General features: G+C 36.3%; 1 protein-coding gene across 2 annotated transcripts; it reads right to left on the reverse strand.

Moving 5' to 3' along the window:
- Nucleotides 1-387: 387 nt before the first annotated feature.
- LOC115440822 (RNA/RNP complex-1-interacting phosphatase homolog) lies at nucleotides 388-43664 on the reverse strand. Of its 2 annotated transcripts, none has more exons than XM_037440388.1 (7): nucleotides 43593-43664; nucleotides 29677-29711; nucleotides 28877-28964; nucleotides 26177-26256; nucleotides 8803-8843; nucleotides 1065-1172; nucleotides 388-786 (listed from the first exon to the last, which is right to left on the reverse strand). In XM_037440388.1, exons 1-7 carry the CDS (start codon nucleotides 43659-43661, stop codon nucleotides 473-475), a joined length of 735 nt encoding a protein of 244 aa, XP_037296285.1. In that variant the 5' UTR covers nucleotides 43662-43664; the 3' UTR covers nucleotides 388-472. The 2 variants fall into 2 exon arrangements, with proteins under 2 accessions (XP_037296285.1, XP_030021157.1); XM_030165297.2 differs by lacking the exon at nucleotides 43593-43664 and adding an exon at nucleotides 41105-41131.
- Nucleotides 43665-54671: the final 11007 nt, after the last annotated feature.

Genomic DNA, 54671 nt, shown 5'->3' on the forward strand with positions numbered 1-54671 from the left:
TTTCGAGACGCTTCGATACCATCAGGCACGTCTCTATACGTGATCTCACCAATTTTACTATAACAAGACTTGTTCTCATGACCGCCTCCATTGTTTAAGTAGTGCTGATAGTGGAAAATTTCTAACAAAAGAAGCATTGCCTCATGGCGATAATACTTTACGATTGTTTAAAATGATTTAGAAAATTTTGTACTAAATTTCTAAAATGGTAGTTAGATCATGACGATGAATTGTAAATATGCTGTGTTTGAAAGCATATAATGTTTAATTATATAGCAAAATAATCTTTGTTTGCTTTAAAAGAACCTAAAATCTAAAAACATTTTTATATTGTATATTTTTATCAATTTTCCCCAAAACTATAGGATCGGAAAGAAATACACAAGACTGAAAATACTTAACGTATATTTGCGTCTGATTTAATAGAATCCACTGCCACTCATAAATAATTACAATATAATTATCACATACATCAATAATCGTACCTATAATCGTATGCTTCTTTACGTTGTCTTGATCTTTCCCTATCACTGCTTTTTTCTGGACGTCTGTCACCTCTTCTTCTAGTTTCTTTACTTCTGTTATTTCTATTATATCTATCATGGCTCTGTGTGTAGTAATAATCATCATCGTTTTGAAGTGGCGATACATATGCGTAATCTCTTCTTGTTGCGACTGCTTTAATTTCAGTTTCTTTACCTACATCGGGAGGAGGTGGTTCCTTGCCTAACAGATCTGCTATATAATTCTCTCTTTCTATTTGATAGCCACGTGCTCTTTCGAATTCTAGAACAAATATGTCATTTGTTAAAATAAGTTTAGTAACAAAATAGTAATTGCTTCATTGTTAACACGTTAAATAATATATTATGCAATTATTTTATATTAAATTTTATCAAACACTGCATCAGTTAATGAACGATTGACTACACAAGTACAAAAAAGAACTTCGTTGATACATCGCGATCCAATCATTCCACCAATCGTATGTTGAAGAATGACATCAGAATATTATGCAATAAGGTAGAAAATTGTAGGTAGATAGTAAAGTAGTAGTCACTTACTCTTAATAGCGTCCTTGGCAGGAATCCCTAGTCGGTCTCGCATGAATCTACACACCATGTAACCGGTCCGATTGAGTCCGTGCGTACAGTGGACGCCCAGCAGGTGATCTGTATATAAAACATAATATTTCAGTATACAACTAAAAAAACGGTAAGATATAAGGCGGATCATGGATATTGCCCTCAACAAAATTATTAGACATGTGCTGTTTTAGGTAGAAGAAAAACATTAGGCAAGTATAGTAATTTCTAACTTTGAATAACAATCGAGGTTGTTTCTAACTTTGAATAATAATCATGGCTGTGATATTATAGCGTTAAATACCTATTCGAGATAGAACACGGGTAAGAATTGTCAAAAGTATTGCATTCACCCTTTCACTCTTACCCTCCTGACCTGAGCCACTATAACATAAATTACGTAATATTTTCGAAACTTCTAACGATGGCAGAATAAAGATAAACATCGAAGCGTTTTACGAAGTAGTACAAACGTGACAATTCAAAATGTAGAAAAATTAAGACATCCTTGACGTTCATTCTCTGATCCCATATTTTCAACGTACAAATACAGCCATTAAACCCATTTACGATCGCGTAACTCTATACACTAAAATGAACCGAGTAAAATATTGATAAAATTTGCTGTAAACAAGTAGAAAGCACGACGTTTGCTTCTTTAAAATGGCAGTGCTATGTGCGGGGGTCGTTGACCCGCCTCCATCGCATCCCTTTTCCCCGCGTTGTGGGGCGCCAAGGGTGGCAAAGGGGAGGCGAAGGAAGTCGTGGTCGCGGTTTGACACTTCCTCAGGAAGACCTTTGAAGTAGCAAGAAAGACGTATCTATAAACTGTATGCAGTTACCTACTTTTTCAAAATATAAAAAGTTTTTAACTGTAGTTTTACGTATTTGGAAATGCTGAAAATCTGCATGCGTTGCGTAACGTATAGAAGAATAAATTGTAAGCGAAATAGAACATTTTTTTTGAAAAGTAAATAATTATCGCTTTAAGAACCAATATTAATGTTATGATAGCTGCACAAGACCTGTGTTTATAGATCATATTTTACTATGGATTTTATTCTTAGAAAACATTTTTATACGCGGCTCTGACCTACCCACTCACACCAATAATAAATAGCAACTTTTAATGTCTATTTACTAAACCAGGAGTCCATATCCAAAAATACCATAAAAAGAAACGAGCAAGTTAAGGCACCCTTTACAACAAACTCGTGGTCACATTGACGTATTTATCAGTAAGGCTCGTCAGTAATTGACACGGCACACCCACATATAAGCCGATGTCAAAAATAGCACACGCACGAGACACAAAACGAACGAGTCAATTGTAAATGTAGAATTCCCACGAAAAAGACGAGAGGTAATGCTTTTGATGCATTGCGCATGCAAATTCAAGCCGTAATGGCAAGTAAAAAAAAACAATTTTCATTTAAAACAATCCATCAAGGGATGCTTTCGTCGAGCAACTTAATTAACGTGTGAGCGCATATTCAATTACAGAAACATACAAATGTGCAATGATAATTGCTGAACAGCTCGCTCGGTATTCAGAATGCATTCATTTGCAAGTCTTAATAAATATGAAATACCTTTTCAAACAACATTTTTAAAGTCAAGGCAAATGTTTTGAATTTATTTTATGTAGATATGTAAATAAATTTTAGCACACAAAAACCATCACTTTTAAATTATTTTTACAATAACAGACGAGAAAACGATCTTGTCACGAAATATTTAGGTTTAAAAAACAACTTCGCTTTTAAGAAACTCCACTCCAACTAGTAGCAGTATAAGAGACGTGCCAACAATAACAACGCAGCAGGTTCTAAGACCACACGGCGACACCTAAATGTCAATCAAGCGTCTATTACGCACTACCCAATTCACATGCAAAGCGCTGATAACACAATAAGCAACATCCCAATACATGTTGCCACTATGAACCAATTAGCATAGAAAGCGAGCACTACGACCGTAACAAATTCGATAGAGTATAAACACTGGTAACTAGACAGGTTCAAACAAACAGACAAAAGGTATTAATATAGGGCGTCACGCAATTATAATACCAGATGAATATCATTATTACATAATAGCACCCGTAGATATAGAAACGACCAGAGCGGGCGCCAGGAAATAACATATAAACACAACGATAATAATATACGACAATATTGAAGACTCACACAAATGCTAAAACGTTTCTATGTGCAAAACCAGTTTGATACCGTATAATATGTATTTTTCGTAAGTTTTTCTCGTTAGCAATATCATTTTCTTTGACGTCAATGGATGAATAAACAAAATACTTGAAAAAGGTTGTAGGATTTATTTATAAACAAAATAACAGGAAACACTATACAATACACGCAGAATTGGCTCAGTACTTCGCGTTCTTGGCACAAAATGGTCTCGTGATTCAAGTTTGATCTGTGTCTAAACGACATAGGAGTGGTTTGAAAAGAAACTCCTATTAAGAATAAGAATGTTCGAAATTATTTTCTAAAATCAGTTGAATACTAGAGTAGTTGTTTGCAACGAAATGATGTATGACTGGACTGGACTATGAATTTCACAAAAAATTCAAACCAACACGGAATCCTCCCTATTCTATACATACTTATATCTCCTAGGACTAGCAGTAGGACATACAGCTATACTTATCTTTTAATGTGCACAAATCTATTATGACAAAATCAGATGCCAAATGCATTAAATATTCATTCATTCTTTAAGCTAAGCATCAGTTTCCCTATATAAAACCAACACGCCTCACCAAACAAAAATGCGCGCATTTCCTGTGCATTATATCAGTTCTATAAAAAAGTTGCATACAATTATTTAAAGCCGCATCTTGAATCACTAGTAACGTGCAACGCGTGGCAGATCATTTGTCGACAATCGAATTATTGTGAACGGCTCGATATCGATACGCGGCTGCACGCCTACGTTCGACCTTCTTACATCGTAATCGGCTTATTAGGACTTTACCACACGCAGTGGTGTAAGTCAGGTTTAACGATGTTACTATGTTGACCTAAGTTTTCTTTTAACTGACTGACATAGAACATAACCACGTTATCATGTCTATTAACATTGGCACTATAAGCTACACCGTACCATGCTTATTTTATAAGAGATTGATAATTCAGTGTAGTGCTGGTTGTACACTGGCGTACTAAAAACAAACTATAAGAAACGAACTAACATGATGATTTTCATCATCAACCGAGCAGTACACAGCGTATAACTGCAATATGTCCTACATTGAATATCTCACCAACATTCAACATGTCCGTCCTTCATCTATGACTTTACCGACTATGATAATTGTCACCTAACAGCCGAGCTAACAGAATGCCTTCTTTCTCCGTGCATCGGGGCAATTTAAGTGGCCGTGGAACTTGCCGTGTTGCCACATACCCGCGGCGCCACGCGTGGGCGTCCGTGTGATGATCGAATGACTGATTAGGTATTTAAAAATATTAATTGTTGCAATGGAGCCACATTCTTTCACGTCGTGTTTCCGAGCGTTTATTAATAAAGAGAAAAGTGGAATAATTAAATAATGTTAAACAAAAATAACGAAATGGAATGGAGTTGTCTTTGTAGAGATCCGTACTGTTAAATCGACTTTGAAAATTCCAAGGAGAATATCATGACGCTCCACGTAGTATCAACAGTTACGCAACTATCAAAGACTAATTGAAGGATATTTTATCTAAGCAAATAAATATATGTCATGAAAATCGACACGCGATCTTCATTTTATTCCAACCACAAGCTAGAAGCGGAGTTTCGACAACCAAAAAAGCGGAATCACAGATACGTCCTCCAACAACTTGATAACAAATGAACAATTTCATAATAAGAAATGCACATACATAAGGAAGTTGAGAAGTATGTTATCCTAGCACGTATGGAGAGACAAACAGATTTGCCGGCAACATTTGTCATTGTTACAGGACAGTCCGAAACTGCAACTTTGTCTGGAGCTATCTTAGTTGCAACTAAGAAAACGATATATTCCGCGTTCATATCAACAAACTTCCAAACTAAGTTTATCCAAACTCATTTCTCCGTACCGTCAGCTCAATAATTTTATAGGGAGACATTTATTACGTCGCACATATATCATTCGCCGTTTTAAAACTTATCTATAATGTGAAATGATGTTTCCGATTTAAAACATTATTACTGTTTTGCACTCGTATGCGAACAATGAAGTGTAAAATATTTCCACACTTTGTAACTTGGTTTAATTTTTATTATAAGAAAAGTAATTATTCGCTCTTTGATTTTTGATAATTTAAATACACTTAATTTATTTCTTTTTACCGAAGGATAATTCTATAATTTATTATATTTATCTTGAACATTGATAGCATTACTTTGTTTTATATACGTATTCTCTCAGGCAACTAAATCAACTCAACTTCAAACAAGTCGTATGAGGTTTTACACCAATCTAGCTCTATCATTATCCAACCGATAACAACCAAAAGTGAAAAAGTTACGCAAGAAATCCAATAGATCATCAATACAGAAGCCTAAGTGGCAAGTCATCTACGAACAACGGTAAACAAAGTTCATCTATCAACCATCCACGAGTTGACATGAGACATCCTCTGCATGACGGTCTCAAACATTCACGACTATAACTTTGATAATTGATTTGTGTTATATGCACCTACTTGTGATATTGATAGCGCATTCGGAACATATTTAAATGGACTTTTAATATGAAACAGATATGCTGATGACGCAACACGCAGTTATGTTAATAACCACTATAATATTGACAAAATATGAAAAAATGTGACGGGTGTCAATTAACAAACACATTTCACAAATCATCTCGAAAGAGGGGAGAAAATTGTGTGATATTTTAGTGTCATGTATCGCTTATTGCGCAACAACGATACGTTGACCGTTATTTCGTAGACTAGATATGCACCCAATGTTTATAACTTAAAGAAGCACTATTTGTAATGTGAATGTGAAATCTTCTTCTTCTATATCTTCTATCTATACTTATAATAAATCTGTTGAGAGGTCAATTCTGTACATGAAATATATTTCCAAAATAACTATAAGGGGGTGATTAGGGATCGATACTGATGCCAAAAATGCAATTAGTAAAATTTTTGTCTATCTGTCTGTCTATCTGTCTGTATAATCGTTATAGAAACAAAAACTACTCGACGGATTTTAACGAAACTTGGTACAATTATTTGTCATACTCCTGTGCTGGTTATAGTATACTTTTCATCACGCTACAATTAATAGGAGCAGAGCAGTGAAGGGAAATGTTGGGAAAACGGGAGAAGTTACTCCATTTTTTAAACTTCCGTCGCGTGTGCAACCTTAATGGTCAAAGCTACACAGAAATCATGTATGACGGAAATGTTCTCCTTAAAATTATGTAAAAAATATCCCACGACAGCATATGTCTATCTTTTATGGTTGAATCACAATAACACGTGTGAACTCCCGATAGCTTAGCAGTTCGAAGCTTTCTCATTATATTTGTCTACTCTTACGTTTATAACACTCTCAGTCATCCCTAATTAAAAAAGTTAACATTATTAAATGTTCCATAAAAAAGAATCATAGAAATCGATATAGAAACACCAATGTTATACATGAAATACGCTAATAATAAGCCATCACGCGTGAATACTGAATCATGCTATAAGGATTATTTTTGTATATATATATAAGGTCGCGAACGCACAGGCAGGCGGCTAGCTTGGCACCTAGAGGCTAACGAATCACCTAGCGAGTAACGTCGTAAAACGAACATTCTCGAACGTTCGCGACCGGCTCCATTTTTGAAGTCCGAAATTCACGCGGGTGAAGCTGCGGGCGGAAGCTAGTTATATAATAAGGGTAGTAGGATCTAGAACTGACAACTCTACTATCATCATTCATACGAAATTACAGAATTGTTAAGAATGAAACAGAAGGCCTGTAAAGAAACTAAACGCTCATGGAATGTGACAGCGTGGTGGTAAATACGAGTGCGTCATTGCGACCACCGGCGCGGCACAGGCGGCGCACGCGGCGCGCGCGGTAGCAGCCGTAGCAACAGCGGCCGTGCATGCGATATCATGTAAATCAGGACGCGGTCGCGATTCTCCACGCGATACCAAATGATATATGAATATCGTCGCATTACCACGCCGCGGTGCGCCACCAATCGCATCGTTTGTTTGTACGACACCTTCTTTATGAGACATGCCTTAAAAAAATAAAATGTAAACCCGTATGGACATGCTGAAACAATTTTATGAGAAACATATTGTTCAAAAACCACCAAAACAATAAATAAATTAATTGAAATTACAATAACGAAATAGACTAAACCACCTAGATCAGCACAAAATCTCCACAAGTCCAGCGCAAGCCGCAACATACCAGTATAACATACATCTCACTCAGTCTACTTAGCGACACCGATAACCGGCCATTACCAATGAAAATGCCGACATATACTCGCATGCTCACAATTAATTGAAACTGCCCACGTAATCTAATAAAAGCTAGTTTTGGTGATCAAGACAAACAAGGGCGCCCATTCGTAATTAGAACTTAATGAACATTCAGAATATTGAGTTCGGCACCGTGAGAAGTCTGACGATAAGTACGATTTGTGTCAGCGTAATTAAAAGCGTGGCTGCCGATAAACTCGGACGTGCGGACCGAACCTACTAGTTTTGACTGCTATGAGTTATTGATGGACCACTGTCAGTTGAGCCCTCCCGCTTCTTCCGACTGTTACATGGAAAGGCGCCAGAGACGAACGCCAACTAACAGTACAGGCTCATCTAAACTCGAACATCAAATGCATTCCTCGTTAAAATCGAAGCGGTCTTTAATTGAAATCGTATGTTGTGTCCGACGTCACTGATAAGCCCCTATACGATTCTGTTGACATTCTGACGTAACAGGCTCGAGATGCAAATTAAGACGCAATCAAATGAAATCGTATAATTTTAGTCAATTATTTCGTTCATTTCATTGATTGCGTTATCGTCGTCAATTAATAATGAATTTGTATATGATTAAAAAGATTAAAATAGTATTAAATCGGAATGTAAATAGATGTTTTCTTTCGTTTCACGTCGCTGTCTGCCCACCGCCGCTGCGTCCGTATCGACGTTACTTATGTCTTTATTCGCTCCGTACACTTGCATAACGCGACGGTATTCAATTGTAGAACATTTTATAGCTACATTCGACTTGACACATATGGCTATATCTATCTGAGACGTTCGCTGACAATAGAATGGCGATTAGTGAGTATAAAGACACGGTGGAACTATACGAACTCTTTATGGTGGGTCTCATAAAGCGATACAATTAGGCAATGGGCGTGCATTAACACCTCTCCACAAGATCCTCACCCACGCGAAACAACTCCACCGCTTCCGACGACTCGTGAATTTAACCTACATCTGCGGTTTACTGTGCTCACACAAGGCATACCGACGCGAACTAACACCCCGCCCTGTTGGCACATGGCGTGTTTAGACACAACCTGTGCTCGATTAACCGAAACGTGCGCTCTCCGCTTGCCATGCTTGCGCAACCACTAAGAAAAAAGAAAACTGCAACACCGAGATGGGACCACTCACGCGTGCCGTCATTAGGCGCGGTCCAAAAGTAATCAATTGCGTTAACATTTTGTGCAAACAAAAATTTGACTCACCGCGATTTTTTCCCAAGAACTCGTCAACGGCTTGAAAGAATCTGGAAAAAAACAAAGCAAGTTTAATACGTTTACTCAAGATGACTACCATGTAATGGCGTATGTAACCTCGAACGATGTCATATACATGGATACGTAATGCGTTTAGACAGATTAAACAATAAAAACTGCATCGGGGTTTTAGTTTACATTGTAGAAGTTAACACCCGGCACCACAATAAACTATAATCTATAAAAACGTTAAACACGATGTAAAATGATACTTAACAACAGTTATTCAACTATAAAACATTTAATTGAATTTTACAAAAATACAGAATCTACGGCATCCGTCACGTCCCAGATGAAATATTATCATGTATCGATCGCAGCGTGTCGCCATACTTTAATCGATTTTTTTACACCTAAAACCGCATGCTTCGTGGGCGTATCGGAATTACAAGGCGTTTCTGCCGACCCGCCGTCGGTACCATTTAGTGAAATATGTTTGTTTTCATAATAACAAATGCTTTATGGTGGTGGCAAAGAGGCGCCATGGCGGATTCCAATGCCGACATTATTTGAATGTTTTGTAAAACAATTTAGAAGGGTGGTCCGCCTGTCGTGAGTGTTAACGGCTGCCTGAACAGTTTTACATGAAATACCAGGAATATTAAAGTTTGCTTAACGAGATCGGACAAAAGAATACGTGCTGTGAAACAAAAAGTGATTGATTAAGTATTTTTGTCATGTCATGATGCGCAATTTTTGCTAAAATAAAATACGTTATCAATCGAGGAAGATTTTTGTTCCAATAATGTAACACCCTAAACTCGTCAAATCTATTATTTTCCACTGTCTTTCCTTTACGAATGCAAAAGTGAATACTTTTCATTGCTGCGTCAATCTGAAGACTCGTTTTGTTATTACAGTAAAAAACTAAACTGTACTCACGCTACTTACGCGCTGTTGCAAAGAATACAAGTAATATTTGCAATAGCAAACAATTTAATGCCCCGCAGGCAATAATAAGATGCAAAGTTATGTAAATGTATGTCATAATTCCACGTGAAATTGCAAACTCTTAGCGCAGCTTCCTAATCACGCGGTGTCCCCTCGGGCGGCGGGCCGACGGCGCCGGCGCCAACTTACATCAAAATTGTATTCACAACACCCTCCATCAATGCTAAATATCGAAGAGTTTGTAGTTAGTGTTATCCTTGTTTATTGAATGTGCCGCAAAAACTTGTAACATAAATACTAGAGTTTAAACGTTGCACAATTTTATAAAGTATCATGAATAGATTATGATTGAACGGTGATTATCATTATACTTAAGATAAACGTATATGATTTACCTTGATGAAAACGTGTGCTTACTTTTATTAATTTACTTACAATAAAATAAAATACAAACTATTCAACTAAAACGTTGGCATTTTAATAATTACAATCATGTAATCCATCAGCGTGACAAATTGAAATAAATATATCTTAGTATTTTATTAAACTAGTCCTAAACTGCAGTCATTTCTACACGTAGTCTCGATCTATTATTTTTACAAACGATGGCATTAATTATGTTGCAAAAATACACATTGTTTATATTTATTATAAAGATCGCAATTATTATGACAAAAAGTCCCGCGATCGTAAAACGCAAAGCAAATTTGTAATCAACCGTGAAACTGTAATTAAAAATGCCTGTTAAACATCCAAACACAACTATGTTAACAAGCGTTTCAATGGAATTTTAATCTTTACTCCAATAACCAAACTAAACTGGCCGCGACGTGTGGCGCCAAAGAGCAAACATTTTAATTAGGCATAAAGTCACGATTCGACAAAATCAAGCAACTTCACCAAGGTTGGTAGTTGCGTGTGTTACTGTTGTATATGTTCCCGGACTTTCCGGCCATTATCTCGTCAGAAAAACTGATAAACGTTTATCGACAATAAGGATGTAGGTTTACGAAGAATGCTAAAGATGCACATAATTGTGCAAATTACCCTAGCCTAGAACAATAGGCAAAAATGTTCGCGATTTCACCAAATATTAGCAGTTGACGTCAACGTTTTATTACGACAAAAAGTAGAGATCCGGTCATCGTGCGGAGTTAAAGAAATTCTTTAATCGATATCAGCAGGTTATTTCTAAAAATGCAAATGATACATCCTGAACAATTTTAAAGGTACCTGGGTCAAAATCGATTTCAAAGCCACTGCATCGAACTTTCTAAACGTTTCCTGGACACGGATGTCATTATTTAAAATCTGTCAAAATTGTGTATTTTATTACTGTGGCGGCAGATCGAAGCAACGTGAATTACATGGTTTCTTATTTAATATTAGTTGCGTCTTACGTTTGTGTTGTAATTTATGTCTAGCGTGCGTTATCTGTGCCTCGAATCGCTCCCGAGTTATAATCCGGGTATTTTTCATGTGGCACCGTCCGCCGCTCGCTGCCCCTGTGTGGTGTTACTGGAAAATTTATGTAACCGCCAAGAATCGCTGCAATTATTATTGCCCTCCCCATCGTTTAAATATAGAAACGAACGTGTATATACGTCCAGCCCCTTGTAAAACGTTATCCGACGTGCGCTATATGGTTTTTGGATCTCTAATCTCAAATTTGTTAAAGCGATACGTATCGATTTACGACGAAGCACATAATTTACATGATAATTTTGTTAATCCATCGTGTTTTTGTTCCAGTCAACGACCAGCGATAACACTTTCACAATAGTGACAAAACTGGCATAAAAACACAATAGTGCATATTAAGTGTTCGTTTAGGCGAAAATTTAATGAAAAAGTATGTGTTTTAAAATTCTGGTGGTAATAAAACGTCAAATTTACAAGACCATTAAGTGATTTTGACGACACATGACAATAAAGTATAGTAAGTAAGTATAAACTGCATTATAATTTTATTGCGAATTAACAACGACATTTATTACGAACACAACATTTCCATAGTTGTTCGATTGTCATTTAAAAAGCAATCGCATGCACGGCGTGGAAGTTTCACTTCCGTGTAAACATTTTGGTACCGATCTAAATGTTGTGTACATTGTAGATGTTATTTTTAGATTATGTTCCAAAAATTTCACATAGCATTAACGCGACAGGCGTGCTTTCACAGCGGCCGGACCTCACATATGCGACGCGAACGCATCCATCATGGTAGGAGCGAACATGTCGCTATGGCGCGGCGCGGCGGTACGCAACAAGCACCGAAAGTGCTCGAAACGGAGATAATAGGCGACATTCTGATACAACGCTAGATAAGGACCAAGGAGGTTCCCATGCCATCCAACCCATCCTCCCATGGGCCCCGACATCCAGTACAAAGGTCAAACGTGGACAAAATACGACCAACAACGCTAAAGGAAAACTTTGACCTTACTTAAACATATTTCGCTATAAATATGATCGGTGGTATTTATAGATTCATTATGCGCTATGAGGTCGCGCCGCTCGTTAATATTACAAAGTTATTAGGCATGCAAAATGACGATATTAACATGATCGGCAAGAGGGTTACTATCGAAACAATTTAGATATTAAAACGTGCGTAATTTATTCGCTGCGGGATCGTTTGCACGTCGTCGGGTGCGCGTTTACGGCGTGCGAACAGACCGACGGCCGGTGGCGCACTACGTCCTCATCGAAAACTAATTATTTTGTGATACATTGGCTGTCATTCCGGCAAAGATGCTCGCCCGTGCCCCATAACTTCATGGCATATTTTACGTAGAATGGGATAATGCCAACTGGCCGGTTAACTGACATCAATCTGTAAGGGCGTTTTCTAACGATACGTTTCAATCAACCATTTAAGAATTTAATAGCGAGAAATCATTAAAAATTCACTCCACAAAAGAAAATCATTAAGCTTACAAATTATAGTGTTTTTATAGAGTTCCTAATAGTTAATGTGGTAGCGATTTCGTCTTTAAAACTCATAGTAATTAATGTGTCATATATAATAAAGAATATCAAACAACATCAGCGCTTTTGCAAATCCAACAGCACCTAACACTAAAACAAAAAAAAATTAAACACCAACAAGTTAATTAAGAACATTAATTATTTCACTTTTGAATTTTATAGAGTCATAAAGTGTTAGACACGACGTTGCAAATGAAGCGCATGAGTTAGTATCGACAACAAACGCCTTCGGTTAACGCCGCCGGCGCAAACCGAACAAGATTACTAGACGGTAGCGATGTAACTGTACGTACACGTTACAAAATAACTGAGGATAACACGAACCATAAAGTTATACCGGGATAAGATCGTGCGAAACTGTACCTTATTGTACGGAAATACGAGCTACCGTCCGTGTACACAGACAGGATGGGGAATTAATGTGCCATATCATAACCCTTTTGGGATTATATATGTGAGCAGTTCCAAAAACGATCTCAATAGAAATCTTTCGTAAATGTTATCTGCAAGTAAAATAAAGAAACTATGTAATCCTTTTCAAGTCATGCTCCTGAGATATCACGTGAAATACAAAATGGAGGCAACTGGGAGTAAAGAAATCGTTTCGCTCGCTTGCGTATTTGTCAGCTTCTTGTTCGCCTACCTCCATTACTTGTATTTCTTAGTAATCGAAAATTTAGTTCAATAAACAAATAATATTTATACATCACATAAACTATAACCTGACTGAATTTAAAAGTGAGATAAATTGATATTTATAATACATTTGTTTGTATTTAATCCTACGCTTAAATTTTATTTGATTAAAAATCATCCGTAAGTTAAAAGTAACTTATTTTGCCGTCAAAGTAAAGTATAAACTAGTGACTTATAATAGGGTTAATAGTGTTTTTCTTATTCTAACGAAAACCAATTTAAATTCAGAACAATAAGCATTAATATTCCGTAATGGTGTTAAATGATCAAAAATTACACACACTAAAATTAAAAGATATAATATAGAGAAAATTATCGCATTTCAGACACCCACATGTCGTAAAATGTGTAATTCAAACGACAGTATAAACGTAACTAAATGCAAAGCGACTAACTTTGATGGCGTTTCACATTGCAACTCTGAAGTTTTGAGTTAATTTTAGTAATAACGACATTTAATTCACATACATTTGTACCGAAAATCAATTGCTACTCTGATACACAACATAAACATTGATTTTATGAACATATTAAATGAACCAAGAACAAAACTTATTAAATGGCGTTAATGTTATTTAAAAACAGTCTCATCTGCACAGCGTGATATTATTCAATTACATAATTTTGCAATTTTGTTAAAATGTCTGAATCAGTTTATTTTATGCAGAACATTTTGGATAGTTAGATATGGATACTTGCACAACTCTCTAAATTAGTAAATCAACATGATGCCTGTGTTAGTTTAGTGGCAACGTATTCAGTCTGTGTATCGTGAGGTCAAAGATTCGATTTGTAATACAAGGAATATTTTTTTTTATTTCTCAATCATAAGAACACGACTGTGATACCTTGAATAATTGATTAGACCTTCTGCTATCCTATTATGGGAATAAAATAATCTCGGCGAATACTTAGTGCAATAGCTGCGTATCTACATTCCCATGCAACTAATTTTGCTGTAACATCATGACGTTTATTATTGATTACAATATAACATTAAAAAACAAAATAAATATCATCTTACACATCAATTACTCGCGTCTGGAACATTGCCAAGTCTATTCAAGCTTTTAGGGCAAGTCCTAAAAAAGTAATACAATATGTCAATGGAGCCACCCGTATTTATTATGCTCTTCGTAGTACAAAAGTATTACATTTACGCGGATAGAATATAAAAATTCACGAGACGTTTCGCCCTTGAAAAAGTTTCCCTTATATGAGACGAGTTTAGGCCAAGATTAAGGAAAATGGCGACAAGTAATATGCTCTTGTAATGGTTTATGCTGTGTAGTTTATGATAAAATAGTTTAGAAAGTACATTGAACTAAGGTCAAAATTGGCAACGGCTCACTTGGCCAGTGGTTCGGTTTTAAACTCCATAAGACAAGAGGGAATATCAATGCCTTGCAGATTTTTAAACAGATACAGGACTTTTAATATCAACTTCACCAGAGATTTTTATACCTTTAATTAAATGAAGAAGGTCGGACAGACCACATCACTTTTTATGCAGCATAGTGACCTCACTGCATCTGATGGTAAGTGGAGTAGAATCCAATAGACTGTCGACTTGCGAGAGATGATTACCCCTCGACAGTTGACACAATTATGCCGGCCTGTTGGAACCGAATATACACGGCTGATTCTGGAACGCGACACACTTACGTGGGCCGTTATGGTGGGCTTTAACACCTTGTGTACGGTGGTCGCTATCCGGGCGGATATAACATATATCATACCAGCAATAGAACCAAGCCATAAGCCTAGCCAATTACAGCAACTATAATTACAATAAACACAAACGTCGAGAAAGTGACGTTGTAAAGAAATTTCTTGATACTATTAAAATGAAGTATAAACTAATTTCGATAGAGAAATTGTAAACTTTCTATCACCTGGCAAAGAGTCATCGACATTATGAAGTTCTAAATCTAACACATTCATAAAGCTCCAACTGTCATTAACACTTTCCAACAAAATATCAGTTGGAAAATAGCAGATGGCGCTAATAGGGCATGCTCGGCCTACAAAGCAGGTGGGAGGGCGTCAATACATTTATTTTTGTACGCGACTGTACCTCTATAACGCCTGCCGCACATAATATAAAACCTGCTCCAATGGTTTTCAAGATTGATGTACCGGGGTAAGCTAGGGTATATGGGGTAAAGCAGGCCAGCATAATTCTAGCTATTGTCAAGGATCTCAACGACTATGTGCATATATGACGATATTTAGGCTGAAATATACAACGTTGATGATTATAATACTACTAGCTTTTTCTTGTGGCTCCAGCGGTGTAAAAGTTTTTCCGGGATATAAATCCCGCGTTATATTGTCTCGGGATAAAAAGTTGGCTATAGCACTAAGAGAGTTATGTAACGTTCAAATAAAAAAATCAAAATCGGTTTAGTAGTTCCTTAGAATAGCGCGTTCAGTTAAATATATTATTAAAGATATAGATGAGCACTATAAAATATATTCCTTGTCAAACAGCTGATAAATATTTCTTCATAATTTTCCATTTACAATATCAAACACATTTATATTTGAAGTAGATTGTATCTTCAACCTTTAAGAACTTTAAACACCTTCATTAATATCATTTTGTCCAAAACTCTTATTATAAACAGAACTTCAATCTAATTCCCGATAGCATCGTTCCGTCTAAAGTAACGTATGAAACTGGACTTTGAAATGTTTACGTCGGGAAAGTTTTCGGGTAGACCCCGAGGATTAGTCTAGCCAACAGACATCGTTATGACTGACCAAATTTAGCACGATTCGGTAATAACAAGCGAATTAACTGGTACAACTTATGGTTCTTTTCAATAAAGTAAAACTAGTTGTGACTGAAGATGCCAAGACATTCTAAGCTCTAATATTTTCGAAGTAAATCATAATTCAGTATGTTTTCACGTCACGATCTTTAGGCGTTGAATTAATCCTATTACATATTACTTAATTAAACTGTTTTCACACTGGATGTAAGGCGTTATTAGGCAGATCAAGTGACAGTATTTGCCCACGTCGTATTGCATAACGTAAATACCTCAAAATTGCTTTTATTACACAATTTGGATAGGTAAGTGTTCACGTACAAGCAATGAAATTTTAATATCAAAGTTTTCTATTAACGTTTTAAGATACGACTGTCAGAAACTTTCCAGAAATGTGAGCGAAAGGAGTCATTTTTATTTTCATATAGCCACTTTAAAAAGTTTCTCTTTGTGTATGGAGAATTAAAAACATGAGTAAGGAACAGATTAGATCAACAATATCATAGAACATAATAGATATGACATTTTAATAACTTACGACTTTTTTTAAACCTTTACAAGTTTCAAATAATTTTTGTCACAGTTATCGTTTTTAAACAGCTAAAGAATATATTACTAATTTTATTACCATTAATTTGGGAAAATTTATTAAAAAATAACTGTTGTATTTGATCGGCTTATACATTTATGAGACGAATTTACAGAGAAACTTCGAAACAAGTCGTAAATGTTTTAAAATCCCGGAATAATAAGTTATTTTAAATTATATTAAACATTATGACTCTACCGTTATAAATAATTCAATTTAATAAAGAATTTTAAAGAATATTTGTACAAATTTATTTTAGCATTCACGGAACATATGAAAATATATTTTCAGGTCTGACGGAGACGCTCAACGATCTGGAAATTACCACAAAGATGTTACGGTTATGGCGTGATTTTGGAATTATTTAAATGGCTTTCGTCTGCAATAGGTTCTAGAATAGATTTTAAATGAAATACATGCTATGATAATAAAATCAATGATCAGTTGATGTAATAAATGTAGCTGACACTTCTATCCATGAAGTGATAAGGTTATATGTAACAATATCGCACATATTTCGGCCTTAAATAAGAGAAGCTGAAACTACACATGGCCCGTGTACCACGTGAATGCGCCCATTTCTGTCCCAAACTCTAATTTCGAGCTATTTACATGTTTTCTCGAATAGTCTTTACATGCCAGACTTAGAAGTCAAACTTAACGCCTAGTTCTCGACTGTATTATTCTGCCGATAAACTTAAAAAACGTTTGACAGTGGTGATAAATATGTTACCAATGCGTCAATAAAATTAGATATTTATATTGTATCTATAGGCACGTGTTAAGAAAGCAAATTCTAGAACATCTTTTTTATCACATTCCTGCGCTTAATAATTCTCTGAGTATTTCATCTATGCGTCATAGAATAACAGTAAACTACGCAGAATCACACAAAGGCCTAACTGCTTCATTACAATTTATCAGTAGAAGTACATTAACAGACAAACAAATTGCCCGATTGACACAACTGAGCGCATTAAAAACGAACATTTAAATTAGTATGGGCCATTCTACGTGGGCCATATGTCCACAGCGCCATAATGTGGTTCCCATAAAGATGGTGAGTCACGGACAAATCGTGTACGAAAACCACTAATCGTAAAAACTATCCCAATTACGAATAGTGAATCACTGAGATTTAACGTTCTAAAGTTGACAATTCGTGCGCTGGGTTGTAAAAACAGCTTCCCTTGCGGTCTGGACATTCCGCCGCCAAAGCGTTATCAAACAGTCTTTGTTGTTACTTTATTTGCGAAAATAAGCAATGTTTTTGTGTGAAATAAGCCGACTTATTCCATCTCTGTTTTTTAGTAATACAAAGCGTAATGGTATGTCTGAATCTACTGTTTCAACCGTGAAATATTTCCCAAAATTTTGAAGATATTATACATATATATATTTTTTTTAATAAAGCAGTTCTAGTTTTAGTTCATAAACATTATAGCAAACAGGTTTCTAAAATAAGTAGTAAATTATAATTTGACAATGTCATTTGGATCATCACAGCTGAAATATGCAATTTTCGACAGGCTGCTATATAACTGCCCAAATCGCTCTAGGCTAATTCAACTCTAAAACATTTACATATTATCGTTTAATTGCGAGAAATGTACCTATCCATGCCATACCAGTTCCTTCAAAATACCCTTAAACAATACACTTATCTAAAGACTACTAAACGGAAAACCATTTCATTAATTACCAACTCATTGAAATACAATTTAAATTAAAAATTAAAATAACAACAGATGGCACGAAAATAAACTTTATCTAATTGGGCTATTGAGTCAAATATAAGATGACTATAAAAAGCAATATGGACGGTGTGAAAAACAACGATGCGTTACCACGCGGCGCTGACCGCAGTTCACAAATTAATCTCGAGTGCGGTTTGTACTTTGCGTTTGTTATTCATTAGGCAAAGCTCGGCAGATGACATAATGATGCGGGATAACCATATATGGTAATCGCGTGAGAACCACGTTTTGTTTGTCGGCCGTCGGTGTCGCATGAATTTCTTTTATGACGCATTCGCAGCACAATTTAACCTAACCTAATAGATTTAATGCAAAAACGTCATGCAACTCTGCTGACCATTTAGACATATAAACTAGTCGTGTTTGCAATTTCAACGAAACCTCATTGCAGAGAGTGTCTGCAGCACTGATGACAAGACTGCATGTGTACAAATATGGCAAAAAGTACAAAACTATAAATACACATGACCAAATTTTCCAGCGCAATCAGCAGTCTTGCAAATCAATTAGCAGCATTAACGATGGCGCCGGCGACACGTCATAAACCTCGTTTGGATTACTGGAAACTTTGATGATTTGCATGAGTAATATTTTAATTAATCTCATCACGACGCTCAGTCATCCTAGAAAGTATCATTTTCATGTCTGCCATTTGAATTAAAATTTTCCGCGAATCGGTTGGCGCGGTCCGTAAACAATGCCGCGCTACACCTCACATTAATCATCGCCATGTTATGCTGGTGAGTTATATTACAAAAACAAAAATCTTAATATTGTCTTGAAAATTAAAAGTTCAATCAGAAAATATGTCAATCTTCAAAAAAATACTTAAGTCTACAAGCACTGTAGTATCGCTGAAATCTGAACATGTACGAAAAAAAAACTTTTATCTACTGATGCACGTATTATATGCATGCTTATTTTTAATAAACTGATCATCATTATGCAAACAAAGTGGAATAAACAATTATATCATCTGCACAACGGACTACTTAGCTTTACATAGACCGATTGAAAGTTGATAGACACAGATTAATGAGTTTTTAAGGATCATTATTCTAGAATGTAAGCAATAAAGAACGTTTTAATTTATTGGATGTCACTCAAATGCATCAAACTTGTCCTCATTAGCCGGTAAGACTAGAAAATAATTACGTATATTAAAACAAGAGCACGTTCTAATCGAATCATGTACAAAGTTTCGTAACGGTTCAATCAATTCCCGACTTACTACGCGACTTTCGACATCGCTTGATAATGGGATAAATAGATTTTGTACAATACAAATGTCTCAATTATCAGTTTCTGTGTGGTCCAAAATATACCATGGGTTCTATTATAAAACTTGTCGATATTCAGATCAGCTATTATCTGGAGTGAAACGCTGTAACAACTAGTAATGGAGTAGTTATTATCATTATTATGGACATTATAGAAAATCGACAATTCGTTTCGTCTTAATACGGAATTTATGTTATTAGCTCACGGTTTGTTATTACGAGGGTATATTTTATTATCATAATATACGATATATTTAATGTCGATTATATTTGTCGGTACTGATTGTTATTTTTGTACTATATGAATATTATGATTTCTATCGACATTTATAGGTACTAAAAACATAATCATCCTTGTGTACAATAATCTTTTGAACATGGCTTAGTGTCACGTGATATAATTCTGGTATGACAAAGTGGCGTTTCAATGATACATACAGTGTAGTCTAAATATATATTATGTCAAGCAAAAAATTACCTCCTTCTACATTCATTGTACACTGCCTGTTCCTGGAACACTTCTTGTTGAAACGAGCCGCATTGACCAGTCTTTAACTATTTGTACTGTAATTACATATCTAGCACGCGAATTACTGGTGAGAACTCAATCCAGAATCTACTGATAAGTATCAATCAATGCAGAATGCTAAACTACAAAAGATAAAGATCTAGAACCTACTCAGCCGATATCTCCCGTGGACAAAAATACGTGAGAATACATTCGTTTAATAGAAATACAAGAAACTTAACGCTATTCAGCGCCGATACCAGATGTTATCACTTTCATTAATATACATGAACCCAAGAACATGCAAATTGTCCGATACGCGTACAACACAGGGACAACTTAATAATTTGTAAAATTATAAACTTTAGACCTGTTGTGTGAACTGTTAACAAATGCAAGAAGATATCTTTGATTTCTTTCTATAAATACCGAGACGGGTTTGTTTCTGGTTACCGTTAGAAGTGTTACTGCTGGATGGGAGTTTGATAAGTGTGATTATCAAGCATGTCATGTCATGCTTGGTTATAGGTAAGCGTGGCGCTAAGTACCAGGCGAGCTGCTGAGCCCGTCTTATAGAACAGCAATGAGAGTATTGCAATTCATAACTACATAATAAATTTACTTTGAAAAGTATTTAATAATAAAAATAGCCAATCTTATGACGTTTAATTTATAATTCTAAACAATCAGCAGTAACTATCTCAAACCATTTATGTACGAACATCGCATTTGTACATAATTTTCTTGATCTCAAGCTCAACTCTCATAATCCTTTATAATAATGTGTCTCCACAGAACAATTACTTTATTGAAATTATTGCTGAAACAACAGCAATGTCCAGCACGACAAGTGATATGTTTCTGAAAAATACTTATACAGTAAGTAGAATGGGTTAGTGACGGTAAATTTGGACAATGGCCGACGGACGCCATATTTATGTGTTTGTTATCACGCTCGGAAGTCTCCTATCTTACTCTGATTTACACTGGCCTCTTACTAGACAAACAGTCAACAGCGTGACAATTTACTTTTAACACCTCCAACGAGATAAAACAAGTTCACAGCTCGTAAAATACATACATCCTTTGTGAAGAATTATTAGACACTAGTGTCTATTATAATAGTGTCTATTGTTCATCTAGATGAACACAACAAATTTTCATAAGTATACAGGCTCAATAAAATACTATTGTCTCTCAAAATTCTTAATGAATATGCTAAATTTGTTATTGATATAACACAATCGTAATTACCATAATCTTTAAAAATGATTAGTCATCTAGCCACTAATAGCATCCCGATCACACATCGCGTATCTATTAAAGACATAATAACACCTTTAGGTTTTCCCGTACTGAGAGAACCGCCTAAAAATAAGAAATGACTTAATACAATGTCAAATTGTCTCGTTATAAGTCTCAATCATGCGCTAATACAATCACAAATAAAAAACAATGGCGAAAAAAGCTCAAAAGCGGATTTAACACGTGTACATGACATAGAATCCGATGTATCAATATTGGATCAAGCGATGACATTAACCGATCGTGCTTGAATCATTCTTGATTCTCAGCAAAGCATGACGTACCACGCCGTGTCTGTGTGTAAAAAGGTACGCGTTGACAAAAAATAAGGCACTAACGATGCCGCTGTCGCCTATAAAATTCTTCAAAGACTAGGGCTGTAAACATCCTTGATCCGACAAATCGTACCACCGGCGGTGTTCACAATTTATTGACGGGATGATAGGTAAGCGAGCTGGTTTGTAATGACGACATGATTGTCGACAGTGGACATGGAAAACAAGTAAAAATACAGCGGTGATAAATGAACGGACGGGCGGGGCACGCGAGCATCATTACGATCACAACTCCGCGGTAAAAACTGACGGCAAACCAACTACGGCGCATCAGATCATCGCACATTAGTATAATTGTCTAGAAGTGACATCTATTTAACATATTAAAACTACAAATATCAGTGAGACCCTATCCCTATAACATACAATTACAGTTTCTCATTACATGAGAGATGATTTACGTTTACTTCAAAATAGAAATATAGTAATTCTCTAAATAGATTGGACAATATTTTATAATAACATATTTTCTCCTCTTTATTACGATAATTCGCAGCAACATAAATCATAAGAATAAGTCGTAAAGCATCAACACACTTTATCTCTAAAATTTCCTCCTAATTATGGATATAAATAGACCGTATTGAACAATTTCTTCAGTACCTATCACTTATCAGTATTCCCATAAATTTACAATCCAATACAATTCTAACAGGAATATCAACACTAACCCTCTGGCAGTTCTCGAACCTTCGAACGTGTCATTACATCGACGTTACAAAGTAGCCGTACGGGTGGTACATTTGTCTAAGCTGAACTGACAAACAGATGCGAGCTACAGTGGAACGATAACAGGGGCGAAGTATCTGAGAAATGCCGATGGTTATTTATGTTCCCAACGGCCGACGGGCCGCAGCGACTGACAAAAGACCAGACAAATGATACCGATAATCTTCATCACTAAGCGGGCCAGATCATTTTATAAAACTGATAGACAGCGTGTGATATGGTTTTTGGGAATCGTGTAGTTCAGTTTGAAATGCAGTTGTCTATGGTAACTTATTATATAATAATAATAATATCAGCCCTGTATTATATACTTGCCCACTGCTGAGCACGGGCCTCCTCTACTACTGAGAGGGATTAGGCCTTAGTCCACCACGCTGGCCTAGTGCGGATTGGTAGACTTCACACACCTTCGAAATTTCTATAGAGAACTTCTCAGATGTGCAGGTTTTTGTTTTCCTTCACCGTTAAAGCGAACGATAAATTCACAAAGAATACACACATGATTTATTTAGAAAAGTCAGAGGTGTGTGCCATTATATAAATTCAGAAATTTCCTAATGCCTCCGGAGGGCTTTAAATACAATATCTTATAGGAAAGTAAATCCAATTCGAAATTACATAATTTCTTTAATAACAAACATTAATGAACAAAATTAACTAGCCCTAGAATTCTTCGCAACTAAATTTAAAATTATGTTTAGACGTAGGAAGATATAATTTACAATACGAGTAAATTGATATTCTAAGCAACAACTAAATATAAGGTACAGTCGCGAGGGGATTAAAGCTGTACTCGCTAAAACATTCAATAAAATCCTTTCGTGTACGGTTATACAAAACCATAAAATAAAGAATCGTGAACAACAAATGTCGATTATTCCCTGTAATATGATTACTTTTTATAGCGCATAACTTACGATCAAATATAAAAAGTGTGTGTTTTACTAGAGGGACAACTGTTGGCCGCTGTCGGCGCAGCGACGGATGCCTTTCAAATTCCGAAAGGCATCGCGGCGCGTGGGCGGCAGACGCCGTCAACGCGAGCGCTAGATGTGACCAAGTTCAATTGAATACGAGAATAGGTACCTCGGGCTGCGGCTGCGCAGCGGTCGGGTCGATTGTGGCCCTAAGGCGCGCGCGCCGCCGCCTCCCACGCCACCGACCGTAGATTTATAACATTACCCATATTCGGCCTACGAATGGCGCCAATTCGACGCTTCAAATTAAAATCCGCCGCGAATGCAAAACGTTAACGCGGGCTGTTTGATAGATGGCTGTTGCGTTCAGATTTACGCGGTGCCGTATAAGGGGTGCAAACTTGTTAACTGGCATGTTATTTGATGTATCATGTCGGGGAACAAATCATCATCTTCATAAATCATCGCTTAACGTTTTATATTACCGGAGATTCTGACCCAATAAATGCCGAATTATGTTTTTGCTTGCACATCATTGAGAGAAAAGATAGGTATAGAGGCCATAGTCTTTCCTTTTTCAGATCTGAAGACAGTAGATAGTCGAATGATGTCATTATATATCTAGACAGGTTTTCATCTATACTATTATATAAAGCTGAAGAGTTTGTTTGTTTGTTTGTTTGTTTGTTTGTTTGAACGCGCTAATCTCAGGAACTACCGGTCCAAACTGAAAAATTCTTTTTGCGTTGGATAGCCCTATGTTCATGGAGTGCTATAGGCTATATATCATCACGCTATACCCAATAGGAGCGGAGCAGTAATGCCTAATCTCAGGAACTACCGGTCCGAACTGAAAAATTCTTTTTGCGTTGGATAGCCCTTTGTTCGTGTAGTGCTATAGGCTATATATCATCACGCTATACCCAATAGGAGCGGAGCAGTAATGGCTAATCTCAGGAACTACCGGTCCAAACTGAAAAATTCTTTTTGCGTTGGATAGCCTTTCGTTCGTGGAGTGCTATAGGCTATATATCATCACGCTATACCCAATAGGAGCAGAGCAGTAATGGCTAATCTCAGGAACTACCGGTTCGAACTAAAAAATTCATTTTGTATTGGATAGCCCTTTGTTCGTGAAGTGCTATAGGCTATATATCATCACGCTATGACTAATAGGAGCAGAGCAGTAATGGCTAATCTCAGAAACTAGGAGTTTGAACTGAATAATTCTTTTGTGTTGGACAGCCCTTTGTTCCTGGAATGCTATAGGCTATATATATCGTCACGCTATGACCAATAGGAGCGGAGCAGTAATGAAACATGATGCAAAAACGGGGACAATTTATTAGTTTTGAGAGCTTCTGTTGCGTGCGCTGCGTAAACGGTTAAAGTTATGCAACAATAATGTATGACGGGATTGTTCCTCTTAAAAAGTTCTACAAAAATATATCATAAAACAAAAGTCCCCCGCTGCATCGGTCTACCCGAACGTGTTAAACTCAAAAACTACCCAACGTATTAGAATAAAATTTGGTATGGAGACAGTTTGAGACCCTGGGAAGAACATAGGCTCCCGGGAAAATATATAGCGTGACTTTTATAACGGAAAACTTTAGCCCGAAAAACTTTATAACGCGGGCGGAGCCGCGGGCAAAAGCTAGTCTCTTATAAGACGATGATTACATTTTCAGTGACTGATAATGTTTCTTTACGAATGCATAATTACTAAATATCAGTCAAGGAAAAAAGCAGTACATTTTACAAAACTCTTAATATAAATAATTTTCAATACAAATCATTGAAATATATGTAATAAACGGAAAGGCAACGAAAGTTCAATTGGGCATTAGTCTGCATTTTGACCTCGGGGTCAGAAACAATCCCAAGCCGAGTATCACTCAGTCACTCTGAGGTACTGTAGGAAACGCGGCCGTGACACACAAATGGCTTTCAGTAAATCCAGCCGGCTTTATATAGGTATAAAGCTGAATTGTGTTGCTGAAATGTATATGGAAACGTGAAGTACTATTTATAGCTATTTTGGTCTGTGAATAAATTACTTTTAAGTACTGAGTTTGTTTCCTGGATTAGGTAATCAAAATGCGTTTTCGATCCAAGGAATACTACTGCCTACGATTGTAAATTGTACTCGTACTCACCCGCTCGTTTGCTATCACATAATATTGAAACGAACAAAGTTCCGCGATCTATAATAGCTTGAAATCTTGCTTATATCATACAAAACGACGACGATACAAAAAAAGGTTAGAATAAGGATATATTTTACAAACTGACGCAATTTACAAGACATTGTTAATAGCTAAAAAAGTGGCAAAACATTAAAACTTTTTCTTCTTTTTACTCACAAAGTATGACATCTATCAAACCACTATAATCTACCACAAATATCTCCACAGCAAAAATAAATTTTAAAACTTTAAAACATGGTTATACTTTCACGCGAATTTTTAATAAGCACGAAAAATTGTACACATAGTTATATAAATCATGTCTTGCATAATCGCATTTCATATTAAGATTGACTTACTCCTGCACTTTGTTTTCGGGCGGTATAATGCGACCGGGCATTAATATTTTCTTATGTATGACACCTGCCTTCACAAGTTCCTGCAAAGAAGAAAGAAAACACTAAGCACATCAATTACTCGATTTGATATTGTTAAACGAAGCATTTATACAACATTACATCATAAAACCAATAGTGTAGAAGTCTAATTTACAATTTTTAACCAGAAATGCGGTAAACAAACGAAGTGATTATGTACTGAAGAGTAATTCATCCTTTATCCCTGAAAAAGACTCTAATTTTTTTTTTTATTCCGGGCAAAGATGCTTGCAAAAGTTATAAGCTATGTATGCATAGATGCCGTATCAGTTTTCCAGCTTAAATTAATCTAGACGTGTTATATAATGAAATACTAATAAGTTTAAAATAAAACCAAAGACATTATATAAAGATTCAATAATCATTTCTTGATACGATTACAAGCAGAATATGATAGTCAACTTTAGTACGGTGTAAGAAATATCGATGACAGCTAATGACAATTTGAAGTCAGATTACAAACGAAGCGTTAAATTGTGACATCATATTTTTAGATCAAATGCGACTCACTTACGATAGAGATGTCGTATCTAATTAACGATTATTTATTTGTTGGTCTTTTGATGTTTTAAAGAAAGATCTGTACTGCTAAATTTGAATATGTGTGATGTAAAACTATGTGGATTTCAAGGGCGAAAGAATCGAAAATACAAGCACGGCAAAGAGACTCCACTACACCTGATGGTAAGTGGATTGGGGTTCAATAGATGATGAGATGATTACCCTTGGACCGTCTATACAATTATACCTGCCTGTTGGAACCGAATGTACACAGGCTTATCTCAGAGCGCGACACTCTTACGTGGGTTTTAACACCTTATGTAGTGGTCGCTATCCTGGCGGATATATAATATATCCTACCACCAGCAAACTAATTTAACGTGTTACTCGATCGTCATTTAAACCTTAATTTGCGTCAATTCATAAGCCAAAAATATAAAAAAGTTCATTTTTGGCTGTAGGTGTAGTATTTAAGCAATTTACAATTCTGTTTCCATGCTAACAAGATTTTCAATTTACAAAAACAATTCTGATTATGCTTGTCCGATTACATCCTTAGTTGACACGACACTTTCAACAGCATCCTAGAAAATAAACCTAAAGTTGACAACGTATCCAGACGTAAACCTCAACCTATAGAGACGTAGGCCGCCCATCTACTCGTAGTCGCCCTTTCCTTGTTCATTTCGGTCGTTTTTTCGTCAAAATCAATAAACACCGGCATAATTTAGTTTGACAGAGGCTATTGGCGTTGACAAGAGCCGGCAACACGTGCTAGCGGCGCCGCGCCGCGCCGGACTCGCACCGACGTCCGCGACCAATCTCGCCTCGGGGATCTAATGAACCGGAACGTACGAGCGCACCAAAACAGTATCACTTTCACGCCTAATTAACGGTACGGTAATTAAATGTAAAGACTTTGTCGGCAATGTTAATTTATTAATTGATTATACTAGTTGTGCGTTGGTATTTATTGAGCTTTGCAATTGGGAACAATATAATTAGCTTTAAATCAGATGTTGTCGTTTGTCCTCCCACATCGGAAACGTATTATATTGCAGCTAAAAGTGCACCGTTCATGCTACATTTTAAAATAAATGTCTTCTGAGATTAATGCTAATTAGTCACGTTTGAACAGATCAAACAATTTCCAAATAGTAATTACACTCTAACGATGTAATCAGCTACCTCGTTACGCATGTTACATGCAACATATTTCGCACATGAGCGACAGATAACGTACAACGGAAAACATCATGACGATTAGCTAATGCCAACCCTGGTGTACCGTAAAATCTAAGAATGTGCGAACTACCAACGTTGTGTCGAAAAGGAAAACATCATCGCCACAACGGCGAAAACTGAATGGTTTAAGTAACGAGTGAACGTGTCAAATTTGCCACACACGTTACTCCGCATATTTACAAGTTACAACAATATCATTTATTTTACTCTAAACTATATAGCTCTTATGTGTATTTAAACCTAAACGTTAGCAGCCACCAAAAAATAAATAAAATATGTATTTGCGACATCATTTCACACAACGAACACATAGTTAATCACAGGTTTTATAAATGACACATTGTTTTCGCACACATTACGAACTTCAATCGCGCAGTAGTAACACTTAACATCTAAAAACGCCTGAGTTAGACCACACTAAAAGGCGGACTTAGCTGCCCCATGAAAACGCCGTTTTACGATCGGATTATGCTAGAAGATGAATGCAAGGCAATCAGACGTAAGTACGAACAAAGCATCGTAGTGGAAAATGTGACTTTCAATCGTAAAACTGAACATAATTTTATTGCTTCCCGGTATTCTAACACATGGCATGGAAACGAGCGTCCTACGGGCGCTCTCCGAGTAAAACTCATAATTCTGAACCTGCCCGCGCTGTCTTATATTTGTGAATGCCAAGTTGTTACCTTTCATTATTAGTAACAATCCACGGAGGAATGTTTATGCATTCGACTCGTCAGTTTCGGTATGTGGGCATGTGCGAAAGTGCACGTAACTAACCATTTGCACTGCAAAGAAATATATTTATGTTACAAAGTCACATGTGAATGCATTCCACTCTACAACGTACCAAAAGTAGAAAAAAACTATACATACTGCGGGGTCGTAGTAGCGAGCTGTGTTCGTCAAGTCAATGACTGCTCCCAACTTGGGAACTTTCGCCAACAGCGCGGGAATATCCCATCTACAAAACAAAGAAAATATCAAAGAACCACATACGCGCCAAACGAAATAAAATCAAAACAACTCAACCGAAAAACACAACGCATAAAGACATTTGCAGAAAGATGTCGCTTAAAAATATAAAGGCATGGTCCTAATAGGGATTCCAATTGTTTTTCAAATGTTCACATTGCTGCGTGGGTGGAAAAATATATCCAATAACAGAAAACAGTGTAACCGTTGGCGTTAAACAAATAACTATGACGGAAACATCTTTCAACGGAACGGTTTAAATAAAAATATAACTTTCTAAATGAGTCGCGGCGCCACAATGCCTACTGGTTGTCGGCAAACATTTGCATTATGTTCGAATTTAACAATAATATCAAAATTTTTATTGTTTTCCGAAACCTCTTACATATTTTTTTATTAAATTTCCATCATTTCATAAGGTGAAAGGGCGCTTGTAGCGATATGCTACGTAATGTCAGTACGTCAGCTTTTCAATTTGCAAGTTGTCCATTCGGGAACACTTGAAAATATTCAAGTAATGTATACATTTAATATGAGTCTGATGAACATAAATTAATAAGACAATTTCACAGACCTTTCCTTTAAAAATGATATGCATGAAATCGTTTCACCTTTGAATTTGATGTTAATTTTAAAATACTGTTATACTTTATTAGGTTTTAAAAATAATACTTCAGAATGAAATCCACATGAGTACTTACATTTCTTTGATTTCACTATTATTTTTTTGCACGTTCTGAAACAAACAAAAACAATAGATTTATTATACAAATAAAAACGTCAAATTTAGGTATAATGAAAGCTGGAGCGCCATTAGCACACGCATCTGTGATCATACACAATGTGTCTTTGAGAAAGCCGCACGTAGGCGACAGTGCAGTGATAAGAGAGCAGATCAATCATCCATCGGCCCCACCTGACCGGTGTCAACGAACTTTGCCCAACGAGGGCCACCTGATAGAATCAACTTTAGGACTACACCGGTTAGGTTAATAACAAAAATTAGTATGATAATAACATGAAAATGTCCCAAGTTAAAACAAACCGAAGCAAAAACAGACCATTCACCGTTCCAAGAAAATTTATAACAGCAATATAAACAAAGAATTAGAATTTTAAATAAAACATTTTTGATGAACGTTCGGCATAAATCTCAAAACCCATTCTTGTTACACCGCGGGCCAAGAATTTTGGTTAAAATTTTCAATTTCACCCAAAAATTCTTAAATAAAATGTCAGGGGCTCGTTAATAATAGGTTGCGAGAGTGGCAATAATTTATTGACGGTGTTGACATGATGTAAAAACCTTATGGAAAAAAATCCCGAACTACAGGAGGTGTGTCTAAGTGGGGTTAATTTTCAATTTCGTTTTGCCGGTGGCTTTTATAAATTAAAAGTAGATTTTTAATAAATTCGGGTGGTTACGATACAAAGAAGCCAGTATAAATATTGAACGTCGCTACTTCATCAATGTTTTACATGGTCGATTAAAATTAAATCGTTCATATTGTGAAAGTTGCCAAATTGGTGCGACGACATCTTCTTGGTAGTTGGGAACGGTACACGGCTATATTGGTACAATTAATTAATTCCAATGTAGGCACATGCCCGATGCCAATCGTAAAGTCTTTAATTTATTGTACAAGAAAACATTTTAATTAGTAACCTGTAACTGTAAGAAGAGAAAATAATTTTCGATCACACGTTAAGCGTTGAAATAATGAATCATTATAGTATTAGGTATATACTTCTTAAGGAATATTATTAGATTTAATGCAAATGTATTCCTTGTCTATCATAAGAAAAGTTTAACTAGCGCTACTGATGTTTACATCTACGCAATGCCTTTGCACTTGTATATTTCCTTGTTACTTCGATGTGAATGATAGCATGAAATCTTTATGCTTTCCTCGGCCTTGCTTTTTGTAAGGGAGGTTTTGAGGTCGATAAGAGTGGCACCGGAAAGTTCCATACAAAAACGCTTCCGATATCAATATAGATCTAATTAGAATCTACACCATCGACGTTACATCACCAGAAATTAGGGTTCAGGATCTGACTTCCGACAGTCTCGAGTCACGGGACATAACAATCACCCCTCGATTCAGGCTGGAAAAGTAACCGTCAGCAAGATTTACTCCTCAAAAGTCTTAAGCCAATAACTAAATCAACTCAAATAGCTGATTAAAGCTAGGTACCATATACTTCATCTAATCGACATTTGTATCCATCAAAATAATAATACCGCTCCATGTAGAGAAAACCTGTAAACAGTGCATGTATTCGCTTCAAATGTCGTTCTGCCCAGCAATGGTTTAAACAACCGCGACCTTATCGGTTGCAGTTACCGCGGATTTCAATTAACATTAAAGAGCCGGAACAAATAAAACTGAGCCAGGACAAAGGAGTTTATACGAACCGCGAATATCAGTAAAAATACGGGGGCACAATGCACAGCCTTGACTGGCACCGAAAAAGAGCGCACGCCGAAACTGCTGCGGTTTTACTGCGGTCGCGGTGAAATAATGAAATTTGCAACATGCAAAACATTACTCTTGAACCTTTCGAAATATATTAAGTCAGGAATACACGATTAGATGTACTTTCGTTTGTGTTTTAAGCAAAATAAAATCCACAATAAGATTTTCATTACCTAGCAAATGCTCGACCACATAAAGTTAATATCAAAGGCACAAACATTGAAAACTGTCAACACGCTTCAATATCTTTAACCATAAATAAACGCATCAAGCAGTCAACATCGCTCACATTACTTAAAAGAGCAAAAAATCTTACACACCACAAACAAGGTTACAAATTGGCGTACGGCAATAACGCAGCCTTCGATGTGTGTCTAGAATTAAATATAGCACGAGTGGAGCAATAAAATCAATGAGATGATCCTCGGCCATAAATCGAGTCCATTACGATATTAATGACAATCGTAACTCTCAATCACAAGTTGTATCTGCACGCACGAATACGCACCCACATTATTTGCGAGCCATTGAAATAACGTCAACACAACAAATTCTTTGTACCCACAATATATTTGCTTAAAAATTATTGACTTTTCTGAGATGCAGGAAACCTTGGGTGGTTAAGACTTGCCTTTTTTTAATTCAAACTCAAAAGAATACTACAAGTTATGTACAATTAGTTTGTAAAATATATAAAATACACTAGAAATAAATTTTGATGTATACTTTCAACAACGAAATTATTTATTACATTTGGAATAAGACACATTAATTTTTAGATAATGTTCACACAGGACAGCTACCACAAAAGAAATACAGAGACTATTGATAAAGAAGAAAGTTTGTGAGTTAAGTTGTATTCACATAGTTTTGTGCTTTTATCACATTAATAATTTATAGTTGATATCTCAATTGCAAAGATTGTATTTATTCTATACATTTTATACTTTGACATGTAGCATAAATTTTGCTATTAAATAAAATATAGTAGTAAAGCCCACCAATTAATAGTGTGGTAGACTACAATGGGTCATATTCACATGCTAACTGTACATCTTGATTTGTATGTAGTAATTGGTGAAATAAATAATGACAATCAAGACTCGTGTGGTGGCTCCTTGTTGATCTTTCATAGATATGACTAGTTCTAATTGTTTGAGAGTAATATTGCTCGCAACGAAACCGAGGAACATAAACATGGCCCTATCTCTTAATAGCATAAAGTAAAAGACAAAGATGATGCGCACGCGCTGAATATAAATTGCGACCAATCGTAAACATTGATTCGTCAAGCGTTTCAACAAAACGACATGAGACGAGACGATAACTATAAATATTCACGCAATGAGAAGAAGTCGTTAATAAAATAATCAACAATGAACTTTAATAAATCGTCGATTGCATGCTGACAAAAACCATACAACACGACAAGTCATTACTTACATGTGTCGTACAAAGCAATAAATGTAAGTTTGTCATTTTTACGATACGCCGCGTGTATGTACATTTGCAAACACCGGAGGATACAGGACCACCGCCTGCCGAGTACTGACGGTATTGGGATACATTCCTTTAATGACGATAACATTTTCATTGGAATTCAACAATATTTATCACCTCAGGCCATCGTGGTGTCACGATATCGGATATCATAATCATAATGAAGTGCTAAATTTGTTTTTGTATGTAGATTTGAGTGGTTTTCAATTTGCAAGGGTAAAAACGGCAAACATCGAGTTTATACACCGCAGAATGGTAACATAGAATTTAGAGCTATACACTATTCACATTCACAGGTACCTGTACTTTGGAAATTCATCACGGTCAGCATAAATAAACAAAAGTTTTTATAATAAAATAATAAAGAATAAATCCTGCAGCCAGTTCCCAGTCCAACACGAAAACGATACCCTTGGACGATATAATCAATTTCGAGCGACTTAAATCATACATTAATTTAAATCAACCTGCTCATATCAGGTAACAAAATGACCGCTCAAAAAATGAAATGTTAAAATGTGCGGACCTCCCATCGAATTACAAGTGGCAGGCTCGGGAGATATCGCACGATCGCGTGTCGACAAAACGAATAACACCTTCGCAAACCTCAATCATATTTGACAAATGCTTGGATCAAATAATCGCAAATACATCTCGCGGTGCACAATCAATAACATTCAACATACAAACGAAGCAATAAGAATCCAATCGATATGGCACCAACATTTGCAAATCATGCGATAGTTATCGACGCGTGTGAAATAATGATGTACTGTCGCTTGTTAATAGTAAACAGTACATTTATCATGATAAATTAGTTACCTTTGCCAATGAAACCGAAGTTTAGACCTTGAGAATTACCAAAGACTTCTTTAAATAAATAGATATTCTAGCATTCATGACTAGAATTAATTTAATGTCACGGAAACCTAAATACCTTGAAAATATTCCTTGATTGGAATCTGTTTGAACAAAATTACAGAATCTAGCAAAAAAAATGTTTGTCTAAGCAATTGATTCGATGCACAAAACTTTATTATTTCCAAAGGTATTGCTGAAAAATACTGGATGGGAAACAAAACACATCAATAGAGTCGTTACAATGTTACGCAAAATTGAAACATTCTGAGTGAGTCAACATCATGTCGAAGTATTCAATTTCAATTCGAATGTTCTGGAAAACAAATCCAGTTTGCGCCGAATAGAATTTATAAGATTACAAGAAACAGCTTGTAGTCACTTATCATGAGTCGAACATCGAATAACTTTGTCTGCTTTCACCCATTGATCCATGGCGGTAGCGCCGCGCCGGTCCATTTGAATCGTATCAGTAACGTGCGAATCAATCATAGTTTCGAATGTAGATATATTCCGTCTTACAAGCTCTTATTATGCGTAACTAATACACCCACCTACGGGATATATTTACATTTTTATGTTCAAATTTAATTATTTTTAATAAATTATAACAAAATAAAATATTAGTTTAAGTTTATGTTGCCCGACAATAGATTCCGTATTAAATGGATTCTAATATTGTATTGGTAACGCCAAATGCGCATGTATTTACGCCTGTTACTTTGTTTCCGACTAATTTCAATCACTTATTGCTTTGTTTTCTAAATCACATCAATGAACTTTGACTTCGCTTTGTTTTCTTGTACGCTTTATTGTTTAATAATGACATTACATCTATCAATTAAACGACATTAACAAGCTGCGGCACTTTTATTATACTGATTCATTGTACATTGTTAAGTGACAAAAATTAAGACGGCGCCGCAACAGTCTATAAATCATTTATAGAGTAACTGTTTCGTCATTTTAGAATATGCAAGATCATCGGGCATTCTTTAATGGAAATTAATATTTATTTTCATTCTATTAGGTTTTGTTTTTGATTGTAAATTTTCAAATATGACTTTTCGAACGCTTTGTCTCGTCATGGTGTTGTTTTTTCGACAGCCATCTGATCCGTTACGTGGTTTATTCCGATGGTAATGATGGCATAATTGACAGAGGGCAACTATTGTTCCTATTGTTTTGTATTGATATTAAAGTTTTGTCGCCTTGTAATGGTTGAGCATTTCTTATTGTCTCATGCATCATTACAGGCTCGTTTCTCTATGACACTGAATCAACTGCAGCGGTAGATCTAAAAAGGGTGGAGTAGTGTCATTCAAAACAGTAATATTTTCACCACTCAAATGCAATTACCAATGTATTGTGACAAATGTGAAAAGTTCATTGAAACTGTTGTTTGTCGTCGAGGCCGTCAACGAAAGACAACGAAATGTCATCGATTGGAAGTTACAACCCCCAAATACATCAGAACAATATCCTGTTCTGGCCAGTAGAAAGCTCGTCAAAAAATTGTATACATACGTAGCAATTTACATAAAATTTAGATTAGATGAAATGTGTAACATTCTGGTAACGCATAATAATAATACAATACAATAAAAAGTAAACACGTATATTACGATCTGTTCAGAAAAATAAGACATAAAATTTAACTTCATGTAATTGGTAAACGACTACAAACGATAGATGTCAAAATAAATGATATGTGGACACATTCTTATGAATGCGGGCGTCGTCAACACTATTTGTAACTGAAACATCGTGTTTTACTAATTCGTATTTCCACGGCTATAACTAGTATACGGGTGACCATAACTCCAATTGATCTTTGAACAACAATTATGTTCATATATTTTTACTACCAACCAATAATAACGAGGACAAAAGAACATTAAAATCTACAACATTTTAATTACTTCATGAATAATACGCCTAATTAATACGATCGACATAATTAATGTTAATACCACATTCGAAAGCCAAATAAACAAAATCCAAAATCAATAAACATTTTTATCGATAAGCCGTACTTAATCATTCGCATAATTCAAATTGACCACACTTAAAAGGCTATACTAAAACTGTACCTCGAGTACGAACAAGCCGAGATAAGTATCGAAATATCGCACGGAGCTCAACATAAACAACCAAAAGGAATCACCTGTTAAAATCGGATTCCGTATTCGTTTCGACCGATTAATCGAATGAAAAGCCGATGTATCGAATGTCGGGAGCATTTATCGCGCCTAATTGCGACCACCGGACGATATTCGGCTCCGAACGTGTTGGGTGGCGTGATGGGCTTCGGAGATACCCTCAGTGAGTAACCCCAAATTTTAATTTATATGGAATGTCTGGGAGATTCTATAATAACATTCTAATTTAAGTACTCTGTCGTTGGGTATTTTTACAATGAAATTTTATTAGACTAAAAGGCTATGGCAATATGTGAAATAAGTGTAAATTGTTACTCATGAGAAAATATATTTTAATAAGATCATTAATTTCAAAGCCGCGTACAATATAAAGCAAATGACATTAAAACTGAGAATAAGGAAATACAATAAAAAAGGTACAACCACACATTATCTTGAGGAAATTAAAAATATTAATTCGGACATAAATGCTTCCTCGCTTTACGTTAAAGCTTGTAATAATTTAGGATGGTTTACTCATCGCGAAAGATTATATGGGTTTTAAATATATTATAAGTCCAGTTTTAAATATAAAACAGCGGGAATTAAGTCTGAAACATTTACCGACATCATTAATTATGTGAATTTGCGGCGCTTGCTGCCGAAAGGATGCGGCGTAACAGTACCTTCATATAACTCAATATTTAATGGTCAACCTACACGAGATTGGTTTTCGAGTGTTGCGAAACGCGTACTTTTATTGTTTTCTTCTCTTGGCAAGACCCTTTCGAATTCGGGCGCATGATTGAGATTTATTACACCAAGATTTATAAAATATATAATCTATAAGTTATGATTATAAAAGTTAAAAGGATCTACATGGCTAAGTATTCTAAAGGATTTAGAAATTACTAGAACTAGTTTATATACTATTAATGGTGTAGATGGCTGCTCCGAATTTGATATATCTAGTAAATCGTCTGAACCAGCATAAGAGTTTAATTAAGCTAACGTCCTATGTCTGACTATGATTTAATAACCAGTTTCTAACTGTTTGTTCTTAAGATCTAATCTGTAAAATGTTGAAGATCAATTGCCTGAAAAAAAACTCTTTGTATGAAATAAAACAATACAACATCCGTATCGGAGGCGTTGATCGCTGTTATTAACCACCGAAATATAACTCGCAGATCTGACAACTGAGCGAGTTGTTAACGAATGTATGTGAGTAAAATACGCCCTTCATCGCCTACTATTATTATGCGAGCGATATCCAACCTCGGAAGTTTATGTTTCTGGAAATGTTCGCGCGTTGGCAAAGGATTCCGGTGTGCTTTGAACCTGTCAGGGCTTTCGAATATTATTCAGATTTTGAACACTAAAAAATATGAACAGAAAATTAAGACTCCGCGTAGACATCTAAAATAGATTACTGAACACAAAGAATTTATGTAATTAATTTGTGCGCAAACATTTTAATATTACATGTATAATAGCATAACTTTGTACATTAACTTTAAAATAGCAATATAAATATTTCTTGCCAAAGCGAGTGCTCAGAACAGTATTTTAATCTTGTTGAAGCAAGACGAGCGCGATACAAGGATATTTCTTGAAGCCCTAGCCCTTCTGTTGTGAGATAACTCCTTGATGTCGGATCAAAACAAGACGGTCAAGAAAGCTGATTATACGGTGCTCCCACGATCTCATGCCCTGACCGCTTGTGAAGTACGAAACTTGGCGCGTACGTGTCAAAAGATGTAATTATGAAGAAATCCAATCAGCGGCCGCGTGAACATGCGCGCACTGAGACGTTGATTGAGCGATAAATTTATTCGAGATAAATCACACCAACGCGACAATTCACTATCAGCTGTGAGACAGTTTTTCTAACAATTTTCCTTGGTATACCTTTTGGCTCTATTCTAACACTTGCGGTATGTTCGCTATATCAGAAGTTGCCCATAAATTTGACGCTCTTTTGTAATCATACCAACGTAATATTACACTTTCTTAAACGAAAGTTCAACGCTCAATCACACGAAATTGACCCAAGTGAACTGAAATTCATAAAAAGAGAGTTCGGTACGAATCATAATTCATCAATATCGAATAAAAAATGTAAAGTACTGCACACGGGTGCTGGAACTGTATTTTATTTGCGAGATATATTTACTGAAGTAATCTTACATTAATAGCCCGTGCAATTAAAGCTACGCGCCGGTACAAATAGACTAATTTAGCTCAACCTAAGACCAGTAATCGCGATCTTTCAATACAAAATGTATTAATACACCATTTAATCTGGCACAGTACAAAGCTTAATCCATTCGGGATATTATTCCCGAGTAAACAGTCCGAAGCGTTGAGCAACTGAAATACTGTTTTGTGTATAACACAATGTTTGTATTAAGCACTATAAACAACGTTTAAATTCGAAATTGGTAATACACGATTCAGATTAATTTCACCGTTGGCGCCATCGTGTCGCCATATTACATATTTCTGATTCAGAATCTCTCGTGACCCGCCCGTACATTGCAATGTAACATTATTTAATGATATCCAATTGTTGTTCACAATTTAAAACGTCGATTGATTTCTTCGTAATATATGGAGGCGTGCAAGACAATATCGCGCCCAATGTCAACAGTTATAGCAAACATTTGTACAGTTCGCGGCCGAAGCGCAGTCGAAAAGCTTTGAGGAAAAATATATAGCGCGACGCGAGCTATTCAACACACGATACCGCCACCGAGAGCAATAAATTCAACAAAATATACCTTTTGATAGCCGTCGACAATGCGGCTGTGTACAAAAACATCATGCAAAAACTTTTAATGTCACTTGTGAATATTCTTATGAATAAGCGCGGTCAGATGAATCTGTACACGACTCTTGAAATACGATGTCCCCGCCGAGCAGACGGTTAATGTGAGGCGAAGATGCTGTTGCATTGTTGTAGGCGTATCCATGGCGCCTTCATTTCTATACTATTTTATAAATTGTAACGGGGTCGTATCGGTACAATTTTTACAATAAGAAACTACAATTGAATTTACATAATATATTATTTCTTCTTTATAAATCAATGGTAATCAAAGATCTTCCGTTTAAATATGTGTAACCTAACTGCGGTTAATTTCATGCAATTTCTCATAACGAGTAGGGTAGTAGTATTACTGTTAAACTTATTCCTTAGTCCTACTGCCAATAAGTTCGACAGATATCGGTAGCAGGCACTAATGTAAACCTCTCGTGCGACCGAGATTTCCACGTGAACAAAGTCACGTACAACCGCGAGTATTACTGTAAAACACAGCATGCGGGTAATAACATAAAAATACTTTTATTATATTTTTAATAATCAATTTCTGAATTAATACGCTATGTAATAAAACTGATCTGGCGATTCGAATAGCGCACTATGGGGATATCAATAAATCACACAATTTCACACTGCATATTGCGTTGTTAATGTTAGCCCGCGGCGAGTGTAGTACTAAACAGTCTGACTAATTAGACGCACTAGGCTACAAAGGGCCGAGCTTACGGACTTACATAGTTTACTATGCAGTTGCGTTAGATGATATTGAACTTTATTGGGTAAGCATTAATGTAGATTGGATGATGCAGGTGTTGTGGCAAGTGCGTACAGTGAGACGTGTGATGGCGGCTTAAGATAGGCCGCCCACGCGCAGGCGCCGCGCCGCGAAATTCGTGAGAATGGCTGCGACGGCGCCGGTGTTCAAATATCACACACGTAGACATTCCCCGGCAATGTGGTACAACCTGTATGCGTCGTGTCTCGGCGAGATTCATAACAAGAGCACCCAGATGCATTGTAATTATTTTTAATCAAAATAAATGCATAATGATTACGAAAACTTAAAGGTACCATGTCAACAACCATAAATATGCGTTTGCAAATTGTTATGAATTTAATTAACTTGTACCTACAATCTACACCCTTTAAGACGTGTATGGTCCAGCCAGACATTCTGACAGATAAGAATATCTATTTATATTCTTATTATTCATCACCGTTTTCCTGCTATTCTTGATTTTAACATGTGATGAATTTTGCAGTTCACCATTGGATATGGCACACACAAAACTGCCAAAAGGTATATTCTACATTCCGTAAATAGATGTTTTTACAGGTATATTGCGATTTTCCTCTTTTTATACATTGGCAGTTCTATTATTTCATCTGTGGTAAAACATCGGACCACCTTAGGTTCTAAGAAATTCAGGATTAACAATAATACTTTATGTTGTCATAGAGCCCGCCCTTGCCACATAATCTCATAGTATTATTCAGACAATGTCCTGTGTGCATGTAAATAAAAAACCAACCACGCAATTACCTGTAGCTTCGACTGACAAAATGAATCACGATAAACATTCGGAGAAAATTTACAATACGAAGAATTCACAATCTCAGGTCATATCGCTCATTGTAAAGAGCGCTACCATAAAATTTTAACAATACTTTTCCCAAAAGAATACAAGTGTTCTCGTAATGACATAAATACATTTGCAACCGCAAACATATTTCTCGTGACACAAGAAACAAAATATAGTAATGAACGTTTAATATCAACAGACATAAACATCCGAACTCCGAATATGGCAACTGAGATGCAAACACTTTGACTTGTCAGGTACAAAATACCGAAGCCAGAGATGTACAAAAATAATGTTGATAAAATAGTTGTGATTAACTCAAGAGCAGAATCAGACGTGATTGACGTGTAAAAAGTTAAAATAAGCAACAATACTTACATCAAATATTTACGATAAAAAATAGATATAATAACTAGTATTCAAGGTACTCTAGATTTTGAACAATTTTCCGCGATCGGCGTAATGCCAGTGGCATGACAGAAAAAACGTTCTGGAGTTACAATAATCGTATGTGTCTTTTAATAAATGGGATATTCGAAGACCCAAACATCGTCTTGCCATCTTTATAGCTATTTTTTTCCTTGAATAGCGGCAGCGCATGGTCGATACTTCAGATACTGAGTATTAAGCGCAGTGGACATCACTTCACATCGTCTGACCCACGTCTTTTATTGACGGTTTATGCAAAACAATAATATTTTAAAATATTATACAAACTCAAATCTCGGAATGTAACTCACGGCCCTTCGCATCATAGCCTTCTCTCTACCCGCTGCGACACTAGCCGTTGCCACCTTGTTATTATCTGTACAAACAAGAAAACCGGCTTGACACAATCAATTTCACATACCATAAAAAATGTATTAAAATTCCCTTTACAACGTGTAATAACCTCCTTTTTCATTTAGAATAGATTGTAGAACAAAATCAACACGAGGCTAGTTGCAAACGTCGTTGGAGCATCAACAGCGGGGCGTGCCAGCCCACCCCTACATTACAGCTGCGTATGCGCACTGCACGCATACCTCGCTACCTCATCTCTTCAGCACCATTGGTTTGTAATTAAAAAATGTTCAAATTAAATCATCATATGTCGAAAAACCGTCAAAAACTTACACTTGGGAAGAGGTTATGTAGACTTTTTCCGCATTTTACTGCATAAAGATTATTAATTAGAAATCAATATTACTTTAACCATCTATACTCCATGTTATATCATCGTTTAAAAAGAGACATCAAATGTAAGACATTTTTATTTTTATTTCTTACAATATCACTTCAGTTCCGATAAAGCAAATTTCCATAAGCACACCCCTATAAAGATAATAAAGAAATTAAGATCGTTCCGAGATAAAATTAACAACGATAAATAACCGTTCGACAAGTTTGATACGCTTGTAAATTGAATTAAAAGATAAGTGCAACAGAGGCACTCGCGCTTACAAGCAAATGCAGTTTGACCCGAAATGTATCGAGATCGACCTCGGCGTAAAACACGATCGTAAAAATAACTTTACACGCCATACAAAATTTAAAACACGAGATGACCCCGCGGCCATTAAAATGTATATTAATACGTGATAGCATAAATATTTTTATTAATGAAAATAGCGTAGATTAACATGAAATATCCGATATAACTACGAGAACAAGCGATTCATTAGCCTCATTCAAATTATTAAGCAATAACATGTCGCACTCGACATAACTTACACCAGTATCTATGATTTATGTGTTTAAATTCATTACCTAACATACTAAATATTCACGTTAGAAGTAATAAAATGGAAAAACATTGAATAATAAATTAATGCCGCTGTATACGTTAATTAATTAATTACGTGGCGACGATGTTCAATCAACACGATGTTTAAAAATTACCTGACACCGTCTTATAAATGAATATGTATAAAAGTTTCACATGTTTTTATAAAATTATATGCGAGTTAATTTTTACGTTGCTTCATCGACATATCTGGTTAATACAAATTATGGAGATGATATTGAAAGAATAGAATTTAAGTGGTTCATGGAATATTCAACCTTGTTAGGATCGTAAAGTAAGATTAACATTTTATATCCGCAACAAACGTATACTGGACTTAGATCAATAACGCACAGGATTCCTGAGATGTGATATCACCGGCAATCCCTATGTCGTATACCTATTACAGTGCATGAGTACTGGTGATTACATTGTTGCGTATCATCACGTCCTCTATCACGCGAGGACATTCATCACACAGCATAGTTATCACCCATTATCTCGCGTGAAATATTTCGGTTCTAGACGTCATTCGTCGATACTAGCCGACGCGAATACAAATCACAGATTGATTAGAAATGTTTGGTTTTACTAAACGGAAAATCCTTGTTTTTCGAACGAATCTATACATACGTAGGTGAGTCATATGCATTGGCATCAGGCGCATCTTTATTCTACAAAGGTTTGTTAATGCACAGAATAGTAGGTGTTGTTCGCAACAGCGTCCGCTTGTAACGCCTTTCCCGCTACATAAGTCCCCAAAAAATTCTTTAATGCCAGCGCCATCTATTTAAAAATCGAAATAAAATATCATTTTTTACCATGAGAACAAATTACCGGAATAAAAAGTGTGTTAATCCCATTGACGTATATTCTATAGACACGAACGTCCATATAAACTATTTGTTCAAAAATGTGAACTAAAATGGCAACCAAAACGTCACTGTTATAACCTATTTATTCACTTGCACAACAAATAATTTTACTTATTTGACTAATATTTTTTATTTAAATTCAGGTTTACACTTAGACTCGAGTTCTTATATCATGAGCGCCACTCCTACACAACCACAGGCTGTCAATATTCACCATACTAAAGTCAGTTTGAATTGATTGCAGTTCAATTCAGATGAACACAGTGATGGTTCGGAACGCCAAATCTAGTACGTAGTACATAATATATATCAATGGTTAACCCAGGACATGGTCCATCCGTGTGCAAAATTACATACAGACCAGTTCAGCTGTTACTCCGTACACAAACATATGAACATCCATTTATAATATTAGTAAGTTAAAATAAATACAAGCAACGAATTTGTTATAGCAAAACAAATACCAAAAAGAAAACATCAGCAATAAAACTAATAAATTCAAATGGAAATTTAAAAAACCGTAACACACAGTCATAATATCAAAACAATGCACCTCACATTAATTATGTCCCACAAGGAAGTACCTACCGGCGCAGAGCCCGCTTTATAAGGTAATAAATCAAAAAGTGAATTCCGACCGAACATCTTAATTTGCATCGCCGTGAGGCAACCGGTGACACTAACGACGCACTAACGAAAACAACAAAATGGAACTATTAATTTCTGTGTCCCCAAAATGTACGTTTAAAAACCGAAAAACAACGCAAGTTATTTTATTTAATACACGCATCTATGACGTTGCACATTAATTTTCAATCAGTGAGCATTTAAAGTTAATGAGAAGGAAACGAAATTTTTAAAACGTCTTAATTGTCGCCGGTGCAACATAGTGTTAGCAGCTTTCTCTTGACAACCATGAGTTATTTTGCGGTTGGCCGTTGTGATATTTCAAATAGTCGACCGTTAGATGTTGCATCTCAGGCGATTACTATACGTTGACAATACCGTTTAGAATGAAAACATTAATCTTGAGAATTGTGGTAGTCTAACGGCACATAAGGTATTGCCGACTTGTAGGGACTGCGAAGATTCAAGACTTGACGTATTCCAATAAATATGTGGAAGCTAATGGCTAGTATTGCAATGCCATGTCTGATTTATGGTCATGCTATTTATGCTTAAAAAGCCTCAATTATAAACCTAATCAAGTTTAAATATTATGAAGGTGTACCTAAAAGACTTTATGAAAACAATAAAGAATTTAATACACAAAGGTCTCATATCTAGCCACTGTTTAACAGATAAAAAATATTAATAAAAATATATCTATTAATGCATGCTTGTTTATTAACGTCTAAGCGCAATAAAATAATCAGTGGCGCGTCGGCGGTTAATCACCGTTTGATATCTTATTTAGAGGAAGCTAATGAGAGTCGTAGATCACATTCGGTAATGACGACACGTGTAGATTTATCAAACACTTTCGATCCACAACTTATGCGCGCCGATTAAGGTATTCGTGTTGACATAATGTTCGGGCTGAAGGAGTCAAACTGTGCTGTTACTCATTACCTAATACATGATACTATATTTCTACAGAAAATTGAAAGCATAAGTAATCAGAAATATTATTGTAGAGTAAGCAAATACTTTTTAAATAAAGATATTATGAAATTTCTGTACGATATTTACAACTGTAAAGAAAAATACCAACAAAACGTTTCATAATGCTAAGTATCTGTCGAAGCAAGATAAAATAATCAGATAATATTCAATGCAAATTTAAAAATAAAATCAGTCATCAAACTGCTGCACAACAATCATAACACACAAGGTTTTATTCATGTCATAGTAGCGAATGATAGAATGTAACACAAAGAAAGTATTTTGCCTGTAGGCAGCCAGCCGGAGTTTACACAACGATATCAACTTATGGAGGTGTCAAGAATAAGTAAATGTCCCAATATAAAAACTTGTTTGAATGAGTTGGCCAACAAAAACGTCGATCGCCGATCGCGGAGTAAAAAGAGGAGAGGATCATAACTCACAAATAATTTCGAAACAACAGAACTGTCACGACAAGTCGGTTTTCAACTATTGTTGATCTATTTATGCTGTAAAAAAAATATCTCCAACGCAGCTCTACAACGTTTAAATCCATTAACCATTGGTAATGCTCTTATAACTATACATATAATAAATTACTATATGTCATTATTCCACATTGGCTGCACCAGTGCTCTATCCTTCGAAGGTCTTGATTTTAACTCAAGTGCATTTATCATTCTTCGTCACAACGGAGAAATAGCAAAATAATCGATGCTTCCGTTCCGATGTTAAATTACTGTTGGCTGAAAAATAATAGTCAGTAAGGAGTCTTAAGATTATAATTCTTGTTACATGAAGATTCGAATCTCTTGTCCAGGGTAATAGGGTCATGTATACGGCACTTCCAGTTCCGAATATCTAAGGATGGTTTTGTTCCGGTACGGGAAAATTTAACGGCCTCTCATTTCAAGCACCTACTAAGCATGGAATCTGTCAATTTTAGTTGATATAAACTGTAATTAATTTCATTACCATTCGTAATCACCATATACATAAATATGTACTAAACAAATGCACTTTAAAACCAAGAATGTAAAGCTATATTACTCCAGCAATAAAATAACAATAGAAATATCATTACATTCAAAGAGCACATTAACAAGCTCGCCCATTACAGCAATAACATAACTCCACAAACGGCCTTAAACTGAAAACCATACAATCCATAAAGAATAAAATTATCACTAACACTGCACTATGATCGTTATGAAAATGTTGCGTCGTATCCATGAAGGGCCAACGTGCAAAACGGACCACTACACATTGTATGTTAAATGACGAGCCATTAAAAGGAACGGAGCTTAATAAACACATTACAGTGCGATATTAGGCGCGAGCGCACAACCGACGTGATTAAACGACGAGAACGTGGGAACATATGGAGAAAGAGTACCGATGAAAGGAGACGTTATTGTAACAAAACACATTAAATAACCGGCAAAACAAATAAATGGTACTCGCGAAGCGAACATACCCAACTTCAGATTAATACCGCATAACAGGAAGCTATAGATTAAATGATCAAATCAAAACAACAAAAGCAGTAAAACTACAGAACCAGCAGTCATAACGAGCAGCGCCGGCATAAAATATCAAACACCATAACGTGAAACGTACTAAAACTAGACGCGCGTTGAGTATCGTCACCACACAATGGATATACGCTTTTATGAAAATATCAATAATAGTATTCAACGTAGTTTAGTGCGCTATTAATGCACGGAGCGCTTGCAGACAAATTCAATTGACAGGAGCCTCCGCCATAGCCCCGGGGTGTCCCTCGTTTACATCTACCCGCCTATCTATTTACGCTTGTATTGGAAATAAAATTGAGCGGCAAGATTGCATAGAAACACTCAAAGGGTGCGATCGAACTTTATGTTGCGATTTTATTGTTGTCATCGATACTGTCGCCTTTATAAACGCCGCACACATTGCCGCGGACCTCCAAGTACGGAATGGAAAATTGAACCCCTAACATCATTAATTTGAATACTCGTATCTCACATAGCAACATTGAAATAGTTGTCCGTGATATCTCTTTACATGACAACGATTATAATACCGACTGCTCCTTTTGAAATGGCATTGTACCGTTGCACACGACTATTGTCGCGTAGCTTAGCCTCGAACTCTCGTCTCAATACGTTCACGAGATGCGTTCTACTGGCGTTATCACAAAATATGATAGATCGTCGGTGGTACGACGACGCTCTCCCACGCGCCGCGAACCGTGATTAATTATAATTCGAATTTTATTCAAAGTGAACAGCGGACAAACTACGATACCAATCAATAAACGGTTCCATACCGACGACGGTACCGACATGATACCACAATTTACTGTTGTCGATAGCGCGTATGAAGACGTCAAACCCTGAGTGAATAACGCGATGAGATAGAGGCCAAAGGAACAATAGTAACAGCAGTCCTTTGTGATACGTATCCCTTGTAGTACTAAATATGATCCATCACCACTAACTCACATTAACCATACAGACGATGTAACAAATAAAAAAGGAAACGAAGGTTTAATTGTAGCATTCGTTTAATCTGGAATTGTAATGATTCGGTCATAATAAAATAGTAAAATAAAAAATACGAATGAAATACAAGCTTATTATTCAATAAAAACACAAATTCCTGTGGGCTGTGTGTTTTGATCATTAGCTTTAGATATTAGACCCCCACAAGTACCGACTCACACTGCGTGAGAAATAGACAGCCATTTGACAATACCGTCGCTACGAATATATCCAGCATTATGCGGCCAATATCCCATCGAGTTGTATTACCCAGGACTTCATTATCTCGTAGCGGAACGGTTCGAAGTTGTGAATGAACAAGTTCCTTTAGCTACTAGAAAGTAATGAAAGCACGTATGAATTGCCAAGTATATGCTTTATTAGAAATCTCATAGACGTTTTTTGAGTACCGTACTTTAAGAGATCAAACATAATGATAAAACCGAGTGTAAATAAAAAAAGAAAAAATGAAATGATCACTTGGATACAAATTGAATGAAATAGACAAGCTGGCCATATCTACAAGTAACACTAATCGGTTCCCCATAATGTGATGAATTGTGACGACAAGCTCAAATACAGAAAGATAGAAGCAAACCCATCCTGCTCTAAGGATAATAAATAACATCCAGTTCTCGCTTTCAAAGTGAGGCCGAGGAGCAATAAGTCGCAGTCGGGTCAAAGGTGAAGTGAATAAAAAACGGCCGACAATTAAATAGCGTTCTTGAAGGTTAATGAGCATAATAAATATGTTGTCGGCACCGCAGCTGCAGACAAACAAATGCATAGTGCCGTCACACGTGAGGAGGGTTTACTTATAGTAAACTCGCGGCTGTATGGGAAGACGCCATCACGAGCCCGTCTGACTGGCAAGTTCATTGTCGAGTTGAAACACTTCCACGATGTATTACCAACGTGACACATTTTCTATTGAAAAGAAAAACGTTAAACAAACATTAGGGCCGGCACAAAAAAACGAATTAAATATTTAAACGTATGCGCGTACAATTGACTTTATTGAAATGCCCGATTCTACACATTTATGTAAACGTACAATAATCACTTAATGGAATTCGTTAAGTCCCTTATTTATTATTATCGTTTGTGTACAAAAATAACCTAATTTTTTATTGCTTACAGACGTGTTTATAAAAACAAACCTCACAAAAATCGGTCACAGCACATTGAAGTGAAGAAAATGAAATCTTTATTAAGATAATCTTTTTATTTATTGACTAAATAGCATTACAAAGGTCATTTATTAAAATTATCAACGAAGTTTTTGACAAGCCTCGTACTAACGTCTTTGACATTTCAAGTTGTTTTTTTCTTTACTTTATTTATAACAAAAAAGAATAAGGAAAGTTCAAGTTTAAAATGCGCATTTCTGTAGGTATATGTACGTTACGTCGACTAAACCAACCCCAAAAACTGAGGCAAAACAACCACAGTCATTGCGTAAATGACAGCCGCAAGGGCTTGCAGCATTCCACGCGGCTGCCCCAAACAAAATCATACCTGCGTTTGATTTATAACGAGGAGGGGACACGAGAACCACGGGTGTGAATTCAATCGGCGAACTTCAGCGTCCTGGGGCAAGGGAAACCAAATTAACAAGACCCCAGTGATGAAAACCCAACTCGCACTTTCGGTATTTTAATAAATAAATAGGTAGAGCGAGTAGGCCATTCCAAATTGGTAGTTAAACTGTATCGCAGCGGGTAGCATTAACTGCTGGCGCCTCGTACAATACGGAGCACCTTCGTGACCAGTGACTATTATCAGCATTTATAGATTTTTTTCTTTGGTGCGCTTTATAAGGAACGTGACTGCACTGTTTAAGGAAAACCGCCGACATCTCAATATCGAATCGTGAATACATAATCAATACATTTTAAAAATGAGTTTCAATAATTTCATTTACAATGACAAATTATTGACACAGGAATGTAAGCACGAACACTTTTATCTGCCGCAAATGTGACATATACGACTGTGTATAGGTTACTACAAGTAGATAAACCTGTTATAAATAATAACAAGGAAGTCCGCAATGATAATTTGATTAACATCTGCATCGCGGCGAACGTCTTTAAGCACACGAAAAAATACATTACCACAGTGATCATTACATGTGCGTTGTGTTTCACAAAGTTCAGCTAAATGCGCGGTGTGAATTAGTTGCGAGTTGCGAACACACAGAATCTCATTGAAGTCAATGGAACTCTTGTCACTTTCTAAATAGGGAGTCTTTTAGCTTTCACCAACGTTGGTACAAATTTGGCGGGGCCACTAAACCAACAGGGACATATTAACACCGTGCGCATGGTGGAAACCCGTGGGTGGCTCTTAACCGGCCGTATTATTGTATACACTAACTACGGCAAGCATATTTGGTAATAGACGTGAATGAGAAAGAAGCACGCGCTAATGTCTTCACTGCTCTATCCGGCGTGTCGAAGAAAACTCTGCATCTTAAACCGATAATGTAAAAAAGTATTTAATTGTAGATTGGACCGATATTCATAAAAAAATGAGATTAAAAACTTCGTAAATTGAATAAAACATCATTTTTATCACGTCGAATAAAGGACCCTCAGATACAAACATTAAAATCAATGGCATTGTCCTGTTAATCAAATAAAAAACATATGAAACCGACTCGAGGAAGGTCCAATAAAATGTGGTTTGACCTACGGCTTCCCGAGATAGTCGTACACCTGTTTCGTCCGCCTAACGGTGTTTATTCGGTTCTTTTTTGTTTTGGACATATTTTATTACACTAATAAAAATTACTATCAATTGATATACCGGCGTAAGTGAGACTCTACCATTCTTATAGAACGAAATCGCCGGCTGATAGGCATTGTGACTTTAAATTATAATTTTAATCCTATGAATAATTTGTATTCGATGGTTATATCTTATTGATAGCATTTGATATGATATAACTATCGAATACAAATTATTCATAGGACCTGTGATCCTGGATTTAATACTCAGATTAAGCAAATATTATTTTTTATTTCATCAGTTTTTTTTTTATTATTTATGATAACCCTGGTAATGGAAAAAAGGCAGAATTAGATTATAATGGGAAGACATAGAATTTAATGTATTAATAATTAAAAAAATTAAAATCTTTCCAATTGTCTCTGCTTTGGGACAATTTTACAAACCATAACTAAATATAATTTCAGATCGATACCAATTAATTTATAAAAAAAAAACAAATTACTTCCAAGACCGGTCCCTATCAAAATCTGTAATACGAACCCAAAAGCGGAACAAGAACGTAGCAAAACATAACCCGAAACCGAGTTGCACTTAGACGCCTAAACACACCGGTGCGGTGGCTGGCCGAAACGCCGCCCTCTGTTCTAGAGAGGAGCAAACAACGAGCATAGACAAACAAATGTAAATGACCGAAATATGAACGTCATGTTTGGCATTCCCATAAAGCGGCGTTAACACGTCATTAGAGGTAATGATGGCGTGATTACCGAGTGGGAGCGGGGTGAGCGATGGTCAGGTGATTGCCTGCTCACTGTGTGGTCTGGGGCGCCTTTACAAACACGGCACAACACTCGTGTTAGTACCACGTGCCTTTGAGGATTTAATGCACCTGTGTACAGCACTCCCTTCATTCTGTTTGCTTGCTTTCGAGTTGTAATTAGTCGTTTTGTTGTTTGGTTTCAAAAAAACTTGCTTTATAAGGCTGTTATGATTCAGTTAGGAATAGATACTAAGTTATTAAGTCATTTGTAGAAAGCGACAATTTTGCATCGATTGCAATTTCGAATAGACACGTACAAAATGAGCCCATATGCGCACAAATGTGGGCATAATGTTTAAACGCTTTCAATTCAATTTCCATTTCGTTAAACACAAAAAAAATCTTTGAAATTGCTGATATTTACAAAACGATAGTATAAAAAAATACGTCAAATCAAAAGCTATTATTAAAAAATGTTTATAATCCGATTGCCTTTTTGATAAATAACAGAAGTCGACGTAACCCTTCAGTAAATCATCGACGGTGAACAAAAAATACGAAACTAACCGTCTCAACCAATTGGATAGAGATGATATCAGTATCCCATGATAATATATAGCCGAGTTATCATTTAATCGCCGTAATTGATACGGGTAAATCACGAAGCCATTGTGATGTGGCGCTAACCACTTTTCTTAGCCGTCCATATTGATTGCCGGACTGCGCTTACAATATAAGAAAGTACAAACAATCAGTTCCTAAGCCTTTCTTATTTTTCACTCTGTATTTGTTTATAAGTTAATACCATATTTCAGTTTGAACATGTATGTACTTTAAACTATAGATATGCTCAAGATATCTCAAACATAAAGAAAACTTGGCACTTTACAAATAAAAATAAAATAAACAAACAATGTATGTTCGAAGTAAATATGCCTACAGCCAATTGAGCACAATAGTATAACATCGCAACGTTCATATTCGGTATAATAAAAACAATGAAAAACACACTAAACCTAGAAATACGAGGACGTTACTTGTATTACACAACGCTACCGCCCATAAAAGATACCATACCGATATTAAGTTTACACACTTCGAGCACGTAAACTCTTTACACGCAATCTGCCATAACTCCGCAAACGGCGCTTATAAAATAATTGATAAGTTATCCGTGTTCTGTAACAGACCGCCCTGGTGGTCCGAGGAACAATAGTTCCATAGCAGCGCCACCGGGCCTGGCACTCGGACAAATGCTGCCAATAATAATACGTGTTATAATTCGTTGCCAGCGCGTGCCCACAGCCGCCACTGATTGAGCATCACATAAAGCGCGCCACCCACCAGCTATCATTTGCATTGTACTCAGTTGTTCATATTAAAGATATGTTCATATATTAACCGTAAGTTCAGCATTTTGGTGGTCCTCGTCCGAATGGCGATTGTTAATAACAATTTCACAGCTCTCTCTCGCATCTGTGCGGCCGTAAATCGTCAACGCTCCATTATTGTAGGGCGAAATAAATCAATAAAGAACGTAGATTTGAACTGTGCTCATAACTCAATTGGATCATACTATAAATTTTAATTACTTTAATTGGTAAACGACAATGGAAATTATTTGTATAATGTTTAACACCCAAGTTGGCCTAATATTACTGCATTAATAAATCAAGTTACATGAAAAGGTTTTACGGTCATTCATTATAAATTGAATAAATCAATGTGAACATAGCAGGTTTTCAATAATCTTTATCCGTTTTACGACGCTTCGGATTTGCGCGTTAGACAATTAAATGCAGCTATAGGAGATACATCACGGTGCAAATTGGCAATCAACTGGCGTTTATTGGTCGGACCAGAGCAGGGAGCGAGACCGCGTGCGCCTTCGCCGCCGGGGTCCTTCCCTTCCGATCGACGAGGCGCCATACAATATTCGCGTTAATTAATCGACCGACTTAATAATCGTATATCAATTTCCCACAGACGGCTTAATGCCAACCCCTACTTAACGGTTAGCGAGGACAATAAAAAATTTAAACCGACCAAACAAATGAGCTCATAACTTATCACGGTAATCGCAGACGGGGCGTTACCATCACGATTATCGTGTCCAGAAACCGTCGGTGACATCACCCTAATGATTCTACTATAAAAAAATATCATAACACAACCAGCAAAATGAAACGATGACAGCACAGCTACAATACGACACGTTTGACGCAATCGTGCCAAGCCGACACCGTGCGAAGGCTCTATGTTTAGCTTATGGATTAACACGCCAAAAATGCACAAACGACAAAGACAAAGTATTCCCAAACTGCTGTTTTGAGATCAAACAATTCACTAAATGGGAGGCCATTAACACTGCCCACCGGTACAGGCGACGTAATCAATACAACGCTAATCGACACCGCGGCCAACTTGATTTTAGCACGTCGATACTAATTACCAATTACGACGCGCCGCGATCAACGCATTCGCGACATCGACCACTTGTAAACCTATCCGACCGAGCGCCAGCGTCGTAAAACATATTGGACGAAATGTGCTACCGATTACCGTCCATGATGTAACAAGTGTCTCAATACATTAAAATGTTATTGTTCAATATTTACAACCACTCAAATCGCAATGCCAACAGTAGTCATTTGGCTAGAAGTCACGCAGTCTGCTTCAAGACAACAAATATATTTCTGCCATTACCAAAAAGAAATAAGGAGAATGAATTATTGCTTTCCCTTAGAACACAAAAGATTTGTCCGGGGGTTTCCTAAATCACCACAGATAATTGCAGGGTAATTTCGCGTAAAACGGCGTGCGATTGTTCAAAGCAACTGCAAAGGTGCACCATTCCTAAAGGACAATAGAATAAGATCTCTTTGTATAGCTTGTCGTGCGATGATAATGATTTACATCAATCCAAACGTCGACGGAGAACATAAATTAAGCCTTAAGCGGGCTCGATATTGATTGTTACGGCAACCACCGTGGCGCTTCTACACGTTTAACAAAAGCAACATTTTGGGGGGCGACGGGGAACTTCATTGTATTTCAAAGGATACCGTTACAAACGTCGATCAAATCGGTGCGAGAGAGTGACGTCTCTAGTTACTGACGCACCGTCGCTTCCTTTATTAATAGCCGAATCCTTTACGCCCTGACGAAATAGAACGCGCGGCGAGAAACAGTCGGTTGGTACTCAACGCGTGTGACGTCCGATAGTTTTTAGTTTGTATTTTACGAGCGTGTATGTATCAATTACGTGGCGATAAACGATAAGTGCAACGTATTTGGCTTTCGCCGTTGTCGGCTCTATAAAATAGTTAGGCGATATCGACCTACATAGTGACCCCGTGTTCCCAAGCCTGACATCGGTTTATGACTTTTTTATTTGGCCTGATGGCCGGAGAAATGCAACACCATTCCCGAATCTGATTTCCACGCTAGTGAAGTGCGACACGCTATAAAATGTGTAAATATATCGTTTTGTATTAATCACATTATAACTCGGTCAAACCAGTTGACTTTATATAATTTTCAGTTAAGTAGACATAATATGGTGGAATTAACCAATCATACGATAATCACTAAGGTCTTTACGGAATAAAAAATAAATTGAAATGTTAAGTCGTAATTATTTTGGGTGTTATAGCAATGTGCCTTCGTATAAGGACAAAAATTGTAATTCGATAGGATCAATAACAGTTAGTAATAATCATTTCTTATTATGGTCTGCTGTCATAATGGTAGAGGACAGCATTACGTACCTACTCAGCTTTATCTCAGTGGGACAGTCTCATAAGGATCACGTCCACGTTACTCTTTCACACATTAAGAGGACCACACATAGCACATTAAACCGGAGACGTATCGATGTTGACACCGATGTAGTTTCTCAGCCATAACAACCGCATACCGATACCGTATTAGATCGATTAACGCCGCAAGATATCGATCAATCGCATTAAACAGTGTAATGTATTGCTGATTCACACCTTGTCTGACGAAACACAAAATTATTTTTGTATAATTTTT

Source organism: Manduca sexta, chromosome 19 (assembly GCF_014839805.1).
Source record: "Manduca sexta isolate Smith_Timp_Sample1 chromosome 19, JHU_Msex_v1.0, whole genome shotgun sequence".
NCBI lineage: Eukaryota > Metazoa > Arthropoda > Insecta > Lepidoptera > Sphingidae > Manduca > Manduca sexta.

Bases quoted from the DNA above. Each gene is read 5' to 3' on its own strand.
- LOC115440822 (XM_037440388.1), bottom strand. From the start codon at position 43,661: ATGCAAATTAAGATGTTCGGTCGGAATTCACTTTTTGATTTATTACCT. The intron at 1,173-8,802 runs GTGAGTCAAATT...TTTTATATACAG, and splicing joins GTTCTTGGGAAAAAATCGCG to ATCACCTGCTGGGCGTCCAC. The intron at 787-1,064 runs GTAAGTGACTAC...TATTTGTTCTAG, and splicing joins TGCCAAGGACGCTATTAAGA to AATTCGAAAGAGCACGTGGC.